The sequence below is a fragment of the Hypanus sabinus genome, chromosome 5, assembly GCF_030144855.1.
Source record: "Hypanus sabinus isolate sHypSab1 chromosome 5, sHypSab1.hap1, whole genome shotgun sequence".
NCBI classification, from domain to species: domain Eukaryota; kingdom Metazoa; phylum Chordata; class Chondrichthyes; order Myliobatiformes; family Dasyatidae; genus Hypanus; species Hypanus sabinus.
The window spans coordinates 153815792-153887880 of record NC_082710.1 but is presented as its reverse complement, the minus strand read 5'-3'; the positions used below and the strand labels follow the sequence as shown (position 1 = coordinate 153887880).

Genomic DNA, 72089 nt, shown 5'->3' with positions numbered 1-72089 from the left:
AATAAATGTGTCCCACAGAAGAAGCTGTTATCAAATGGAAGGGATAGGCAACCGTGGCTGGCACGGGAAGTTAGGGACTGCATGAAAGCCAAGGACACAGCATATAAAGTAGTAGAAGTGAGTGGGAAGTTGGATGACGGAGAAGCTTTCAAATCCAACAAAAGGCAACTAAAAAATCTATAAGAAGGGAAAAGATGAAATATGAAGGCAAACTAGTCAATAGTATAAAGCAGGATACTAGAAGTTTTTTCAGTTATATAAAGAATAAGAGGTTTCAATAGGTACATTTAATGTCAGAGAAATGTATACAATATACACCCTGAAATTCTTTTTCTTCGCAAACTTTCACAAAAACAGAGGAGTGCCCCAAAGAATGAATGACAGTTAAATGTTGGAACCCCAAAGCCCCACCACTCCCCTTCCCACACATAAGCAGCAGCTAAACAACGATCCTCCCTCCCACATCAGCAAAAAATGCGTGTACATCTTCTACCGAGCACTCAAGCATGCAGCAAATCATCAATAAAGACTTGCAGTACCCCAAAGACTACTCGTTCACCTGGTAATTCAACAGTCCACAGGCTCTCTCTCTCCCTAATAAGGGAAAAAGGGGTGTCCCCATTTCACAGCGAGAGGGGAGACATAACAAAACAACATAACAAGGGAAGGCGAGAGTCGATAATGGACCACTGGAAAATGACGCTGGAGAGGTAATAATGGGGAACACAGAAATAGTAGATGAACTTAATGAGTACTTTGCATCAGTTTTAGTGCTAGGCAAACTCAAAGGTCTTAAGGTGGATAAATCACCTGAACCAGATGGTTTGCATTCCGGAGTTCTGAAAGAGGTCGTTGAAGAGATAGCAGAATCATTGGTTATGATCTTTCAAGGATCACTTGATTCTGGCATGGTCCCAGAGGATGGGAAAATTACAAATGTCACTTCTCTTTTCAAGAAAGGAGGAAGGCAAAAGAAAGGAAATTATAGGCCAGTTAGCCTAATCTCAGTGGTTGGGAAAGTCCATTATTAAGGACGATGTTTCAGGGTATTTGGAGACTAATGATAAAGTAAGTCAAAGTCAGCATGATTTCTGAGAAGGGAAGTCTTGCCTGACAAATCTGTTCAAATTATTTGAGGAAGTAACAAGCAGGGTGAACAAGGGAGAAGAGGTGGATGTCATTTACCTAGATTTTCAGAAGGCATTTGTTAAGATGCCTCACATGAGGCTGCTTAACAAGATAAAGTCCTATGGCGTTGCAGGAAATATACTGGCATAGATAGAGGAATGGCTGACAGGCAGGAGGCAGTGAGTGGGAATAAAGGGGGCCTTTTCTGGTTGGCTGCCAGTGACTCGTGGTGTTTGTCAGGGGTCAGTATTGGGATTGCTACTTTTCACATTGTTTGTTAAAGATTTATATTGTGGAACTGATGGCTTTGTGCCAAAGTTTGTGGATGATATGAAGATAGGTGGAGGGGTAGGTAGTGCTGAGAAAGCAGTGTGATTGCAGCAGGATTTATTGGAAGATTGGGCAAAAATATGGCAGATTGAATACAGTGATGGGAAATAAGTGATAATACATTTTGATAAAGGGAACATCTAAATGGGGAAAAAGTTCAAACATCAGAGGTGCAGAGGGACTTAGGAGTTCTCGTGCAAGACCCTTGGAAGGTCAATTCACAGGTTGAGTTTGTGGTAAAAAGGCAAAATGCAATGTTGGCATTTATTTCAAGGGGAATAGAGTATAAAAACAAGAAATTAATGCTGACGCTTTATACGACTCTACTTGGGCCGCACATGGAGTATTGTTAATAGATTTGGGCCCCTTATCTCAGAAAGGGTGTGTTGTCTTTGGAGAGATTCTAGAGGAGGTTCACAAAGATGATTTCGGAATGAAGGGGTTAACATATGAGGAGCGTTTGTTAGCTGTGGCCCTGTACTGACTGGAACTTAGAGGAATGTGTGAGGATCTCATTGAAACATACCGAATTTTGTAAAGATGGATGTGGAGAGGCTGTTTCCTTTGGTGGGGTTATCTGGAACTAGAGAGCAAGGCCTCAAAATTAAGGGGTGACCTTTTAGAACAGAAGTAAGGAGGAAATTTTCCAGCCAAAGAATGGCAAATCTATGGGATGATCTGCCATGGACTGTGGTGGAGGCCATGTCCATGGGTATATTCAAAGCAGAAGTTGATTGTTTCCTGATTGCTCGGGGCATCAAGGAACATGGTGAGATAGCAGGTACATGAGTTGAATGGGACGCATGAACAGCCATGATGGAATGGCGAAGTAGACTCAATGGGCTGAATGACCTAATTCTGCTCCTATGTCTTATGTCTAACTGCTTGGAAGTTAAAACATGGAAACCAGGGTGACGCCGAGGCAGAGCAAAAACTGCAGAACAGCTCAACACGGACAGTTGTCAGATGCCCCCTGGTGGCCATGTTTAACCAAGGTAGTTTAAGGACCAAACACATCAGAATCATGATTACTACCATTGTCTCTTACGACATGCAATTTCTTGTCTTGTGTGCTCAGTACAACATAGAGACATAAAATTACATTAAATTGCAAAATAAATAATAGTGCAAATAAAAAGGAATAATAGTGGTAATAGAATAATTCTAGTAAAAAAGTCCCTCCCCCTTTCTTCTATTCACCACTTTGGCCTCTTACATCTTCTCACCTGCCTATCATCTCCCCCTGGGACCCTCCTCCTCCCCTTTCTCCTATGGTCTATTCTGCTCTCCTATTAGACTCCTTCCTCTCTGGCCTTTTATCTTTGCTACCCACCTGGCTTCACTGATCACCTTCCAACTACCCTCCTTCCTCTCGCCCCACCTTTTTATTCTGGCATCTTTCCACCTTCCTTTCCAGTCCTGAAGAAACGTCGACAGTGTATTCATTTCCATAGATGCTGCCTGACCTGTTGAGTTCCTGCAGCATTTTGTGTGTGCCATAATACTGCAGTGGTCACAGGTTCCTTCACTGAACAGAAATCCGACGGCAGAGAGGAAGAAGCTATTCCTAGATAGGTGAGTGTGAGTCTTCAAGTTCCTGATGGTAATGATGAGGAAGAGGCATGTCCCAGATGGTGAGGGACCTCACTGATGGATGGCACATTCTTGACACACTGCCTCTTGCAGGTGTCCTTGATGGAGGGGAGGGTTGTGCCCATGATGGAGCTGGCTGAGTCTCAACCCTCTACAGCCTCTTCTGACCTCATGCATCGGAGCTTCCGTATGAGGAGGTGGTGTAACCAGTCAGAATGCTTTTCTCTGTACTTTTATAGAAATTTGCAAGAATCTTTGGTGACATATTGCATCTCCTCAAACTCCGAATGATGTGGAGCTGCTGGGATGCCTTCATCGTGAAGTTCACAACATCACTCCGTCAAACATCCAAATTCATCACAGGGTCAGTTCAACTCGACAGCAAACTGGAAACCCCTTCATTCAACAAGGTTTGCTACCAGTACTCCCTCTACCCAAGATCAACAAGAGAGTGGAAACTTCTGCCACCAGACCTGCGCCGCGTTTCTGACATTAATATTTTTAAAGATAGACCCAATCAAATCAATTTAGGGACCTAGTCAAAAAAGCTCACTTTACAATTTAACTCTCACACCGTTCACACCGACTGCGCGTTATAACAGCCGCCCGGCAGTGCTTGCGCAGTCCCAAGCAGACGCAGAAGAAGTTTCACACAAAGAGTGGTGGGTATACAGAGCAAGCTGCCAAAGGAAGTGGGAGAGGTGGACAAAATTACACTGTTTTAAAGTACAGGCACAAGGAGAAGAAAGATTCAGAGGGATATGGGTGAAATATAGGCACATGGAATTAGCTCGCATAGACATCTTGTTTGGAATGAGTGAGTTGGTGTGGCACCAGGGGAGCACAGTAGTTACCGCGATGCTGTTACAGTTCCGGGTGCTGGAGTTCAGAGTTCAATTACCACGCTGTCTGTAAGGACCCTGTATGTTCTTCCCATGTGGGTTCCCTCCAGGTGCTCTGGTTTCCTCCCACATTCCAAAGAAGTACCGGTCGGTAGGTTAACTGATCATTGTAAATTGTCCTGTGATGAGAACATAACACTATAAGATATAGGAGCAGAATTAGGCCACTTGGCCCTTTGAGTCTACTCCGCCATTCCATCATGGCTGATCCAATTTTCTCTCTCAGCCGCAATCTTCTCCCTTCATGCCCTGACCAATCAAGAGTTTATCAACTTCCACCACAGATTCACTGCTCTCTGGCTAAGAAATTCATCCACATCTCCATTCTAAAAGGATGCCCCTTTATTCTGGGACCGTGTCCTCTGGTCTTCAACTCTCCCACCACAGGAAACATCCTCCCCACATCCGTTCTATCAAGGCCTTTTACCATTTGATAGGTTTCAATGAGGTCACCCCTTATTCTTATAAATTCTAGTGAATACAGGCCCACAGCCAACAAACCCTCTTCATATGACATGCTATTCAATCCTGGAATCGTGGAGAGCATTCTGACAGGCTGCATCACTGTCTGCTATGGAGGGGCTACTGCACAGGACCGAAAGAAGCTGAAGCTGCAGAAGGTTGTAAATCTAGTCAGCTCCATTGTGGGTACCAGCCTATAAAGTACCCGGGACATCTTCAGAGAGTGGTGTTTCAGAAAGGCAGCATCCGTTATTAAGGACCTCCTGCACCCAGGACATGCCCTTTTCTCACTGTTACCATCAGGTAGGAGACACAGAAGCCTGAAGACACACACTCAGTGAATCAGGAACAGCTTCTTCCCCTCTGCCATCCGATTCCTAAATGGACTTTGAAGCTTTGGAAACTGTCTCACTTTTTTTTAATATACAGTATTTCTGATTTGCACTTTAAAAAAATCTATCCAATATATGTAATTGATTTACTTGTTTATTATTTTTTAAATTTTATTTAAGATTATTATTATTTTTCTCTCTCTCCTGGATTATGTATTGCATTGAACTGCTGCTGCTAAGTTAACAAATTTCACATCACATGCCGGTGATAATAAACCTGATTCTGATTCTCTTCTAATTCTGATTCATTATAGTGAACCTTTTTTCATCCCTCTTCAGTTCCAGTACATCCTAAGATAAGGTGTCAAATCTGCTCACAATACTCCAAGTGAGCCTTCACGAGTGATTTATAAGGTTTCCAAATTACATCCTTGCTTTTATATTCTAGTTGTCTTGAAATGAATGCTAACATTGCATTTGCCTTCATCACCACAGACTCACCCTGCAAAGTAACCTTTAGGGGATCCTGCACGAGAACTCCCAAGACCCTTTGAACCTCAGTTGTTTTGTATTTTCTATCCATTAAGAAAATAGCCAACACTTTCATTTCTTCTACCAAAGTGCTTCACCATACACTTACCAACACTGTATTCTATCTGTTATATCTGTCCATTCTCCTAATCTGAAGTCCTTCTGTAGACTCTCTACTTCCTCAGAACCACATACCCCTCTACCTACCTTCATATCATCTGCAAACTTTGCAACAAAGCCATCAATTCCATTATCCATGTGAGAATCTTTCCTGTAATACCCACAAGCTTGTAATTTGTTAAGCAGCCTGATGTGTGCACCTGGTTAGAGACCTTCTGAAAATCCAAGTACACAACATCAACCAATTCTCCTTTGACTACCCTGCTTGTTATTCAAAGAATTCCAACAGATTTGTCAGACAAGATGTTTCCTTGAGGAAACCATGCTGACTATAGGCTCCAAGTACCTTGAGATCTATCCTTAATAATCAACATCTTCCCAACCACTGAGGTCAGACCTATAATTTCCTTTCTTCTGCCTCTCTCCCTTCTTGAAGACTGGAGTTATATTTGCAATTTTCCAGTCTTCCAGAACCATTCCAGAATCCAGTGATTCATGAAAGATCTTTACTAATGTCTCCACAATTTCTTCAGCCACCTCTTTCAGAGTTCTGCGGTGTACACCATCTGGTCCAGGTGATTTATCTACCTTCAAGCCATTCAGTTATCTAAGAATCTTCTCTCTCATTATGGCAACTTGACACACTTCATGCCCTGACATCTGGAACTTCTACCAAACTGCTAGTGTCTTTCACAGGTGAAGAATGATGCAAAATACTTATTCAGTTTGTCTGCCTTTTCCTTGTCTTCCTCTACCTCTCCAGCATCATTTTCCAGCAGTTCAATATCTGCACTCACCTCTCTTTTACACTGTATGTATCTGAAGAAAATCCAAATCCATCTTTAACTTCTTAATGATTTTTTAGTTGGCTTCTGTTGGTTTTTAAAAGCTTCCCAGTCCTCGAATTTCTCACTAATTTTTGCTCTAGTATATGGCTTTTCTGTTGGCTTTGACTTCTCTTGTTAGCCACACTTGTGTCATCTTTCCTTTAGAATACTCTTTCCTCTTTGGGATGTATATATGCTGTACTTTCCGAATTGCTTCCAAAAGTTACACCCTTTGTTGCTCTGCTGTCATCCCTGCCAGTGTTCTTTTCCAATCAATTCTGGCCAACTTCCCTCTCATGCCTCTGAAATTCCCTTTACTCCACTTTAGTACTGATACATCTGACTTCAGCACCTCCTTCTCAAATGTCAGGGTGAATTCAATTAGGGTTAGGGTTAATTTGGGTTCATTTAGGGTTAATTTGGTGAGTTGTTGGACAGAGCGCCAAGTTGTCCCTGAAGAGCCTGTTCCATGCTGTATCTCTAAATAAGTAAATAGTGGAATTGAAATTGGTATATTATTGTCTCTTGCATTGAGATACAGGGAAAGGTTTGTCTTGCATACTATTCGTATAGATGAGATAATTGAAATAGACAAAAACAATAACAATGCAGAATAAAGTGTAACAACGACAGGGAAAGTGAAGTGCAGCTGGACAAGAGGTGCAAGATCATAATGAGGTAGATTATGAGGTCAAGAGTCCATCTTTTAATACCAGGAAGCATTTAATAGTCTCATAACTGCAGTGTAGAAGCGATCTTTGAGCCTGATTTTGTGCCATAGTTGAGCATAACGCACACAGGCATAAACAGCACCAGAGACACAGGCAGGTGGTCAGATGGGAACAAAGCGATTGGAAGCATTTCACCCTCCTTCTCGTCTTCAAAAGCGGTTCGTCTGGGGGAAGTTCTGCCAGATAAATGAGTGTGGCCGAATGAAAGGCGGGCCCACAAGCCCTGAGAATTTCTTCCCCTGTGAAAATTTTATTTATTAAAGCATCACCCTTCAGCAGACAAAGGGAGCGGGAGAGCTGGTAAATGTTTTTGCTTTTGGTCAGTGACCTTTACCTTTTGGACCCTGAATGAGGCAGCTGTTGCCTTTTGGACATCAGGCTCCCCCCTGCCCTGATCCCACCCCCGGATGCCCCTCGAACTCACGCCCTGGCTGTCCCTGGGTGATGAATCAGGCTGATCGATTAGCCAACGTGCTGCTAGGAGGTTTGTCACACAGCTTTACGAGTAAACACAAGGGAGGAGTTTCTTTGGAAGGGTAGGGTAGGACGGGGATCGCTGTATAGCCTGGCCTGTAAATAACTAGTGGAAATTAACTTGGGAATGTTATGAACAGAGGGTGGAAGTGGAGGGATGTGTGGTGGAGTCTAAATGAGGAACATGGGAAACCCAAAGGAGAAACTGAGACAGAATGGGCTGAAGACAGGATTTAAACACCACCCTGGGATATGAGAGTGACAAGGTCAATAATGATCATTTCAGCCGTGACAGAAGAGCAAGACAGCAGCAGCTTGGGAATGTTTAGTCACATACGATTGTGCCGAGGCTGATTACACTGAAATTTGCCGCTTCATTGTTCTTAATAATTTAATTTTTATTTGAAAATTTCTCAATGCCTTTTCTTTTGCAAGCTGTTCTGAGACCTGCGAAGGTGAGGAGACAGCTAAACAAAGGGCCAGCTCTCACACTACAGTATCGAACAACGATGACACTGCAAGTGAACCCACACTGACCACTCACAGGGGTAAACCCACACTGACCACTCACAGGGGTAAACTCACACTGATCAATCGCAGGGGTAAACCCACACTGACTACTCACAGGGGTAAATCCACACTGACCACTTACAGGGGTAAACTCACACTGACCAGTCACAGGGTAAACCCACAGTGACCACTCATTGGGATAAACTCACACTGACCAATCACTGGGGTAAACACACAGTAACCACTCACTGAGGTAAACCCACACTGCCCACTCACTGGGGTAAACACACACTGCCCACTCACTGGGGTAAACACACACTGCCCACTCACTGGGGTAAACACACACTGACCACTCACTGGGGTAAACACACAGTAACCACTCACTGAGGTAAACCCACACTGCCCACTCACTGGGGTAAACACACACTGCCCACTCACTGGGGTAAACACACACTGACCAATCACTGGGGTAAACACACACTGACCACTCACTGGGGTAAACACACAGTAACCACTCACTGAGGTAAACCCACACTGCCCACTCACTGGGGTAAACACACACTGACCAATCACTGGGGTAAACACACAGTGACCACTCACTGAGGTAAACCCACACTGCCCACTCACTGGGGTAAACACACACTGACCACTCACTGGGGTAAACACACACTGACCACTCACTGGGGTAAACACACAGTAACCACTCACTGAGGTAAACCCACACTGCCCACTCACTGGGGTAAACACACACTGCCCACTCACTGGGGTAAACACACACTGCCCACTCACTGGGGTAAACACACACTGACCAATCACTGGGGTAAACACACAGTGACCACTCACTGAGGTAAACCCACACTGCCCACTCACTGGGGTAAACACACACTGACCACTCACTGGGGTAAACACACACTGACCACTCACTGGGGTAAACACACAGTAACCACTCACTGAGGTAAACCCACACTGCCCACTCACTGGGGTAAACACACACTGCCCACTCACTGGGGTAAACACACACTGACCAATCACTGGGGTAAACACACAGTGACCACTCACTGAGGTAAACCCACACTGCCCACTCACTGGGGTAAACACACACTGACCACTCACTGGGGTAAACACACACTGACCACTCACTGGGGTAAACACACAGTAACCACTCACTGAGGTAAACCCACACTGCCCACTCACTGGGGTAAACACACACTGCCCACTCACTGGGGTAAACACACACTGCCCACTCACTGGGGTAAACACACAGTAACCACTCACTGGGGTAAACACACAGTAACCACTCACTGAGGTAAACCCACACTGCCCACTCACTGGGGTAAACACACACTGCCCACTCACTGGGGTAAACACACTCTGCCCACTCACTGGGGTAAACACACAGTAACCACTCACTGGGGTAAACACACAGTAACCACTCACTGAGGTAAACCCACACTGCCCACTCACTGGGGTAAACACACACTGCCCACTCACTGGGGTAAACACACACTGACCACTCACTGGGGTAAACACACAGTAACCACTCACTGAGGTAAACCCACACTGGCCACAGTTCAGAGTCAGAATTTAATGCTCAATCATGGGACAAAAGCACAGATATGTTATCGTGTACTATCATGAGATTTATTTTATTGCAGCTTTTCCAAGAAAATGAAGAAAGATAATAGAATTTATGAAAATCTATACATAAACAAAGGCCTTGTAGATGTGCTCAATTGCTTTGCCTCTGATGGGCTGGGTGTATCTGAGCTTTTCCATTCCTGGTCATCGGTATTTCCAGGATCTCCTCAGTGCGATCTAACAAGGGTTGTGTGCATTGTAACTTCTCTGCCTTTGGACTGGTATGGAGGCCCCAGTAAGAGACTGCAGGGGTTTGTAGAAGAAGCCAGCTCCAACATCAGCACAAGACTCTCCACTGGGGACATCGGCAAGAGGTGCTGGCTCAAGAAGGTGGAGCCATCACTCAGGACCCTCACCTCCTGGGAAGTTCCTCTTCAGTGGAGATGTCAAAGAGGCTGAGAACCCACACTCAATGTTTGAGGAACCTACCACCAGATTTCTTAACGGTCCACAAATCCATGAACACCACCTCGCCATTCCTCTTTTGTAGAATTTGTTTTTGCTATACATTGTAACTTACAGTACATTTTGTGTCTGACAGTGCACTGCTCCATAAATAACAAATTTCTCGACATACGTTAGTATAATAAACCCGATTTTGATTCTCTTGCCTCTCTAAAAATGAAATGGTGCTTTGTTTTGCCTTTTTCTCAAAGGGCTGTGAATCTGTGTCACCACTGTCATTGAGCTGTGAGTCTGTCACCACTATCATTGAGCTGTGAATCTGTGTCACCACTATCACTGAGCCGTGAATCTGTGACACCACTATCATTGAGCTGTGAATCTGTGTCACCACTATCACTGAGCCGTGAATCTGTGACACCACTATCATTGAGCTGTGAATCTGTGTCACCATTATCTGAGCTGTGAATCTGTGTCACCACTATCTGAGCTGTGAATCTGTGTCACCACTATCATTGAGCTGTGAATCTGTGGCACCACTATCTGAGCTGTGAATCTGTGTCACCACTGTCATTGAGCTGTGAATCTGTGTCACCACTATCATTGAGCTGTGAATCTGTGGCACCACTGTCATTGAGCTGTGAATCTGTGTCACCACTATCTGAGCTGTGAATCTGTGTCACCACTATCACTGAGCTGTGAATCTGTGTCACCACTATCATTGAGCTGTGAATCTGTGTCACCACTATCTGAGCTGTGAATCTGTGTCACCACTATCATTGAGCTGTGAATCTGTGTCACCACTATCACTGAGCTGTGAACTGTGTCACCACTATCACTGAGCTGTGAATCTGTGTCACCACTATCATTGAGTTGTGAACTGTCACCACTATCACTGAGCTGTGAATCTGTGTCACCACTATCATTGAGCTGTGAATCTGTGTCACCACTATCATTGAGCTGTGAGTCTGTGTCACCACTATCACTGAGCTGAGAACTGTGGCACCAGATCCTCTCTTTCTCTTTGCCCCTTTCAGACCCTTGCTTTCCCAGGCCCATGCAAGTCCCTTCTCTCTTCCCAACCAAGTGACAGCACATTACCCCACCAGTGCCTGCGTATTTGCTGCACATCGATGAGCGTGGTGCGAAGCTCGTGCGTGTGTCCGGCTGGCTCCCTCCACTCGCTCTCCTCTGCAAGGTGTCACACAGGAACTCAGAGGCCCTCTTCAATAGATGTCAGTGGCCTCCTGTCAGTAGGAGCCTGCACAAAGTGTGCACTCTTGCGAAAGAGCTGGTAAGTTGATTGACTCCCCTGCCCTTTAGAAGCAGGAGTTCCTGAGAGTGAGTGGGAGGTCATTCCTACATCCCTGCTGTCAAGTGACCCGTGTAAATCACTGCATACAACCCTTGCCTACTGCTTCCTTTCATTCTTACTCTTGCTCTTGGCATCCCAGCGCTGAAGACCATTCAGCGTTCAGGAGGATGGATGGTCTTTCAGGTGAACTGGCTCCACACCTCTGTCATGCACACACTCAGCTCGATTCACTCCTTCCACCACATTAGTTTTCTTCCCACTCATTAAGTCCTTAAGGTACAGAGGTTTCATGGTGTACAAGTCTCTGCCTGACATGTTGGAAGGGTACTACAGCAATGCAGTTATTCTTTAATGGTCAGGTTGGGAAGTGAGCATTTAAATGATTGGATTTCTGTTAAAGTAAATTTTAAATAATTGGTAACGAACAAGAGGTGTTGGAGAATCAAGCAACATTCTCAACAGGCCAGGCAGCATTTGTGGAAAAGAGTAAACAGTTGACGTTTCTGATGAAGGGTCTCAGCCTGAAATGTTGATGTACTCTTTTCCATAAATGTTGCCCGGCCTGCTGAGTTCCTCCAGCAATTTGAGCGTGTTGCTTAAATTAAGTTGGTGTTAAATTGGTTTACTTAAATTGAGTTGGTTAATTGTTGACCACATGTACCCAAAATACAGGGAAAAACTTTGTGTTTTGCATGCCATCCATACAGATCATTTCAATACAACAGTGCATTGAGAGAAAATAACAGTAACAGGACACAGATGAAGCACTGCAGTTACAGAGTAAGAGCAGATCAGGCATCTCGTTGTGCACAAGGATTGTTTGATAGTCTTATAACAGTGGGATAGAAGCTGTCCTTGAACCTGGTGGTACATGTTTTCAGGCTTTTGTATTTTCAGCCCTATGGGAGGGGAAACGAGAGAATGTCCTGAATGGGTGGGGGCCTTTGATTATTTACTGCGCCAGAGAGAAATGCAGACCTAGTCCACAGAGATCAAGTCGGCTTCCATGATGCGCTGAGCTGTGTTCACAACTCTCTGCAGTTTCTGGTGGTCTTGGGCAGAGCAGTTGCTGTACCAAGCCATGATACTCAGATGATCATGATTGCTGTGCACCTCCCAGCCAAAGAGCCGTTCGATATTTTCCCCTCAAAGTGTTAGCAGAATGTGAGTATCACTCAGCTACAGAAAGAGTGTGACATTAACCCGATATCCCGGTGTCTAATCTCTGTGGTGTGGGGTTCAGGAATGCAAAAGTTAAAGTTGAGTTTATTGTCAAAAGCACAAGTTCCTGGGTGCAGAATTGCAATGAAAAACCTAGTTGCTGCAGCATCTCAGGAAAGCTGTTGAGAGTACTGATTTCAGCCCAATACAACACAGGCCATCTCTCCCGGCTATTGGAAGGGTAGAGAATACTGATCGCAGCCCACGGCCCATCCCTCACTCCTACTGGAAGAATAGAGAGCACTGATCTCAGCCCAATACATCACAGCCCATCCCTCCCAGCTATTGGAAGTATTTACAGGAGGTGGTGCCTCAAGGGGGTGGCAGGGTGGAGATACGTCTCTACCAAAGGAGGTGTAAGGTGCTTCTTCCATCCGGAAGTCTGCAGGTGACCCTTGGCCATGTGCTTAGCCCTCGATCAGGGTCACGTGAAACCATGGGAGCAGGTGGTGGATGGTCATATGAGAAACCAGTGCATAGCACAAGTCCTGGTTATGTGACCACTGACGGCACGTAGACAATCTCTGAAGCGATTGTCTGGGGTTACCCGTCCTGCATAGACACTGCCCAGAAGAAGGCAGCAGCGAAACAATCTGTAGAAAAAAATTGCGAACAACAATCATGGTCATGGATAAGACCAGGATTGTCCGCATCTTAATATGATCAATACGACACGTCACATAATGACGACGATGCTGATGCCTCAAGAATGCAACACCAATCACCCAAAGAACATGCCATCTTGTCGCAGCTACTATCAAGCAGGAGGTACAGATGCCTGAAATCCCACACCACCAGGTTCAAGAACAACTCCTTCCCTTCAACCAACTTCCAAAACCACAACCCTAATCACTACCTCAGTGTAACAACTCCAGGAGTACTTTACACTACAATAGACTTTTTTTGTTCTAATTATGTTTTTTTTTTCTTCTGGAAATTGAGTATAATTAATTTTAATACATATTTTTCATGCAAATTCCTCTTAACTGATTCTATTTGTCTGCGATGCTGTTACAGGACAGGTTTTTCATTGCACCTGTGCATGCATGTACTTGTGCAGATGAGAGTAAACTTTTCTTTTAACAAGAATTTAAACATGTAATATGTAAACTTATGTAAAAGCGTACTTATTACTTTATTGCAACACTAAACGTTGCTTTAAAACATCAATCAACAAGTGACAGCTCACGGCGTGAATAGAAGGGGCTTTAAAGCGCTTCGCCCAGGTCACGTGACGGCCCAGACCGGAGAGAGAAGTGACGTCGACGGGGGGGACGGACGATTTGCGGTTGTTGTGGCTGCGCGGGAGGCGAGAGAGAGGAAAAATTATAAGAGCAGAATATAGGCGATAAAGGAACGAAGAAGAGAGAGACAGAGAGAGGTGAGATATGATGAGAAGAGTGTCGCAAGGAGAAACGGAGGGTGGGGTGGCCGGAAAGAGAATTATTCGCGGCTGGAGGCCCGATGGCCTCGGGCCAATTGAGCAGCGCGGCGGCGGGTCCTACTGTACGCAGCACGCATGCGCATTTCCGGGCCCGTGTGGGTGCGGGGTCGGCGATATTTGCGCATGTGCCAGCGACCGTCTCTTGTCTACCCGTCCCGTATTCGCCCCCCCAACCCCCCCCCCCCCAAAACACCGCACCGACCGTTGTGCGGTAACTATGGCTGCGCGCGCGGCCGGGGTCACGGAAGGTTGCGTCGCGTGGATGCGCGGAGGCTGCGTGCCCGACGTGGTTTAGAACGGGGAGTCGGGAACTTCCGGGAGTGGGGTCTCGGGAGAGGGGTCAACGGTGGATCGGGGGTGCAGGGAAGGGGAGCAGAAGGGGACTGGGGAGTGAGAGGGGGTAGGTGAGTGAGTGTAGGTTGGGGATAGGGGAACAGGTTCGGGCTGAGGGGCATTGCCCGTTGTGGGTAAGGGAAGGTAGCGGGCAGTGGACAGGTTTGGGATGGGATGGGGCAAGGGAGCGAGGTGATGATATGAAAAGTGTGGATGAGGGAGGGTGGGACTGATGGGTGTGAAAAGGTTCACTCAAGGGGATGGGAGGTGTTGGTTGGGGGAGAAGGGGGAAGGCAGGGTCTGGGAATGACACTGGAAGTGGTAGTGGTTATGGTGCCCAGAGACTGGAGATGTTGTGGGGTGGATGAGATGGGGTTAGGTATGTCTTGAGGCAGATCGTGAGCTTGATGGTTCAGGGTACCCAGCCTGCAACATATTATCGGAAAATAACAATGGGATGCCTGCTCTGTCAAGTTCTATTCTCTCCCCATACCGCTCAAATTCCACGAGGATGAAATGTTTGGCAATCAATTCCTTGAGAAGATTCAGAGATTCTATTAGCTTACCTTCATAGCTCTCGTAGAGAATTCAAAGTATTCATGACCCTCTGAGAGAAGTTTTGTATCTCACATTGAAGTAAGTGTCACCTCATTCTGGAATGTTGGTACATGATATCCACTTTTGCAGCCATCCTCAGAATCATATATGCTTCAGAAAATTACCTTTTATTCTGTTAGACGCGAATGAGTGTAGGCTCCACCTACTCAGCCTTTGCTGGTATGTCATCTCCTTCATCCCAAGAATCACCTGGAACTTTTCTTTGTACTTTCTTCATTACCCACTTTCCCTCGGGATCAATGAAGTACGTCTGTCTGTCTGAAAGCAGCTGCTTTGTGAAGTTCAAGTTTATTGTCATCTGACTACATATATCCAACCAAATGAAACAACATTCCTCTGAACCACAGTGAACCTACAAAACAAGCATCACATTCACAGTATTTAAAACAAAATAATTGCCTCAAGTAAGTTAATAAAATATAATTGAAAGTACAGAGAGCAACTTGTAATTAAAGGTGGAGAGCAGAAAAGACCAGTAGACCACTCTATTTGTATATTCCATGGTCCTTCCCCGGAGGTCAATATTTGTTTTTTATGGACTGTCATCTAAGAGTCCTTTGTATACAGAGAGTTCTGGACTCTCATTCTGTTTATTGGAGCCTACAAAAGTGTCATCTTAAACCAGGAATATTCTCAGCACTCTCAGCTGAGTGTAGTCATAGAGTCATGTGCATTTAAGTGGGTATTTCAGTCTAACAGGCCCATAGCAACCAAGATTCCCACATAAGCTCGTCCCCATTTGCCTATGTTTGGTCCACGTTCTCTAAACCTTAGCTATTCATGTACCTGTTCAAATACCTTTTAAATGCTGATGTACCTGCCACAAATGACAGTTTATTCCATAAGGTGCCTTGTTTAAGATGTAGAGCTGTTCGGCACAAGAACAGGCCCTTTGGCCCAAAGTGTTATGCCGACCTAATTAAACTGACAATTTTTCAAACTTACTCAACTAGTCCTTCTACCTCACAAACCAATATACTTCCATTTTCTGCATATCTTTGTGCCCAAGGGCTTCTTAACACTTCTATCATTTCTACACACCAGCATTAGATTCAAGGCACCCTCCATCTGTATAAAAATATCCTGTTGCACACATCTCATAAAATTTTTCTCCTCCTCACCTATAATGCACGTTCTCTTGTATTGGACATTACAGCCGGCCCTGAGAAATACATACTGGTTGTCTATACTGTATCTATGCCTCTCATGATCTTATAAACTTCTGTCAGCCTCAGCCCTCTGGAGAAAACAACCCAACTTTGCCCAGACTCTCTGTAGTACATTTCCTCTAATCTAGGCAGTATTCTGGTAAATCTGTTATGTACCCTCTCCAAATCATCCTCATTCTTCCTGTGAAGGGGCAACCTGTATTAAATGCTGTTCTTTACATGCAGCCTAACCAGAGTTTTATAAAGCTACAACCTAACTTACTGACTTTTGAAAAAACTGGAGAACTCCAAAGACTCGTACTCCCTTCTGTGAGGACTTTCCTTCTCTGATAATTCGTCACTTGCCTCCAGGTTATGTTGTCTAGTTCCTCCTAAGCATGGCAAAAGGGCTCTCAGAACTACCCTATCAGCGCTTCTCAAACTGGTACACTCAGTATGTTCCTGGCCTTCTGCTGCTTTAGCCCCTCCACCTCAAGGTTTGATGTTCTGCACACCACTGTAGTAACACATGGTTATTTGAGTTAATGTCACCTTCCTGTCAGCTTGAACCAGTCTGGCCATTCTCTGATACCTCTCATTAATAAGGTGTGTTTGCTCACAGAACTGCTGTTCACTGGGTGTTTTTGTTGTTTTTTGCATCATTCTCTGTAAACAGTAGAGACTTGTGTGAAAATCCCAGTAGTTCTGAGATACACAAACCAGCCTGACTGACACCTACACTGTGGAAGTCACTCAGATCTCATTCCTATCCCAATCTACTCTGTGGTCTGAACAGCAACTTAACCTCTTGACTATGTCTGCATGCCTTTATCATTTAGTTGCTGCCCTATGATTGGCTGATTAGATGTTTGATTTAAAGAGCAAGTATATTTCACTGAAATGATCTTTTGTCTATCAAAACACCAATGCGATTGAGCCAGTGTCAACAGATACTGCCTGAGCTGGGCAGGCAGCTTGTTTGAAGAGGGAACCAGAGAAACTTTGAATTCCCAGATGTAAAAAAAATTGCCAATAACTTTGGTTATCTATGTGAATGTATATTAGCTTGCAAGTTTAATAATAAGGATGAAATAAAAGTAACCATTATATTTGTTGAAGAGATAGAGTTGAAGTCACTGGTCTGTTTCATGCAATTTCTTCAGCTATTGTGCAATCTAGCTTATATTTTAGAGTAAGTTTGTAGGAAATATGGGAGGGGTAGGACTGAGATGAGAAGGGTTAATTGAAAAAATATGTCATGCAATATTTAAAGAGAGGATTTAAAAAATATTAATATTACTCACATCAGCAGCAAGAGTTAGTAGTTGGCATCCAGCCATCTTAGTTTATACTGTTGTAACAGTATTTTTAATGAACTTGGAAGCTCCAAAACTTTTGGGTCAACATGTCAAAGTTCAAGAGTTCAAAGTAAATTTATTATCACAGTACATATATGTTACCCTATAAAACCTTGAGATTAATTTACTTGTGGGCATACTCAATAAATCCATAATAGAATCAATGAAAAACTGCATTAATTTTAGCATTCAACCAGTTTGCAAAAGACAACAAATTGTGCAAATACAAAAAAAAAGAAATAACAATAATAAATAAATAGGCAATAAATATCGAGTTCTTGAAAGTCCATAGCTTGTAGGAACATTTCAATGATAGGCCAAGTGAAGTTATCCCTTTGGTTCAAGATCCTGATGGTTGACGGGTAGTAATTTTTTCTGAACTTGCTGGTGTGTGTCCTGAGGCTTCTGTGCCACCATTCTGATGGCAGTAGTGAGAAGATACTGTGAGCTGGGTTGGGTAGTGAGGGGCCTTGATGATGGATGCTGCTTACTGTGACAACGATTCATGTAGATGTGCGCAATGGTGAGGAGGGCTTTAGCCGTGATGGACTGGGCCATATCCACTACTTTTTACAGGATTTTCTGTTCAAGGGCATTGATGTTTCTGTACTATGATGCAGCCAGTCAATTTCCTCACCACCATACAGAGGTTTGTCAACCTGCCCTTCCACCTTCTGCAAACTTTGCCAGAGAGTCATCATTTCTTTCAGCCAAATCATTGACCTATAACGTCAAAAGAAGTGGTCCCTACACTGATCTCTGTGGCACACCATTAATCATGGGCAGCCAACCAGAAAAGACCCCTTTATTCCCATACTTTGCCTCGTGCTAGTCAGTCTGTTTTCTATCCATGCTAGTACCTTTCCTGTAATCACAAAGTACACTGCAGATGCTGTGGTGAAATCAACACGTACAAACAAGCTGGATGAACTCAGCAGGTCGGGCAGCATCCGTTGAAAGTCCTGACAAAGGGTCTCGGTCCGAAACATTGACTGCTCCTTTCAATGAATGCTGCCCAACCTGCTGAGTTCATCCAGTTTGTACGTGTTGACCTTTCCTGTAATACCTGCTTTTGTTGAGCAGTCTCATGTGGCATCTTGTCAGAAGCCTTCTGAAAATCCACATAAACAAATCCGCGGACTCTCCTTAGTCTAGCCTCTCTGTTATTTTCTCAAAGAATTCCAATGGATTTGTCAGACAGATTTTCCCTTTAGAAAACCATACTGACTTTGGCCTATTTTATCATGGTCCTTCGCCCTGAAACCTCATCCTTAATAACAGACTCCAGTACCTTTCCAACCATTAAAGTCAGGCTAATTGGCCTATAATTTCCTTTCTTCTGCCTCCCATCCTTCTAAAAAAAAAGTGGAGTGACACTTTCAATTTTCCAGTCCTCAGGAACCATTTCAGAATCTGGTGATGCTTGAAGGATTATTTCTAATACCTCCAGAATCTCTTCAGCTACCTCTTTTAGATCCTTAGGATAGAATTGATCTGGTTAGGATGACCAGATACCTTTAGACTTTTCAGCTTCCCAAGCACCTTCTCCTTAGTCATAGTATTGACGTGTACTTCTGCCCCCTGATGTTCTTGCATTGCTGGCACACTATCAATGTCTTCCAAAGTGAAGACTAACGCAAGATACTTATACACCATTTCTGTTTACCCCATTACTGCCTCTCCAGTGTCATTTTCCAGTGCTCCAATGTTTGCTCTCGTCTTTATATATGTGAAAATACATTTTTATCCTCTTATATTATTGTCTAGCTTACCTTCATTTTTCATCTTTTCTCTCTTTCAGGTGTTTTATTTGCTTTCTGCTGGTTTCTAAGAACTTTTCAATCCTATGCCTTCCCACTAATTTTTGCTATGTTATATGCCATCTCTTTCACTTTTATCCTGTCGCTGACTTCTCTTGTCAGCCACTGTCACCCATTCTCCCTTTAGAATACAGTTGGAAAAAAAAGTTTTTGAACCCTTTCCAATACTTGGGTTTCTGCATTAATTACTCATAACATGTGGTCTAATCTTCATCTGAGTCACAATAATAGACAAACACAATTTTCCTAAACTAATAACACACAAACAATTCTACTTTTTATATCTTTATTGAACATATTGTTAAATCATTCAAAGTCCAGGCTGGAAAAAGTATGTGAATCCTTGTATCTAATAGCTGATAGAACTTACTTTAGCAGCAATAACCTCCACCAAATGTTTCCTGTAGCTGCTGATTAGATTTGCACAATGGTGAGGAGAAATTTTGGACCATTCCTCCGTACAAATCTGTTTCAGTTCATCAATATTTCTGAGATACTTTACATGAACAGCCTCCTTCAGGTCATACCATGGCATCTCAATTGGGTTAAGGCCTGTACTCTAACTTGGCCATTCTAATACACAAATTTTCTACTTTTTAAACCATTCTATTGTTGATTTACTCCTGTGTTTTAGACTATTCTCTTGTTGCATCATCCAACTTCTATTAACTTTCAGGGAATAGACCACTACATTGGCATTCTCCTGTAAAATGTCATGATACAATTTTGAATTCATTGTTCCCTCAATGATTACAAGCTGTCCTGGCCCTGGGGCAGCAAAGCAGCCCCAAACCATGATGCTCCTTCCACCATGCTTCACAGTTGGGATGAGGCTGAAGTACACTGCCCTTTCCCTCTAAACATAGCCGTGTTAACTTCTGCCAAAAAGTTCCAACTTTTGTCTCATCTGTCCACAGAATATTTTCCAGAAATGTTGTGGAACCTCCAGGTGATCTTTTGCAAAGTTGAGATTTTCCACAATGTTTTTGGAGAGCGGTGGTTTCCTCATGGTGTCCTTCCATCAACAGCGCTCTTGTGTTTTTCTAATAGGGGACACATGAACAGAGCCTTTGGCAAATCCTAGAGTTTTTTGCAGGTCTTTTGCTGTTACCATTGGGTTCTTTTTTTTAATCTCCTTCAGCATTGAATGCTGTGCTCTTGGTGTAATCTTTGCAGGATGCCCTCTGCTAGGGAGAGTAGTAGCAGTACTGAATTTCCTCCATTAGTAGACTGTTTCTCCTACATTTCTTCTAAGGTTCTCTGGAGGTTGTTTTGATTGAAGCATGGGGCAAACAAACAGATCTTTCTTGAGAAGAACAGTTTCTGTCAGTAACCTATGTTTTTTTTTATATAGGGCAGGGTACCTCTGCAGCCCACACCTTCAATTTCATCTCATTGACTGTTACACCTGTCTCCAAATAGCTTTTGTAGAAAGCATTACCCTAGAAGTTCACATGCTTTTTTGAACCTAGACTGTGCTTGTTTAAATGGTGTACTCAGTATTGCCAAGAAGTACAATTGTTTCCATGTTAGTGGTTTAGACAAATAGTGTTTGTCTATTATTGTGACTTAGATGATGATCAGACCACATTTTATGAGTAATAAATGTAGAAAACCAGATAATTGTAAAGGGTTGCAGTAATAATTGCAACTGTACTTCTTCATCTTTGGGGTATATCTTTACTGTGCCTTCTGAATTTCCACCAGAAACACCAGCCATTGCTTTTCTTCCTTCATCCCTGTTTGTGTCTCCTTCCAATCAACTTTAGCTAGCTCTTCTCTTGTGCCTCTGCTAATCCCTTTACTCCACTGTAATTCTGATACATTGGGGCTCTATAGTAATGTTGTGGTTGGCATAACACTGCAGCTCGGGTTGAAGTTCAGAGTTCAATCTTGATGTTGTCTGTTCATCCTTCCCGTGGAGTGCATGAGGTTCTCTGGGTCCTCCAGTTTCCTTCCACTGTCCAAAGGTGTGCCAGTTAGGTTAATCGGTCGTTGTAACTTGTCCCATAAATACGATTAAATCAGGGATGTTGTGTTCTGCTGGGCTGTGTGGTTCAAAGGGCCAGAAGAACCTATTCTGCAGTGTATCTATACTTAAATAAATAATGCATCCAATTGTAGCATTCTCAAACTACATGCATTTCAGTATGCAGGTAGAATGGGAAAATCAGGTTTGTGCTGATTTTGGATCCCATGTGAGAGAATTTATAGATGCCTATGAGATGGCTTTTAGGAGTAGCTTGTGGTTGAACCCACGAGGGGATCAGCTTTTCTGGATTGGGTGTTATGTAATGAACTGGATTTTTTTAGGGAACTTGAGGTAAAGGAACCCTTAGGAGGTAGTAACCATAATAAGATAGAATTCACTGTGCAATTTGAGAAGGAGAACTAAAGTCAGGTGTATTAGTATTACAGGGGAGTAAAGGGAGTTACAGGCGCATGAGGGAGGAGCTCGGCAAGGTTGCTTGGAAGAAGACACTAGCAGAGATAATGGCAGAGAAGCAATGGCTGCAGTTTCTGGGAGCAATTTGGAAGGTGCAGGATAAAAACAACTCGAAGAAGTATTCAAAAGGCAGGATGATGCAGCTGTGGCTGCATAAAAGCCAAAGAGAGGGCATATAATAGAGCAAATTAGTTGGAAGTTAAGAGGATTGGGAAATTTTTAAAAAACAACAGAAGGCATCTAAAAAAGTCATAAGGAGCAAAAAGATGAAATATGAAGGTAAGCTAGCCAATAATATCAGAGGATAGCAGGTTTTTTTCAGATATATAAAGAGTAAGAGAGGGGCAAGAGTAGATAGCAGACCGTTGGAAAATGATGCTGGCGAGGTAGTCCTGAGGGGCAAGGAAATGGTGAATGAACTGAATAAGTATTTTACTTTACCTTTACTGTGGAAGATGCTAGCAATATGACAGAAGTTGGAGTGTGTTGTGGGAGAAGTTAGTGCAGTTGTTATTACTAAGGAGATGATGCTTGGGAAGCTGAAAGGTCTGAAGGTCATGTCACCTGGATCAGATGGACTGTACTCTAGGGTTCTGAAAGAGGTAGGGGAAGAGATTGTAGAGGCATTGGTAATGATCTTCCAAGATTCACCAGATTCTGGTGTGGTTCCTGAGGACTGGTAAATTGCAAATGTCACTCAGTTCTTCAATTAGGGAGGGAGACAGAAGAAAGGAAGTTACTGTCCAGTTAGCCTAACCTCAGTGGTTGGGAAGATGTTGAAGTTGACTGTTAAGGATGAGGTTTCGGATACTTGGAGGCACATGACAAAATGGGCCAAAGTTAGCATTGTTTCCTAAAGGTGAAATCTTGCCTGACAAATCTGGTGAACTTCTATGAGGAAATAGTAAGTAAGATAGACAAAGAAAAATCAGTGAATGTTGTGCATTTGGTTTATCAAAGGACTTTTGACAAGATGCCACACATAAGGCTGCTTAGCAAGATGAAAGCCCATGTAATTACAGGAGAGATACTAGCATGGATAGAGCATTGGGAATAAAGGGAGGCTTTTCTGATTTCCTGCTGGTGACTAATGGTGTTCCACAGGAGTCAGTATTGGGACTACTTCTTTACACATTAATATATCAGTGATCTGCATGATGGTATTGATGGCTAAGTGGCCAAATTTGCAGATGATAAGAAGATAGGTGGAGGAACAGGAAGGGTTGAGGCTGCAGAAGGACCGACAGATTGGAAGAGGCAAAGAAGTGGCATGCAGTGCTAGAAGTGTATGGTCTTGTACATTGGTAGAAGGAATAAAAGGCTATTTTCTAACCAGGGAGAAAATTCAAAAATCTGAGTTGTGAAGGGACGCTGGGAAGATGGCGACTGCTTAGCTGCTTCGAACGTTTGTTCCGTTATTTTCGCTATCTGCACTAAATGTCTCCATTTTTTAAACCTTAGTTAGGAACTTTATTTGGTTTCTTTCACTTGCCTGTGAACACATCTACCTTATAATGTCTAACAAGAGTTCTAAAACCGGGAGAAAGGAAGTTGCTGCTCTTTCTGAGACCCTCGCTGCACTGGAACAGCACCGTGATGATATTTTAAAGGAATTTAGAACCGCTTTCAAACAGCTGGAAGCCAAATTGGATCGGATCAACGATAGAGTGGACGAACATGCTGAACACTTATCTCGTATCGATTCAACTTCTGAAGATTTAGAAAGTCGTGTTCGATACTTGGAGACTCTCTGTTCCAGCCTAGAAGAAAAAAATAATAAACTCCTTTCCAAAATGGTGGATTTCGAAAATCGGACCAGATGCTGTAACCTTCGAATTCTTGGGTTGCCAGAGGCCACCGAACAGGGATCAACCGTGAAGTTTTTCGCCGAGTTTCTCTGTGGGATATTCGGGAAAGATTTGCTTCCGAACCCGCCTGAGCTCGAAAGGGCACACCGGGTCTACGTTCCCCTCGGAATTCTGGGCTCCCACCCGCGACCGGTAATTGTGTGCTTCCATCAATACCAGGTAAAACACTGTCTGATTATGGAGGCACGTCGCAGAGGTACTTTTACTTTCCAAAACACAGCCATTCGCTTTGTGGAGGATTTTGCACCTCAGATCTTAAAGATGCGCGCTGAGTTTAAAGGCGTAATGTAAGTGCTTTTTGATCGTGGTTTTAGACCCTTGTTTCGCAATCCTGCTGTTTTACGAATCACGCTTAGCACTGAAAAATATAAGTGGTTTAAGTCAGTGAGGGAGGCTGAGGCATTTGTTGCAAGTCTTCCGGCTATCCAGCCATCTTCGGAACCCAATCGGACCTCCTAAAATGGTGGATAAATACTTCTTGTAGTAAAATTACTTTTTCTGGACTCAGACTTCACTTGAATCACTCATTCATTATTTACTGAACTCTAAGGGCTGTTGGCAATCTCTCCCTGGATTTGGTGTGTCTTTTTTTTTAAATAGACATTCTGTGCTTAATGTTTCCCGATGGACGTTAAATAGTACTTGTGTAATCTATCTTATTCTTGTATAACTTTATAGAGTTCTACAATTGACTCTAACTTGTTTTGGAGGTTTGAAGTCTTTATTGAAGGCCTCCCTGTTTGTTGGTTCACAGTTTAACTGCTGATTATTTTTTTATTTTTTTAATTTATTATTTTTTTCCATTTTTTTAAATTTTTGACTTTTTTTCCCTCTCTAAATGGTTGATAAGTACTCTTCCTGAATCTATAATTTTCCCCTTCCTCCCTTTTTTTTCTTTTTTTTCTTCCTTTTTTTTTCCCTTTTGCTTCCTTTATTCTTCCATAATTTTTCGCGGGTAGGTTTTTTTTTTGGTTTTCTTCCGATTTTCTCTGTATTAAGTTTTATATTTCTGCAGAAGATGTTCCAATTTGTAGTTATGTTTTCTAGCGCATAAACTAGTTACTATTTGCTATAATATTTATACGGAACTGCTGTTAATGACACAGATCTGGAAGTTATATTTGGGTTAATTTTTTTGGTAGAGCTAGCTGCTTTTTTTGGTAGCTGTCTAGTTTTGGGTTGTGTGGGTGGGGTGGTTTTTCCAGTTCCAACATCATTCGCTGTATTTATTGTTTTTCTTTATTTCTCAGGACATGTTTATGTTTTGATTTTACGAATCTATGTTTATATTTCTGCTCCCAGACTGCTATTGTATTGCTTGACTTTTTATATGCCTGCTGCCTTTTATGCATTAGTAATTGATAATGGCTAGTGCACTTAAATTCGTGAGCTGGAATGTAAAGGGATTGAATCACCCTGTTAAAAGGAGGAAGGTATTCTCACATATTAAACAACTCAAAGCTGACATTGCTTTCCTTCAAGAAACTCATATTCGTTGTTTTGATAACTCCCAGCTTCTGTCAAAGTGGGCGGGTCAGCAATTTCATTCATCCTTTGCTGCTAAAGCTAGGGGAGTCTCCATTCTTATTAACTCAAATATTCCTTTTGAACTCCATAATAAAATATCTGATACAAATGGCCGTTTTATTATTGTTTCTGGTAAACTATATAACACTAAAGTTGTACTAGCAAACCTGTATGCCCCCAACTTTGATGATGTTAATTTTTTTGAACGTTTTTTTCCTCACTACCAGACTTAAACTCATACAGTCTTATACTGGGTGGTGACTTCAGCTGTTGGTTAGATCCTAATCTGGATCGATCGTCCTCTGTTACCAGATCACCTACTAAATCTGCCTTAGCTATCCAATCGTTTCTCTCTAATTTTGGTATCTCTGATATATGGCGTTTCCTTCATCCTACTGAGAAAGATTATTCTTTTTTTTCACATGTTCACCATACCTTCACTAGAATTGACTATTTCTTACTCGATAACCAACTTATTCCATTTGCCTACCCTTGTGAGTATCAGAGTATATTGATTTCTAACCATGCCCCAATTACTCTCTCTTTAAACTTTCCTGGTCTCCCGCAGAGGAATAAACACTGGCGGTTTGATTCAACTTTATTATCGGATGATGATTTTCTAAAATTTATTAAGGATCAGATAACCTTTTATTTTAACACTAATACATCACCTGAAGTGTCATCCCAGATTGTCTGGGATGCCATGAAAGCATATCTGAGGGGTCCAATAATCTCTTACACAGCAAATCTCAACAGAAGATCCTGTGCAGACCGATTAGACCTCATTAATCAGATTAAAGAATTGGATCAACTGTATGCTCAAACTAAGAACCCTGAACTATACAAGAAGCGTGTAGAACTCCAAACTAAATTTAACCTTCTGTCTAGTCAACCTGTCGAACGCCAACTTCTTGAAAGCAAGAGTCGCTTTTACATTCACGGGGATAAGTCTGGTAAGTTTCTAGCCAATCAGCTGAGGCGCTCCAAAGCCAAACAGCATATTACAAAGATCCGGAAGGAGAACGGAGACTTTACATCGGATCATTTGGAAATTAATGATGCATTTAAAAATTTTTATTCTCGGCTTTATTCCTCTGAATCTTTGAATGACAATATCTCTGTTGATCAATTTTTAAATAATCTGAATATTCCTTCACTTTCATCTGATTTTAAAGCCAAACTTAATGCGCCTATATCATCAGAAGAAATATCTGCACTGTCCTCAGGGAAATCTCCTGGACCTGATGGGTTCCCTGTAGAATTTTATAAATCATTCTCTTCACTTCTTTCTCCTGTTACTTTCAGTATTATCTGACTCGTTTAATTACGGCAAATTGCCACCCTCTTTTAATGAGGCATCTATTATTCTCCTATTAAAAAAGGGTAAAGACCCAACAGAGTGTTCCTCGTATAGGCCGATTTCTTTGCTCAATGTTGATGTAAAGATCTTAGCTAAAGTTTTGGCTTATAGATTAGAAACCGTTTTTCCCTCTATTATCTCTGATGACCAATCAGGTTTCATTAAAAACCGTCTCCCCTTTTTTAACATTTGGCGTTTATTTAATATTTTATATTCACCCCAACTGGGATTCCTGAATGTGTTATTTCCCTCGATGCGGAGAAAGCATTTGATCGTATAGAGTGGAACTACCTTTTTGCAGTCTTAGAAAAATTTGACCTCGGTCAAAGTTTCATCTCTTGGATCAAATTGCTGTACCTGTGTCCTACTGCTTCTGTTTTAACTAATTTTCAGAAATCTCAGGTATTTAATCTCAAACGTGGCACCAGTCAGGGATGCCCCTTAAGTCCCTTTCTCTTTCATTTGGCTATAGAACCTTTGGTAATAGCATTTCGAAATTGTCCTGAATTGACCGGGATTTGGAGAAGGGGTGTTGAGCATAAAGTTTCCCTTTATGCTGATGACTTATTACTCTTTCTCTCAAATCCGTCTACATCCTTACCTCTAATGTTTTCACTTCTTGACCAGTTTAGCCAGATCTCTGGCTATAAACTTAATTTACATAAGAGTGAACTTCTCCCAATTAATAAAGAAGCACAAGAACTAACATTTCGTGATCTCCCTTTTAAAGTAGTCCATAATCAATTTACTTATCTTGGAATTACAGTCACAAGGAAGTTTAAAGATCTCTTTCGTGAAAACTTTGCCAATCTTTCATATACTATAAAACAGAGTCTGGTACAATGGTCACCTCTATCTATGTCTTTGGTAGGTCGTATTAATGTTGTTAAAATGTATGTTCTCACCAAATTTTTATACTTATTTCAATCTATCCCAATTTTTATTCCCCCCCCTAAATCTTTTCTTGACTCCTTAGACTCTATTATTTTGTCATATCTGTGGAGGAATAAGCGCTCTAAAATTAGTAAAATCCATCTCCAAAAACCTAAAAAAAGAGGGTGGCATGGCTTGACCTAACTTTCGTTTATATTATTGGGCAGCTAATATACATTGTGCTACCTTTTGGTCTTTTTTCCATGGCCAACCCGAGTGCCCTAATTGGGTGGCAATGGAGTTGAGCTCCACTAAAGAACTATCTCTGCACTTCTTGGCTCTGCACTCCCTAGTAGTCTGTCCAGATTAATAGCTAATCCTCTTGTTAGATAGATAGATACTTTATTCATCCCCAAGGGGAAATTCATTTTTTCCAGTGTCCCATACACTTATTGTAGCAAAACTAATTACATACAGTATTTAACTCAGTATAAATATGATATGCATCTAAAATCACCCTCCCAAAAAGGATTAATAAATAGCTTTTAAAAAGTTCTTAAATAGTTTCCTAAAGTGCATAACTTAAGCTCAGTCCTAACCCTGGCACTATAACATGTCTTGCCCCTGGTGGTTGAATTGTAGAGTCGAATGGCGTTGGGGAGTAATGATCTCTTCATCCTGTTTGAGGAGCATTGCATTGACAGCAACCTGCTGCTGAAGCTGCTTCTCTGTCTCTGGATGGTGCTAGACACACTTTGCGTATATGGGCTCAGTTTAAGAACTGCTATGGTTTCCATGGTTTTTCCGTTTCCAGCCCTGTCGTACATAATCACCTTTTTCTACCTACTACGTACGATTCAGCATTCCATGTTTGGTATAGGAAGGGCATTAGACATTTTGAAGATCTTTTCATTGATAATCGCTTCGCTTCTTTTCAGCAGCTCTCTGTGAAGTTCAATCTGCCCAATGCTCATTTTTTTAGATATCTCCAAATTAGACACTTTATTGCTCCTTTAATTCCTAACTTTCCTGAAATGCCTGTGAAAAATGCTATGGAATTATTTCTTTCCATTAATCCACTAGGTAAAGGTTTAATATCAATTATTCGAGATAAATTAGTAGCCTTACGACGGGCCCCTGTGGATAAAATTAAAATGGCATGGGAGCAGGATTTAAATATCTCCTTATCTGATGAGAGTTGGGACTCGATTCTCAAATCGGTTAACTCAACCTCTCTTTGTGCTCGCCATTGCCTTTTACAGTTTAAGATTGTTCATAGAGCCCATATGTCTAAATCTAAACTATCTCGATTCTACCCTAACACTAGTCTGCTTTGTGATAAATGCAAGAGGGGCGAGGCCTCTCTCATTCATATGTACTGGTTCTGTCCTAGCTTGGAGAAATTTTGGAAAGATGTCTTCACTACATTATCATATATTCTGAATCAGCACCTAGAACCAAACCCCTTAATTGCTTTGTTCGGTTTCTGGGGCGAGGCAGATTTACGTCTGAGTCCGACCAAATGCCGAATATTATCCTTTGCCTCTCTCCTGGCTAGACGCTTGATTCTCCTCAGATGGAGAGATGTTGCCCCGCCCACTCGTGCTCAATGGCTTAATGACATTATGGCCTGCTTGGACCTCGAAAAAAATCCATTATTCAGTTCTTAATTCGGACTTAAAGTTCCATAAGGTCTGGGGACCTTTTATCGAGTACTTTCATAACCCTCCTCTTGACTAGGGTTTTCTTTTCTATTCTTTTTTTCGGTCCCTTGCTTTCAGCTCCCTTTTTTTTGGTAATAGGCATTATTATCCTCTGTTGCTAAGTGTATTCACAGTCTGGGAGTTTGATTGTCCTGATTTATATTCTCTATATTGTGTTGTGGTTGGTCTGGAGTTTTTTTATTGTGTTGTGGGGTTGGGGGAGGATACTAAGTTTACTTGTCACACGCACACGCACACGCACACACACACACACACACACACACACACACACCCACCCCTCTATTGGTATCCAGTCCCAATCTACCTGCATACTGTAGTCCCCTCATGATTTTCACGTTATTATAAAGTTTTAATGTGGCAAGTATTTTACTTGGATTGGTGTCCTTGTGGAAATGTTTTTAAATTGCATGCATCTTTGAATCAGAATCTGGCTTCTTATCGACAAACCATGAAACTTGTTTTCTAGCAGCAGTATAGTGCAGTACATTTAAAAAATACAATTAAGTTATAATATCAAATGTAGAAAAAAATTTCATGCTAAAAGAGAGTAAAATAATGAGGTAGTGCTCATGGGTTCATAGATAACACAGAAATCTGACTGCAGAGATAAAGAAGTTTCTAATTGTTGCCTCTGTGCCTTCAGGCTCCTGTACTCCTTCTTCTCCTCCCCCCCCCCCCCCCCCCCACCCTCGATGCTAGTAATGAGAAGAGGGCATGCCCTGAACGGTGTTGGATGCTGGCTTCTTGAAGCATTGCTTTTTGAAGGTGTTCTCAGTGGTGGGAGGGTAGAATCTGCATATTTTCTAGAGTGTGGGTGCTCACTTCTGTAGAAAGTATCAAAAAATCTAGAATAAATGCATGCACAACAACATCTTTTAGTATATAATGTGTGTGGGAGGGAAAATGTCTTGCATGAGCAGGACTGAAGGATGCATATTGCAGTACTATTAAAACAGTTATGAGCTGTTGCCAGGGTCCTGGAGGTTTCACAATGGCAGCTGAGCTGTTATTACTTGTAGTCTTAGCCTGCCTCAAGCAAAATCAAAATGTAAGTTATGATACAGTGATTAGGTCTAATAGTGTTAATGTTTAATAATTTTTGCTGCATGACCTCAGAATATTTACAGTGATTTTCTTTTGGTACACATGATTATGTAGTCTCTGGGTAACATATGCAAAATGCTAGAGGAACTCAGTAGGTCAGGTAGTATCTTTGAAGGGAAATGAACAGGTCATTTTTTGGGCTCAGATCTTTTATTAGGACAGTCCTGATGCATGATCACAATCTGAAATATCGACTCTTCATTTCCCTCCCTAGATGCTACCGATCTGCTGAGTTCCCAGTATTTTATGTGTGTTGGTCAAGATTTCCAGTATCTGCAAAATCTCTTGTCTGTTATTATTATCTAATCACTTTTAATTTGCCATTATATGTGCTTGAAATCGCAACAGTTTTCTCATGGCAAGTTTGAATAGATTTTAGTTTTCATCTTTCTGACTTTTTCTCTAAGAGTTTTATTCAGGTGATAGGTTCACTGTTTTATCTTCAGATATGTCACAATGGTCAACTGCAGTTTTGCAACAGGATTATTGTGTATGTCAAAGGGGTGATTATAGAGAAGATGATGACATATAATACTATTATGCAGTTGGGCAGAAAATCCAGAGATGTATGCCACATTTTGGAAATCTGAAGGAATGGGATTGGGTGGGGGGAGGTTAAGGGTAAATCTTACATAGAACATAGAAGAGTTCAACATAGGAACAGGTCCTTTGGTCTGCAGTGGTTGAACCATTTAAATTCATAATCTAATCACTAACTAATCTCTTCAGTCTGCACAATGTTCATATCATTCCATTTTCCTCACATTCATGTGCCTATCTAAACATCTTTTAGAAGTCCCTAATGTATCTACCACTACACCAGGCAGTGCCTTCCAGGCACCCACCACTCTGTAAAAAAAACATAAATAAACAACCTGCCTCTCACATCTCCTTTGAAATTGCCCCTTCTCATCTTGAATACATGTCTTCTGGTATTAGACACTTCAAGCCTTGGAAAAAGATGGAAACTGTCTGTGCTGCTCATAATCTTGTAGACCTCTTTCAGATCTCCCCTCAGCCTCTGCTTCTCCAAAGAAAACAGCCCAAATTTGTTCAACTTCTTGTTAGAGTACATGCCCTCTAATCCAGGCAACATCCTGGTAAATCTCTTCTGCATCTTGTTCAAAGCCTCAACATCCTTCCTATAACAGGGGAACCAGAACTGTTTGCAGTACTTCAGATGTGGCCTAACTAGAGTTTTATAAAGTTGCAACATAACTTGCTGAGTTTTGAACTCAGTGCCTCACCTACTAAAGGCAAGCGTGCCATATGCATTAACCACTCTTAACCTGTGTGCCACTTTCAGGGAGCTATAAACTTGGACTCCAATATCCTCTTGCTCATTAACACTGTTAGGGTCTTGCTTTTAAAATTTTGAACTGAAGAACTGTATAGGAATCATAAAGCTTGCAGTAGTATAAAGGAATTCTTCATAAATTAACGTAAGTTAGATGCAATTTCCATGGTGTAATTACAATATGCTAATTCTTACTAATTTACTTACAGCCTATTACACTGCTAGTGTTTATGGCAACAATGAAGGTCCTCTATCTCTCGGCATGTTCTAGGCTTCCTTCATCCTGCCAGCAGCTTCCACTCTGTTTTCAACATGTTCCGGATTCACACTCGGGAATACCATTGCGCTCAGATATAGAATGATCTTTCATTGCTGTTTCTGTAACAATTACTAGGCAAGGATTTTAGCCCTGAGCTGATGCCCCGACCTGGAGGACCAGAGGATCACTCTTAGTCTGGCCTCTACCCTTTGACCTGTTTGGAATGGTTGAGCCTGCCAAAGAGCCAAACCCCAGACTCCAGCCCACGTAGCTCTCCAGGTCATTGAAGGGCACAAGCCTCCAAACCACAATAAGGTTGTGGTCCTCAGGGAGTTGTTACTAAAGTTGACTGCCAAGCATCTATGCTTTGTCCGCCAGAACAAGTAGGATTTCCCAGTGGCCACCCATTTTGATTCCACTTCCCATTCCCATTCCAATATGTCCATCCATGACCTTCTCCACTGTCATGATAAGGCCACACTTAGGTTGGAGGAGCAATACCTTGTATTCCTTTTGGGTAGCCTCTAACCTGATGGCATGTACATTGATTTCTCAAACTTCTGGTAATGCCTCCCCATACCTTCCCCCCCCCCCCCCCTTTACCATTTCCCATCTCCTTGTCCCTCTCTTATTTTATCTCCTTGCCTGCCCATCACCTCCCTCTGGTGCACTTCCACCTCCACCCCCTTTTTTCTTTCTTCCATTGCCTTCTGTCTCCTTCACCAATCAACTTCCTAGCTCTTTGCTTTATCCATCTCCCTCCAAGTTTTACCTTTCACCTGGCATTTCTCTCTCCCCTCCCCCCACCTTTTAAATCTGCTCATCGACGTTTTTCTCCCGTCCTGCTGAAGGGTTTCATCCTGAAACGTCGACTATACTATTTGCCATAGATGCTGCCTGGCCTGTTGAGTTCCTCCAGCATTTTGTGTGTGTTGCTGAGACTTTGTGTGTGTGTACAGATATTAATACACAGCAGCCTCTCCGGACTCTGGATTGCGGATTGCCAAACGTTATGTGGATTTGCTGGTGTAGTCTGTTTTGTCATGTGCTTTTGCATTATCATTCTAGAGGAACGTTGTCTCATATTTTAACTGCATTGCATTTGTGGTTTCTAAATGACAATAATCTGAAGAAGCAACAGAATTTCTTAAAATTAGGCATAAGGGATTCTGCAGATGCTGTAATTCTGGAGCACCGCACACAAAATGCTAGAGGAGGGAAATAAACAGTTGACCATCAGGACTGGAATGGAAGGGGGCAGAAGCTAGAATAAGAAGGTGGGTGAAGACAAAGGAGTGCAAGCTGCTGGAGGGGAAGGTGGGTGATGGGGGAGTGGGGATGAAGTAAGAAGCTGAGAGGTAATAGCTGGAAGAGGTATGGGCCAAAGAAGGAAAATAATAGGAGAGGACAGTGGGCCATGAAATAAAAGGAAAGGGGTAGGGAACCAAAGGGAGGTGTAATGGGCAGTTGAAGTGAAAAGGAGTTAGCGGGGAACCAGAATTGGGAATGGCAAAAGAAAGTGGGGGGGGAGGGTGGTGATGGTGAGAAATTAGAGCAATCAATGTTCATTACATCAGGTTAGAGGCTACCCAGACAGAATATGAAGTGTTGCTCCTCCAACTTGAGCTTGGCCTCCTTGTGGCAGTAGAAGAGGCCATGATAGACACGTGGAGATGGGATTGGGAAGTTGTATTGAAATGACTGGCCATCAGGAGATCCTACATTTTGCGTGGGCAGAGCGAAGGTGCCTCCAATCTGCATTAGGTCTCACTGTCAGCATCCATTTTCCATTGCAGGAATGGTTGCTAGCATTTCTAGAAAATGGCCCATATTATAATTTTTCCATAACACAAAGCTGTGTTATCTGACACGCTTTAAATGCAAAGTTAGTGGTGAATATTTATTAGATTACTTTTATCTGAATAAATTCTAGTGGTGATTTGTGAATTTCTGTAACCTAAACATCCATAATGTGAGAGTTTCATGTCTCTTATGAACATTTTACAGTCAATTATTTTTAATTTTAATTGTCATCTCTCGTTTCTGTCATTTAATTTTGTGCTCTAGGTGAGAAAGGCATGCAGGAGTCATCATTCCTTCAGCTAGACTAAAATATACATTTACTATGGCAGCACCAGTGAATACTCAGAACCCCAGTAAGACCTGGGAGCTCAGCCTGTATGAACTGCACCGGACCCCACAGGTGAGTAAAACCACGCAGCTCAGCCTCTACGAACTACACAGGACCCCACAGGTACGTGTGGAGTGGACAGTATATCCCTTTGAGATTATCTTGCATGTCTGCATGAAAAATATACAAGTTTATTTATTTAGCTACTGCAAAGCCTGAATTTTAAATTAAACATGATTGCATTTCTAAATGTTTGTATCAATGTATGAAATCCAGTGTTTCAGAATGGTTAAAATATTGCCAAACAGCAAGTGAATGACCAATCAATTGAATGACTGTTTTTGCAACTAAGATGCAATTTCCACTTTTATAAACTTTTTGCTCCCCTTCCCACCCACCTTTCTGTTTGCTGATAGGCAAAGCACATTTACTTGATTGAAAAGAAATGTTGCTGCAGTGTTAATCTTTCTAGCACTGACTATAAGATGTGTCAGAGTATCTGGACCTACTCTTGTCCAAGCTCTCCAAATGACCCAGCTGAATGCAAATTACATTGCTGAATCAGTGTCCCTAATTTTAACCCAGAGTCATTGTTAGGCAACACAAAAAGCACTGGAGGAACACACTGAGTCAGACAGGATCTGTGAAGGAAAATGGGCAGTCAATATTTTGGGTTCAGTCCCTTCAGATAAATCAAAGAGAAAGAGGGGAGTTAGCCAATGTAATAAGGCAGAGGACGAACTGGAGCAAGAGCTGGCAGGTGATAGATGGATCCTGGTGAGGGGGAAAATGAGGGAGAAGGAGAGTTGGAATGGCAACAGGAGTTGGGAGATGACAAGTAGAAGTCATCTCTACTAGAGAGGAGGAAAGAAAATGGGGGGGGGGGGGAAGGGACAAGGAGCTGCTGTAACTAGAAGTTTGAGAATTTAAGACCATGAGATACAACAGAATTAGGCCCATTGGCCCATCAAGCCTTCTCTGCCTTTCAATCCTGGCTAATTTATTATCCCTCTCAACGCCATTCTCCTGTCTTCTTCCCATAATCTTTGCCACCCTTATGAGTCAAGAATCTATCATCTCCTGCTTTAAATACACCCAATGACTTAGCCTCCACAGCCCTCTGTATCAACGAATTCACAGATTCATCACATTCCGGCTAAAGAAAGCCCTGCTCATCTCTTTTTGAAAGGATAATGCTAAGAAATCTTTTATGTGCCCAGGCATCTTGTTTAACACTTAACCAGCTGGATGGCACCTCTGACCAGTTGGCATTTCCATGGAACATTGTTGACCAAGAGCATTAGCCAGGATTTAGTGTTTGGACAGCCTTGTACCACTGACGTCTCATACACTTTGGACTTAAACCTTTTCCAGTCTTTGTTCCCTTGGGACCACGCAGCATGCTCCTTGACTTGTGGAGCCCCTTGATAAGGCAGACAAACAACTGCAGACAAACTTTATTTAACAATACAAACTAAATGAAATAAAATCTGGAACTTGCAGACTTTAAATATTCAAAATCTTGATGATTTCATATCATAAGGCTCTTTGATAAATTAACCTGGTGAGTTGGTGTAGCACCAGGTTAAAAATGAAATTCATGTGTGCAGCCTCAGGTTACTTGCAAGTAACCTGTATGTTGAACAGAATTTGAAGTTCATGCTGCAAGATTGTAGACCCAGGAGGAAAATGAGATGTTGCTCCTCTAATTTTCGTTTGACTGTGAGCTGGCAGTGAAGGAAGCTGAGGGCAGTTGTGGTTGGAATGGGAAGTAGAATTGATATAGTAGGCTACCGAGTAACCCTTGCTGGCATGGCAAATGGAGCAAAGGTGCTTGGTCTCGCTAATGAAAAGGAGACTCAAAAACAGTTACTTTTTTTAAGCAGTAAGACTGATCAACATCTCCACCCACTAACTGCATCACTACTTTATTATTTCCCGTCATAGTCACCTGGTGTGTAGCCGAGCATCATTTCATGGACATACAATCAATGTATGTAAATAAGCTGTCTTATGTATTTGTATGTATTGTGTGTTTTTATTATTTGTTCTTTGGTGCTTTTTTTGTGCTGCATTGGATCTGGAATAACAATTATTTTGTTCTCCTTACATTTGTGTACAGAAAATGACATTAAGCAATCTTGAACAGCAACCCTTTATCTCCCGCGGTGTTTCTTACGCAGTTTCTTTCATTTTTACGCAGTGTTTTTGCTGGAGGAATCTCATTGAATTTTTGCCTTGTCAATGCCAAAAGCAAAACTTGTGCATCTTAAAGAGGAAACAGCCGCCTGTGGTGTTTCAAGTTTATCTGATATCAGTCTGATTAAAGCTACCCAACCAAATTGTGCTTGTTTTTCTCTAGGTGCTGGCTGGGCTTCTGTGCATTTTTAGAATGAGCAACTGTCTTGTCTCTAGCTATTTTGTGAATAAAGTGTAATATGTCTTTATAACTTTAAGCACTCATTAGTATAGATTGTAATTTGGGGAATTAAAAACTGATGCTGGTATATATATATATATATATATTTGTATTTGAACTCTGAATTCGCTATAAAAAGTATTCACCGCTGTAGAAAGTTTTCATGTTTTATTGTTTTACAACATTGAATCACAGTGGATTTAATTTGGCATTTTTTTGGCACTCATCAACAGAAAAATACTTTTTTGTATAAAAGTGAAATCAGATATTTTCAAAATGATCTAAACTAATTACAAATATAAAATACAAAATAATTGATTGCATGAGTATTCACCCCCTTCAAAGTCAGTATTGGCAGCAATTACAGCCTTGAGTCTGTGTGGCTAGATCTCTATCAACATTGCACATCTGGACACTGCAATTTTTCCCCATTCTTCTTTACAAAACTGCTCAAGCTCTGTCAGATTGCATAGGGATTGGAGTGAACAGCCTTTTTAAAGCCCAGCCACAATTTCTCTATTGGTTTGAGGTCTGCACTCTGACTTGGCTACATTAACTTTGTTTTTAAGCCATTCCTGTATAGCTTTGACTTTATGCTTGGGGTCATTGTCTTGCTGGAAGACAGATCTTCTCCCAAGTGGCACTGCAGTTCTGTTGCAGACTGCATCAGGTTTTCCTCCAGGATTTCCGTGTATTTTGCTGCATTCATTTTACTCTTTACCTGCACAAGCCTTCCAGGGCCTGCTGCAGTGAAGCATCCCCACAGCATGATGTAGCCACCACCATGCTTCACGGTAGGGATGGTGTGGTTTTGATGATGTGCAGTGTTTGGCTTACTCCAAACATAGCATTTCGTCTGATGGCCAAAAATCACAATTTTGGTTTCATCAGAACGTAGAACCTTCTTCCAGCTGACTTCAGAATCTCCCATGTGCCTTCTGGCAAACTCTAGTTGAGATTTCAGGTGAGTTACTTCTCAACAGTGGCTTTCTCTTTGCCCCTTTCCCAAAAAGCTGTGACTGGTGAAGCACCTGGACAACAGTTGTTGTATGCGTAGTCTCTCCCGTCTCAGCAACTGAAGCTGGTAACTCCAGAGTTGTCACAGTCTCTGGCCTCCTCACTTGTCCCCTTCGTGCACGGTCGCTCTGTTTTTGCTCTTAGACAGATTTACAGCTGTACCTTATTCTTTCCATTTCTTGATGATTGACTTAACTGTCACTTGATTCAGTGACTTGGAAATTTTCTTGTCCCCTGACTTGTGCTTCTCAATAACCTTTTAGTGGAGTTGCTTGGAGTGTTCTTTTGTCTTCATGGTGTAGTTTTTACCAGAATACTGACTCAGAAGTAGTTGGACCTTCCAGATACAGGTGTATTTTTACTACAATCAATTGAAACACCTTAACTGTATTCTCATGGTCTCCATTTAATTATGTGACTTTTTAAACCAGTTGGCTGCACCAGTGATCATTTGGTGTGTTATATTAAAATCTTACACAATCAATTATTTTGTATTCCATCTATGTAGTTAATTTAGATGACTTAATAGAGACCTATCTTCACTTCGACACAAAAGCATTTTTCTGTTGATCACTGTCAAAAAAGCCAAATTAAATCCACTGTAATTCAATGCTGTAAAACAATAAAACATGAAAACTTATGGGGGGGGGGGGGTGAATACATTTTAGGGGCACTGTAGTTAGAGCGTGGCAAAAAAACGTAAATATTTGATTGGCTTTAAAAATAAATTGAGGCAGAGGCTGTCAGGTTTTTAAATTAGAATTGGCTTCCTGTAGCATTCTAGAATGTACAGCACATGATAAGACAATATGACCCCTCTAGCTTGGATTAATTCTCTGAAGTGGCTGTGTAATTGGTTGAAGTCCATCTCTTTCTCTGTGCCCCTATAAATTTCAGTTTACAATTGTCCTGTTAAATGCTGCCGTTCAATATGCTTTCACATCTTTTTTGTTAGTGCTAACTTGATCATTTTTACTTCGTTGAAACCATTGATAATATTGAAAATGTCTTTTAAATATTCCCTCTCGTAGAAGAACAGCCCACTCTCTCATGTCTCCATATATACTCGTCTTGGTATCTTTTCTTGGATATTTCTGTTCTGCCTTCCAAGGCTTTGACAATTTTCCTAAAAGCATAGTATTCTTGATTGCACAATTTAACTGAGACCCGATCAGCGATATGTGAAGGCATAACCTTTTGCTTTTGTACTCCACAAGCATCTTTTTTGTCTAATTCAAGTTGTGTGACTGAAAGCTTCACCATAAGAAAAATTTTATTCGTCACTGTGAGACCAGCCAGGCTGCATTGTATAGGCCCTCTTTGTCAACCTTGTTTTTGTTTTATGACCCTGAAAATTTAGGGCAGATCAAATTCCTGGCCAGAAATGATCTGTAACACTTAAATTGTTACTGGTAGAAACAAACTGTGCATACTTAATAAAAAGTGGTGCCAATTAATTAATAGATGAACTGATATGGTGATTATTCTAAGTTGTTAATAATTCTCTATTTCCAGGTATTTATAGGGATCCACCCACTCAAAGCTTAGTGGGAGAGGTGTGTGGGGTGTGCAGGTAGTGTTCCTTTGTTGGTTCTGGATTTCTGGACGCAATGTGTCCTGTGAGCTTATTGGCAGGCATATTCTATATAGAGATTTTGTTCTCAGTCTTTTCTACCTCGTTAACCATGGTCAGCACGTTAACTTGGGAATATGTCCTGGCTGAGAAAGCAATAAGAATCTGTAAGAAGATTTCAGTTCATCTCACATTTGGGGTGTGGATAAGCAGCGCTGGAGGAAAAGTAAAAGAAAGCTAGAAAGGGATGATGAGGGAAAGCACTGTAAGTGACAAAGGGACTAGATAGATTTAAGTTACATGCGGTGAGTGATTGTATTCTTTACAGAGTTAACAAGTAACATGGTAGAATGAGTAATTGGAGTGCTGTATAATGAAGCAAACGTTGATTAGGGGTGCAGCTCAGTAAAACATTTGATGAATATATTAAGAGACAAAGGATGGGGTTATTTATTTGATTCTGTTATAGCCCAAGCAGCAGATCCCTAAAATGAAAAGTTGCTGCATTTCACGTGACTTGGCAGAGATAGTAAAGATGTCTTTTAAAAAAAAATGAAATAATGAAAAGATTTCTTAGGATCATTGCAGAAGGAGCCCATTCAACCCAAGAGGTCAGTGTGAGTGTCTAGTAGAGCAAATCCTTCAGTCCCTTTCTCCTTTTACACAGCCCTGCAAATGTTTCTCTCTCAAGTGGCTATCTCACTTGCTCTTGAAAGCCCTGATTAATTCTGTTTTAACTCACCCTTGTGGTGAGTTCCAGATCATAGCCACTGCAGTTGAGCTCAAAGTGGAACAAGTACTGGGGCCTGATGACACACAGCCTGGAATGTTACATGAATGTGAAGGGTCTCTGTCCACAATCATTCAAGCAGCTTTGAATGGGGAAGCTTGCAACAGGGCTGGAAGTATGCCAACACAGACATGTACAAAAAGGGAGAAAAGGATTAGTAGCTTGGAATTACTGTGGATCAGAATTCAAACATCAGCAATGTAGATAAAGTGAGGCACACCAGTGAAGGGCAGCCAAATGTGATTTGGAAAATGTAAGTCACGTCTAGAAAATTGTAAAATTAGCCGAGTGTAATGAGAAAGAAAGTATTGTGGCTGTTAGATTTTTGAATAGACATTTGTTATTGCTGCCTGGCAAATCGTATTGTTAAGCCAAAAGCATGTTATTAAAGGACGGATAGAAAACTGGTTACCAGGCAGGTAGTAGCCTGATGTAGTCCAGAGAACCGTAACTGAGCTTTCTTTTGGTTATTAGTATTGGAACTGCTGCTTCCGGAGTATATAAATATTGTTGAGGGGGAGGGGAGGGGTTGCAATGTGACAGCTTTAAAACTTGGCAGAAAGAGAGAGTGGCTAATCAGGGAATTGAAAGAAACTTCAATAAGGTACAAAGGGGTCATCTGATTTTGCTGCTAATAGATTAAAGTTAGTGGATAGAAAATTCAGTGCATTTTGGACACAAAAATAATAAATGAAATGCCTTGTTCTGGAAGGAAGTGAAGATGTGGAGGGGTTCTGAATGGAAAATTCAATTTGTAAAAATTTTAAAGATAGGTTCTTGGATTTAATTAGGATGAACACAAGAGCATGAAATAAGTACTATCAATAGCTGATTAGAATAGATAGATTGGCAAGATTTACTAAGACAGTAATGAAGGACCAAATGTTATTAAGAAATATGAAAGCTATTTCTTCTGGTCCATTAATTGGTGACTTGGCTGTAAATGACAACTTACTGTTGAAAACTAAAACAAGGCAAACAAAACTTATTGGAATGATGCTAAGTGACTGCTTTCTGTGCTGTAAAATTATTTGATTTGAAGCAACTCTACTTGTGAATAGCTCACTAATGATTTACCTGACCTCCCCTTGATACTACATGGCTATAACTTGTGCATAAGTGTATGATCTATGTCTGAGATACAAGTGCAAGGGTTCTGTGAATACAGAAAATGAAGTTTTTTTTTAAAAAAGCTAGTGGAATTGTACACCAGATTAATCTGAATTTGAAAACAAAAGTTAGGTTGCCAATTAGGGTGGTGATTTATCATCCAAATTCTGGAAGGTTTTTGTTGAGTCACTCACTGACTAGATTTCCATGACTTCCTCATTTTCCTCTAATGTCATAATTTTGTCAGTGGAAATCTCACAGTTTTACCCCCATGCCCCCCACAAACTCCCTTTGCTTCTCAGATCTAACTGTAAGATTCAAAATTATGGCTGTAAAATTGTTACAAGAAAGTGTAGCAAGAGCTAACATTGAAATGCTTATTTACTTTGCATATTTGGTACATCTGCAGAAAACTATTGTTTTTGGTAAATGTAGCTGCTGTATTACTCCTGAAGTGAACATTGGTTTGTTGGCTGTCTATTGGTAAAATTCTATGAATAAAGTTACACCACAAAGTATAAAATTACATTAATTTATCTGTTGTGTCTGTGTTTTCTTTGTTTTCAGATATAATGGTCACAGAAGGTTGGCCTCCTGTTAATGTGATTCACTTTTCTTTTAGGAGGCAATTATGGATGGGACAGAGATCGCTGTGTCACCCCGGAGCTTGCACAGCGAGCTGATGTGCCCCATCTGCCTGGATATGTTAAAGAACACCATGACGACGAAGGAGTGCTTGCACCGCTTCTGCTCAGATTGTATTGTCACTGCGCTCCGCAGCGGGTAGGGAGTAGTTTCTGCTGTTGTTGCTGCTTATCAGAAATATTGCTTATGCACATATGGTATGAGGGTTATTAATGTAAATGAGCTCTTTTGTTCATTGTTCAAACGCATCTTTGACAGATGTTATAAGGCTATAATTCCAGTTTGACATCTAAGTAGACCAGGTGATAGATAAATGGGGGGGGGGGGGGATGCGGCTTAGTAAGCCTCTAGCTATTGGGGAATTACAAATTTTAGATCTCAGTCCTCTGCAGTTCCATGCCATAGGATTCAGTAAATAAAACTCCTGCTTTTCTAATCAGATATCCAATTTGTTTTCTGATGGCGTGGCACTTTTGAGTTAAGGATCCTAGGGGTTCAGACCGTGAGAGAAGCTTATTTCAATAGGGAGTTACAGTAACATCTAGGGATACAAATCTGCCAGCATTATATGCACAGTGGGAGAGTAGGAAATGGCATTACAGAATGGTAGCTTTCACAACTCAAAGATACCCTCAAATGGTAAACGCAAGACATTCTGCAGATGCTGCAAATCTGCATAGAGGAATTCAGCAGATCAGGCAGCATCTCTTGAGGTAGAATAGAGTCAATGTTTCGGGTAGAAACTAAAGTGGTTACTGTTAAAAAATGTTAGTCATACAATGAAATAGGTGACAAATAAAAAATATCTATTAATCAAGGTAGCTTTAGTACAGTATATAATTAAATAATTAATAACTGAGAACCTGTTTGTTGTTGGTTTAGAAGTGGTGGTAAACTCGCACGTTGGGAGTTCTTGTTCTTTTTAGTGAAGTGTGTATCACTTTAGGTTGCTTAAGTCAGTCATATCTGAGCCAAATTTTCTCTGTGCAGTTATGCTGTATCGTGGTGTCAGTCCAGATTGTGCTCAGAATAAATCGACACCTTTGTGTGGGTTAAAGAACGAAGAGAAATGTTTAACATTAAAGAAATCATAAATAGCCAATAAAATTGAGGAAAGAAGAAAGTTGAAGCATGAAATGAAATTTGCATGGTTAATAGCAGATTAATATTGTATCATGGAGTAAGATTGAGGGACTGAATGGACTCCTCACTTTAGCTTCAGTTATGTTTTTGTTTCAGTGTATGGATTTCAGTTCAGCTATTCCACGTCTGCCAATTTTGCGAGCTTTGCTTGGTGTAAGTCAGCTGAGGAAAACAGTTAATTTACTACCTAGCATAAAAGATTTGTGTTACGTCCATCCTGGGATACAGGCAGTAGCATATAGGTCCTCCCTCAGCTTACGACAGCTGATCTGTGTACAGTCTGTACGTGCGATAGAATGTTTGGAACACTGGTGGGATGGATTTGCCAGCTGCTGCAGGTCTGGGGCATCTTCTGCCTTCAGTTGTGAACAGTTTGGGTTACAGACAGTGATCATAACCCTGCCTTATCCTGTAGAACTCCTAAATGGCCATTTCTATAGTGACAAGCTGGCTATTAGCTCCCACCCTAAACTCCCATAGCCTGTGGTCTAGCTTTATTCCCTTAATGCTGTTTGTTAAATAATCCTGGGACTTTACTTCCGAAGAACAGTAAATTAACAGTGACTCATTTCCAAGTCTGAAGAAAATTTAGATGGGACTTAGAGACAATAGATAAATGTGAGGAGTTGTGAATCACTTCCAACAGAATACCTTGTATGTTACAAGACCAATTGCATCTCCAGTCAGTGCTAAACCTCCCTGGCCACTACCTCTAGTCTGCATAGTAAATATTTTAAAACAAGAAATAGCATAGCTTTGTTTTAAATTAAAATGCCTTTTTCTTAACTCATTATGCTTGCATTAATCTGCAACAAAGATATTACAAACAAAATATGGTACCAAGCTACATTACACAGTACTGTGAAAAAGGCACACATACATATAAGACTATAAGACAATTAGCAGAATTACGCCACTTGATCACGGCTGTACCATTTCCTGCTTAACTCTATTCTTCTGCCTACCCGTAATCTTTCATTCCCTGACTTACAAGAAAGTATTAACCTCTGTACTAAAAATACTCAATGACCTGTCCTCTACAATCACTTGTGGCAACAAATTCCACAGAATTACCATCCTCTGGCTAAAGAAATTCATCCCTATCTCCATTCTGAAAGGATTTTGACATTGTGCGCTCTGGTCCTAGACTTACTCACTATAGGAAAAATCATCTCCACATACACTTTATCTAGGCCTTTCAACATTCAAATGAGATTCCACCTGCCCACCCCCCCCCTTCTAAATTCCAACAAGTGCAGGCCCAGACTCATCAAACACACCTCATATGATTGGTCTTTCATTCCTGGAATTATTTTTTGTGAACCTCTTTTGGACCCTCTCCAATGTCAGCATATCCTTTCTTAGATAAGGGCTCACAAAACTGCTCACAATACTTCTAGCTGAGACCTCCCCACATTTTATAAAGCCTCAGTATTATATCCTTGTTTTTGTATTCTAGTCCCCTTGACAAAAATACCACTTTCCTTACCACCTTTCCTTACCACTGACTCAACCTTCACGCCAATTTGGAATCCTGCACGAGAACCCCCCCTTTGCACCTCGGATGTTTGAATTTTCTGACCATTTAGAAAATAATCGATGTTTTTATTCCTTACACTAAAATGCATGACCATACATTTCCTGACACTGCATTTCATCTACCACTTCTTTGCCCTTTCTCCTAATCCTTCTAAGTCCTTCTGCAAGTCTTCCTGCTTCCTCAATATACCTGCTCTTCCATCTACCTTCGTATCATTGGCAAACTTGACCACAGAGCCATGAATACCGTCATCTAAATCATTGACATACAACGTGAAAAGAGATTGCAACACTGACCACTGCCCAACGTCACTAGTGACTGGCAGCCAATCAGAAAAGGCACCCCATATTCCCACACTTTTCCTCCTGCCAATCAGCCAATACTGTATCCATGCTGGTATCTTTCCTGCAATGTCATGGACTCTTGCTAAGCAACCTCATATGCGACACCTTGTCAAAGGCCTTCTGAAATTCCAAGTACACAACATCCACCGATTCTCCTTTATATGTTCTGTTTGTTACTTTCCTCAAAGAATTTCAACCGATTTGTCAGGCAAGATTTTCCTTTGAGGAAGCTATGCTGACTTTGCCTATTTTACTATGTGCCTTCAAGTGTCCGAAACCTCATCCTTAACAATCAACTCCAACATCTTCACAACCGTTGAGGTCAGGCTAACTGGCCTATAATTGCCTTTCTTCTACCTCCCTCCCTTCTGGAAGAGTGGAGTGACATTGCAATTTTCTAGTCCTCCAGAACCTTGCCAGAGTCTATTGACATTCCAGAATAAGTGACTCCTAGTGGTCTCAACCACAAGCTGTTCTAAAAAGCTATCTCATAGGCATTCTACAACTTCTCTCTCTGGATCCAAAATCAGTACCAACCTGATTTTCCCAATCTACCTGCATATCAAAATTCCCCTTGACTATAGGAAGATCTCCCATTGTAATTAGTAGCCCTCATCCAGGCTACTGATTGGAGGCCTGTATGTAACTCCCATCAGGCTCCTGATGAGGGTTCTTGGGCCAAAATGTCAACTGTTTACTCTTTTCTGTAGCTGCTCTTTGACCTGCTGAGTTCCTCCAGTATTTTGTGTGTGTTGCTTTGGATTTCCAGCATCTACAGATTTTCTCTTGTTTCAAGGTCTTTTTGCTCTTGCAGATCCTTAAGTCCATCCGGAACAATTTAATGTCTTCCAATCCTGTATCACCTGTTTTGAAGGATTTGATTACATTTTCACCAACAGAGCCATGCCACCCCTTCTGCCTACCTGCCTGTTCTATCAATACAACGTGTATCTTTGGATGTTAATTTTATTTCAGCCACAGCTCATTGATTCACACAACGTCATACCTGCCAATCTCTAATTGAGGTCCCTATGACTTTTGTACAGTATTGTAGTAATTTTATGTAAGGGACCGTACTGCTGATGCAAAAAGAAACAAATTTCATGACATGTAAGTGATGATAAACGTGTTTCTGAATTGGGTTTCTCTTGTGACCGAGTGTATAAAGGGGGCAGGGAAAGGGGCATCATTGTTGGGGAAGGGAAAAGTGAGGAAGTGGGAAGGATCTGAGAGACATTCTACAATAATCAATAAATCAATTGTTTGGAATCAGATTACCTTGCCTGGTGTCTCAGGGTGTATCTACATCCATACCACCCCATGCTGCGGTACTCCTCCTCTACCACCTGTCCCACACTCTTTTGGGGCGCTCCACCCTCGCCATTCCCAACATCCTTTGCTCCCACCAGATTTACAAACTCATTCTCCACTTTGACAAATAAAGTACTTTGGTATCTTGTAACTGAAAGCATGTTGCCTGGGTTAGTTAAAATTTGGAGATGATTAGTTATGTAGAACTAGTCATTATTACTAGTTATTACTTGAAAAGTCCATATTAAGATCCAACTGATGAAGTAATACTTTTGTTTCTGTTTTTTTAATCAGGAACAAAGAGTGCCCCACATGTCGAAAGAAACTGGTTTCTAAGCGATCTCTCCGACCAGATCCAAATTTTGATGCACTGATCTGTAAGATCTACCCAAGCAGGGATGAATATGAGGCACATCAAGATCGTGTACTGGCACGATTAAGCCGACTTCATAACCAACAAGCCCTAAGCAGCAGTATTGAGGAGGGATTGAAAATGCAGGCCATGCATAGGTAAGGGGAACTTGGACTGAATGGTAAATGGTGCTTTCCTTTCTCAAAGTTCCGTGATTAAACTATTTCAGTTAGTTTTCTGGTCTTGCCACTCCACTGAAATGGTCCTTATGAAGGTCACAAATGGTATCCTTTATTACTTTGACTATGAAAGCTCATCCTGGTGTTGGCATCCTGTCCCCAGGCTTTGGCAAGGGTGATCACATCACCTTCCTCTTAACTGCTTCCAATCCTTTTGGCTAGTTGTAGTCAGGTAGCTGCAGTACCTGCAATGGTGTTTCTTCCCACAATTGCAGTTTTCCCCAAGGATCCGTGCCTTTATTATAAGTGATTTAGCCCAGCATTCAGAAATGCCGCCATGTTTTCATGTGAAATTGGTAATTGGTTTATTAGTACCATATGTACTGAGATACAGTGAAAAGCATGGCCATACATGTTATTCCGTATGCAAGTACATGCCATTCGTACAAAAAGGGAAAAACCTATATTTATAGTTTTACAGTTACTGAGAGTGCACGGGTAAGATGGATTGCAAGGTCAAGACTTCATCTTTATCATACGACACCTCCATTTTTGAGCTTCATCACAAGAGGATAGAAATTGTCCTTGAGCTTGATGATATATGTTCTTAAGGTTTTGTATCTTCTATTCTGACTACTGCTGACTTGACCATGTCACTGCCACTTGTTTGATATAGGGCACATCTAGCATATAAACTATTCTTCTCTCCCACCCCCCCCCCCCATCCCCCAGTTGGTTAAATGCTGAGAAGACTCAAGGTTATGGTTTATCCACTGGTGCATTTCTCTCCCAACAGCTACCCAAGGTTAAACTACACTGATTATTTCTGCCTTATAATGTTGCCCATCCCCTACGCTTTTTATGATGTTAATTAATGCTGTATTTGTTTTCTCCAAACCTGCCTATTCTCATTGATCTTTTACTGGGGTCTCAATCCCACTTTTAATATTTCTGTTCATCCGTAACTTTTTGTACCAACTTGCACCAATTTCCAGCTACCTCCTACTTGTATACTCATTAATTCACTGGCCAACAGTGTATCAGATGTTCCACTCCTGTGTTCCAATTCTTCTGTCACCTCCTGTAGTTTCCCAAGGTGCAATCTTCCAAATTTGCTCGCCTTTCTATTCTCAGTTGTACCTTTTAGCAACGAGTTACCAAGGTACTGAAGTCAACTGTCTCCTTGCTTTTCTACTTTGGCTTTAAAATGTTTCTTAAATCTACCTCATCTGCCTGAAATGTTGTGAAATTTTTATGATGTTTTACTGTTTCATAGTTTTCATGAATGCAGGTTGTTGCTAGAGCAGAAGAAACATATGTTCTGAAAATAAGCCAAGATTTGTTCCTTTTGGATTGGATTTTGAAATAGGCAGGATTTACTACTTACAGGACATATTTAAAGGCAGGGTCAGTGGGAAATGCAGAGCTGGGACCTTGGATGGAAATCTGAACGATTCAAAAATTCATCTTTTAAAAGTAATTAAACCAGAGTTTTACAGGTAATATGAGGCAACAATTCAGTGAACAGGTCACTTTGCATTGTCAGCTTTTTATTGTCCAGTGCTGGCTGGTACCTGAGAGAGATATTTTTTTCCAAAAAGTCTCTTAAGTTTTAATTTGATTGCTGAGTAGCATATTGCACAGGAGATTTATTACAGCAGGTATTTGTTTTATTGCTGTGGTTTATGAAAACTAGACTTCCAATATGCATTATAACTCTGAATATGCATTGATGAAGGTAGAGCAATGGATGTACTGTATATGGATTTCAGTAAGACATTCGATAAGGTTCTCTATGCAAGGCTCATTCAGAAAGTAAGGAGGCATGGGATCCAAGGAGACCTTGCTTTGTGGATACAGAATTGGCTTGCCCACAAAAAGCAAAGGGTGGTTGTAGATGGCTCATATTCTGCATGTAGGTCGGTGACTGGTGTTCTGCAGGAATCTGTTCTGGGACCTCTCCTCTGTCATTTTAAAAAAAAAAAATAATCTGGAGGAGGAAGTGGAAGGGTGGGTTAGTACGCTTGCTGATGTCACAAACGTTGGGGGTGTTGTGGATAGTCTGGAGGGTTGTCAGAGGTGTGTCAGTGGGATGTCAGTAAGATTCAGAACTGGGCTGAGAAATTGTAAGATGGAGTTCAACCCAGATAAGTGTGAGGTGGTTCATTTTGGTAGGTCAAATTTGAAGATAGAGTACAGTATTAATGGTAAGACTTGGCAGTGTGAAGAAACAGAGAGGTTTTAGGGTCCGTGTCCATAGGACACTCTAAAGTTGCTGTGCAGGTTGACAGTGTTGTTACAACGGCATATGGTGTGTGGTTATTCATCAATTGTGCCACTGAGTTCAGGTGCTGTGAGATAATGTTACAGCTATATAAGATCTTGGTCAAACCCCACTTGGAGTACTGTGTTCAGTTCTGGTCACCTCATTTACAGGAAGGTTGTGGATATAGACAGAGGAACATAGAAATAATACAGCACAATACAAGCCTTTCAGCCCACAATGCTGTGCCTGACATGTACTTGCTTTAGAAATTACCTAGGGTTACCCATAGCCCTTTACTCTTCTAAGCTCCATGTACCTATCCAGGAGTCTCTTAGAAAACCCTATCGTATCCGCCTCCACCACCATTGCCGGCAGCCCATTCCACACACTCACCACTCTCTGCATTAAAAAAAACTTAACCCTGACATCTCCTCTGTACCTACTTCCAAGCACCTACTTCCAACTGTGCTCTTTCGTGTTAGCCTTTTTACAAGGATGTTGCTTGGATTGGAGAGTGTGCCTTATAAGAATAGATTGAGTAAACTCGGCCTTTTCTCCTTGGAGCGTCTGAGGATGAGAGGTGACTTGATAGAGGTGTATAAGATGATGAGAGGTGTTGATTGTGTGGATAGCCAGAGGCTTTTTCTCAGGGCTGAAATGGCTAACACGAGGGGGCATAGTTTTAGGAGCTTGGAAGTTGGTACAAAGGGGATGTTGGGAGTAAGTTTTTCACACAAAAAGTGGTGAATGCACTGCTTACGATGGTGGTGGAGGTGGATACAATAGGGTCTTTTAAGAGACTCTTAGATAGATAAATGGAGCTTAGAAACATAGAGGGCTATGTGGTAGGGTAACCTGGCAGTTTCTAGAATATATGTTCGGCATAACATCGTGAGCTGAGGAGCCTGTAATGTGCTGTAGATTTCTATGTTCTATAACATAGAACAGTACCACACTGTATCAGGCCCCTCAGCCCATAATGTCTGAGCCGACCAAGATGCCAGACTAGACTAACCCTATCAGCTCCGTCTTGGGTACTAGCTTCCGTAGTATCCAAGATGTCTTCTTCAAGGAGCGGTGTCTTAGAAAGGTGACGTCCATCATTAAGGACCCCCATCACCCAGGACATGCTGTCTTCTCATTGTCAGGTAGGAGGTACAGAAGTCTGAAGGCACACACTCAGCGATTCAGGAACAGCTTCTTCCTTCCTGTCATCCGATTCCTAAATGGACATTAAGCCCATGAGCACTACCTCACTTATTATTTCTGTTTTTGCATAATTTTTAATTTAACTACTTAAAATATACATATATGCTTACTGTAGTTTACTTTATTCTATATTGTCATGTATTGTACAGCTGCCACTGTTAACATATTTCATGATACATGCCTGTGATATTAAACCTGATTCTGATTCATATCCCTCTATGTTCATGTGGCTGTCTAATAGCAATTCCATTAGTCTCCAGAGACCACGGATTTGTGCCTTGGAAGGTTTCCAGGGTGCAGGCCTGGGCAGGGTTGTATAGAAGACTGACAGTTGCCAATGCTGTAAGTCTTCCCCTCTCCACACCACCGATGTTGTCCCAGGGAAGGGCACTAGCCGATACAGCTTGGTTGCTGGTTTCGTCGCAGGGCAATGTGTGGTTAAGTGCCTTGCTCAAGAACACAACACGCTGCCTCAGCTGTGGTTCAAACTAGCAACCTTCAGATCACTAGACCAACACCTTAGCCACTTGGCTGTCTAAATGCCTCATAAACATTAGTGCTGTGTCTGCCTCCATCGCCTACCCTGATAATACAATCCAACCACCGAGCACTCTATGTAACAAAATCACTAAATCTTGGCTTGTAACTCACCTTGCACTATGGGATTACTGAAAGAGAAGTTGCGTGGTGGTCTGAAACTGCTGCCTGGCTATTAATCCTTTAACCATGATAAAAATAGTGAATTTCTGAATCCGCAAACTTCTGAGATGCTGGTACTTCATTGTAGGACCTTGCTGGGTTACAAGAGTTGGATTAATATGAGATTTTGTAGCACAGGACTACCTTTGCTATGCAGGCTGTATTAGTAACTGGTTTATTATTGTCTCATGCACCAAGATTCAGTGAAAAGCCTAGTTTTGCATGCTGTCCATACAGATCATTTCAAAACATAATACTTTTTAATGTAGTATAGCTGTTGGTATAAAGAAAATGCAATAAGTTTCAAGAGCCTTAACAAGCTCGTTTGTGAGGGCAAAGTTAATTTGTAATGTATAAGAGGCTTATAAGAGCAGTACAGAAGCTGTCCTCAACTCTGGTTGTGTATGTTTACAATATGTATGTGTGTGCTGTCAATCATCTCCTGTTGATACAGACAGAAGCATGAGCTCCATCTTGCTTCCTGAAGTCAATGAACACCTTTTTTGATTTGCTGACATGGATAGAAAAGTTGTTAAACAGGCAGGTTTTTAATCCTCTCTCATTGTCTCTGCCTAGAGCTCAGCGAGTGAGGAAGCCTCCTCATGAATCTGACAACACTACCTTTAGTGGAGGGGAGGACAACTGTGACAGCCGCTCTCATGTCAGCAATGTGTCAACGCACAGCAACCAGGAGGCTGGCCCAAGCCGCAAGCGCTCCAAGGCTTCAGACGACTCCTGCCCTGACCTGGACAACTCGCGAGAGGGGGCTGGTAGCCCAGACGTGGCGGGGGACTCGTGCAGTGAAATTGAGCTTGTCTTCAGACCACACCCAGTGTTGGTTGAGAAAGATGAATATTCACAAACCAGGTGTGAGAAAACACAATTTACAAATTTGAAAATTGCTCATTGAACTAATTCTGTGTTTGTAAATTATCACAATGATGTCCAGCCCCTTGCTTTGATTGCATTGTAATTGTCGTTAAAACGCTGATAATCTGGAAGCTGGCACACTTCAGAGTCCAGAGTCCAAAGAACATAGAATGTAAGGCACAGCCCTTCAGCCGTCAATACTCTATTGAGCTAATTGAATTAGTAACCAAATGTCCAATCCCTTCTGCCTACACAATGTCCATATTCTTCTATTCCCTACATATTCATGTGTCTATCTAACCTGGTGAATTCCCTCCACCAGCCCTGGCACCTTATAGAAACCTACCATTCTCTGTGAGGGATAAGAAAGATATTTCGCCTACACATCTCCTTTGAATTTACACATTTTCAGCTTAAGTCCATGGCCTCTGTGTGTCCAAAGATGGGGTCCAGAATAATACCGGGGCCAGGGTCTTGACTAGTGGGTCAGGTTGTGTAGTGGGAGCCAGATTTGTATGTAGAACACCAGGAGCCTGACATATTGAGGTGTAAATACAAAAGTGAAATAAAAATGCATTTAGATATTAATAGTATAAAATCCAATATAGTGATAAAGCTATGGAGGGATATGGTCCAGGTGCAGGTCAGTGGGACTAGGCAGAAAAATGGTTTGGCACAGCCAAGAAGGGCCAAAGGGCCTGTTTCTGTGCTGTAATGTTCTATGGTTATGTGTAGCATGGAAAACAAGCTGTTCAGTCCACTTGTCCAAGCTGAATGTTAATGAATGGAAATAACCCCATTTGCCCGTGTTTGGCTTGCATCCCTCTGAACCTTTCCTATCTGTGTACTTGTCTGAATGGCTTTAAATGTTGTAGTTGTACCTGCCTTTACCATTCCCTCTGGCAGCTCCATCTACCCACCACCTTCTGTCTGGAAAAAGTCCCTCAGGTTTCCTTTAAATCTTACCCCTCTCACTTTTAAACTGGGCCCTCTAGTTCTGGATTTCCCTTGCCCTGGGGAAAAGACTGTGGTTAGTCAACTTGTGTATGCTGTCATGATTTTGTAAATTTCTATAGGATTATCCCACAACCTTCTGTACTCCAAGGAAAAAAGTCCTAAACTATCCTGATTCTCATTATAACCCAAACCCTCCTGTCCTAATAGCATCCTCCTAGATCTTTATTGTACCTTTTACAGTTTAATGGCGTAGTTCCTTTAGCACAGTGACCAGAACCGTGCACAGTATTGTAAATGTTCTCTTACTAATGTTTTGTAGAGCATGCAAACATCTAGAAAATCTACTGGTCTGACACCACCAACATCCCAGTAGTACTCTATTATGAGTTTGGACTCTCTTCTGCTGTAATTGAGTTTGTTGTACTGCAGGGAAAGATATTCTAAAAGATCTTGGGATTTTCTTTAACAAGGTGCAGTAGTAATTTAAAAAATTATTACAACTTTGTAGGGCAAGTTAAAAAACATAATTTCTACCATATGAAACCTCGAGATAAATTAGGAAGTTTGTAGATATTTTGTAGCCACTAATTTGTAGATAGTGAGGTTATAGTAATAGCAAGGAAAAATATATCAAATTCATCCATTTTAATGTAATTTCTTGGGGGATGTTGGGTAAAGCAGTAGTGATGGTGAAGAGGAAGATCCCTGATGGTCTACAATGCACAGAGAGATCTACTCCCACAGTATCTTGTACTACCCAAAATCAATACACTGCATCTTGAAGTGGAACTTTAGCTTCAAGTCTGACCTCAGCAAAATGGCTGAGTTGGACTTTGTTCCGAGTTTATCCAGTTTTCCAATGTGTTGGAATCTCTCAGTATGTTGTTACACCATATTGTGCCTTTGCACAAGAGCACCAGAGTGGAGCATTTCCACATTTTCTCACATGGAAGGAGAAGGCCATTGGATCCATTAAGTTAATGCTGTCTCTCAGAATTATTCTATTTCCACAAAAACCTTCCCTGTAACATAATTTCTCCCTATCGACTCCCTCTTCCTCCTCCTCCTCTAGATTCCAGCACTCACCCACACACTGGAGGCACTTTACAGTGGTTAGTTAATCCACCGATCTCTGCACCTTTGTGATATGGGGGGGAATTAGAATATCCGGAGGGGAAATGCATGGTCACAGGGAAAGGTGCAAACTCCACATACAGGTCGAGATTAAAGCAGAATTTGAGACAGACGCAGAAATCGCTGGTGATTTGAGACAGCAGCTCCACCTGTTATGCCATTGTGCCACCCAGCAGATGCATGGGGAACCGTCACTTGCAATTGTGTTCTCCTTTTCTGCATTAGAACCCTATTTGCCTGTTTTCCTACTTATTTAGTATTAGAATTGGATATATGCAGGAATACAGATGTGTTTCCACAGGGAATATCACTGATGTATTGGACTAGGAAATAAAGATGATGAACTACAGTTTGAGAACAGAGAGAAGGGTTTGAATATAGAAATGTGGCAGCTTAAAACATCATAAACTGATTTCTGGAGAATTAGACTGATTTCGCAGTCTGCTCACTGCTATAATTTAGGATCCTTTCACCCAATTTCAGCAGTGAGATAAATAACTTATTGGTCTTTCCAAGCTTATTATCGCCAGACTTGTATATAGCTCGAACACATGAACAATCACTTGAGCTGACAGAAAGATGGATTTGCCAACTACTGCAGAACTGCAGGCATCCTCTGACACGTAGGGACTCAGCTGCATTTCTGACTTGCAAACTGTTCTGGAGAGGACATATAGTGAAGTTTATTCAGGGCTGCTAGCAGGCAAAATGGCAAATTAGTGGCATAGAATGCCTTCTAATTCTACATAATGGTAATTCTGTCTTCTACCAAATCTGAATGTTATTACAGAGAATAAGGCTGTTTATCCTATCAAGTCTATGCTGGCTCTCAGTATTTCTCTTATAGTTCCATTCCTTCCACTTATTTCATTCTAACTTTTCCCTCTCATTGTCAACAACCACCCCATCTCTGCCACCTCTTACACCAAGGCACAGTGTACAATGGTCAATTAATCTTTAATTCCTTTGGGGGGAGGGGACGGAGGGAACTGGATGCCCAGTGGAAACCCAGATGGTCACAGGAAGAAGGTGTAAACTCGACAGGGGCAGTGCTGTTGGTTTGGGTCAAACTAGGGTTGTGGGAGATGTAAGGCAGCAACTTATAACTTTTAAAAAAAATGTTCATTTAACATTTCTCTTCCTACTGAATTCTGAACCCATGATATGTGATTGTGGCTCAGGTATGTGAAGACCACCGCAAATGCCACCGTGGACCATTTGTCCAAATATCTGGCGTTGAGAATTGCCTTGGAGGAGCAACAGAAGAACATTGGCAACAATGCAGTCAGTCTGGAAGAAGTCAGTGAGAAGCAGTATACAATTTACATCACTACGTCGGGAGGCCAGTTCACAGTAGGTACCATCTGTCTGTGCTTTAATCCAATTTGCTCAGCTCCATTTTGAACATAGACCCTTTGGCCAGCAATGTAGTACTGAATGAAATACATTTATAATTGCATGCCAAACTAAACTATCCCTTCTGACTATTCAGTGTCTATATCCATGTATTTTCAGTACATTCATATTCTTATCTAAGAGCCTTTTAAATGCTGTTTCCATTACCACTCTAGCAGCACATTCCAGGCACCCACCGCTTCGTAAAATAAATAAAATCTTCGCTCATCCATCTCCTTTGAATTTATCGCTCACCTTAAGTGCTAGCTCACTAATATCAGGCTTTTTGACCCTTGGAAAAATATTATAAGAAAATACTATTTATCTATGTCTTTTAATATCTTACAAGCTTTTATCAAGTTTTGCCTCCGCCTCCGCTCACCGTAAAAAAGACGCAACTCAATTCTATGTTTCTGTGTTTCTAGCTATTCCTTAACTAGCCCCTCTAATCCAGGCAACACGCTGGTAAACCTCTCCACCCTCTCCAAAGCCTTCCTATAGGGAGACTGTCATAACTGAATGCAATACCCTAGTGAACAGTCTAACTTCACAATATTTGTTCCTTTTGAATTCCACTTCAGTTAGGCTGTACTTTCCAGGACTGTCATTCTACATCTTGTCCCTCAACACTTCTAATCCTGTTTTGCACCTTGTTCAGCATGGACTAAAATTAAATATTGTCTCTATTTTTCTCCCTTGTTGATGTTTTGTGCCATTGCCGTCAGACCTTGCACATCTCAATTAATAGTGAATGGGCAAATTTCCTGCAGGAAAGGGAAAAAAGTAGCTATATTATTTAGCAACTTGTCTCCACCAGCTACTCCAGGGTACTCACCAACATTTTCTAGTTTTTTCCTCTTTGTCTCCTCCCTTGTCACTTTAAAAAGTGCTGATTTCTGTTTGTCTACATAACAAAAGCATTGAAATTAGAGCTTTGGTTTCAATGTTTTCATCTTTTGTAGGAGGCAAAGCGTGGGAATAAAGGGGGATTTTTTCTGGCTGGCTGCCGGTGACTAGTGGTGTTCCGTAGGGGTCTGTGTTGGACCGGATTCTTTTTACATTATATTTCAATGATTTGGATGATGGAATTGATGGCTTTGTTGCAGAGTTTACAGATGATATGAAGATAGGTGGAGGGCAGGTAGTTTTGAGGAAATGGAGGAGCTGCAGAAGAACAGATTAGGAGAATGGGTAAGGAAATGCAGATGGAATACTGTGACAGGAAGTGTATGGTCATGCACTTTGGTAAAGAAATGAAATGATGAGAAAATACAAAAAACTGGGGTGCAAGAGGGCTTGAGAGTCCATGTGCTGGGTTTCCAAAGGTTAATTTGCAGGCTGAGCCTGTGGTGAGGAAGGCAAATGCAATGTTAGCATTCATTTCGGGAGGGCTAGAATATAAAAGCAAGGATGTAATGTAGAGAATTTATAAAGCACTGGTGAAACCTCACTTGGAGTATTGTGAGCAATCTTGGGCCCCTTATCTTAGAAAGGATGAGCTGAAACTGCAGAGGGTTCAAAGGAGGTTCATGAAAATGATTCCAGGTTTGAATGGCTTGTCATAGGAGGAGCATTTGATGGCTCTGGACCAGTATTTGCTGGAATTCAGAAGATTGAGGAGAGACCTCATTGAAACTGTTGCATGGTGAGAGGCCTTAATAGAGTGGATGTGCAGAGGATATTTCCAATGGTGGGAGAGTCTAAGACCAAGGGATGTGGCGAGAGGCGCTATTTTTGAATGGAGATGAGGAATTTCTTTAGCTAGAGAGTGGTGAATCTGTGGAGTTCTTTGCCACAGGCAGCAGTGGAGGCCAGATCTTTATGCATATTTAAGGCAGAGGTTGATAGATTCTTGATTAGTCAGGGCGTGGAAGGATGCAGGGGCTAGCCAGGAGATTGGGGCTGAGAGGAAAATTGGATCAGTTGTGATGAAATGGTGGAACAGACTTGATGGGCCAAATGAACCTCTATCTTATGGTCTTTTGTTCAATTCCATGACTTTTCCCTTTTTTTTCCGCCACAAGATTTCTGTGTTCAATATTTGTGCATCCCTGATTTTCCACACTGAAATCATTTAGCAACATCTGTAAGACATGCAGCTCCCTCCCTCTGCCCCTGGATTTCCCTTTCATACTTTAAGACAAAATAAAATACAAGAGATTCTGCAGATGATGGAGATCTAAAGTAACACACAAAATACTGTAAGAACTCAGTAGCTCAAGTAGCATGTATAGAGAGGAAGAAATGATCTCAGCCTGAAGCCTCAGCTTTATCACTCTCCATAGATGTTGCCTGACCTGTTGAGTTCCTATTGCATTTTGTATGTGTACATAAATTAAGACTTACTTCCTGTCACTTATCCAAGTATCTGCTACAGATTATTATTGTTTAACGTGGCATGATATATTTTGATTTGTTAACAGTGTTGCACATGCTGATGATGTATATAAGTGCTGTAGATGCACTGAGATGTCCTTGGCTATCAAATGGGATTCAAGCCAATGAGTTCTTTAGTAACAAGTTAATTTGAGTACAGGTTATCTCAAAGGAAGGTCATCCTTTCAGTGCTGTTTTGATGCACTACCACAACAGGCAGTTGTTTAAAATGGACTGTCTAAATTACTTCCTTAATGCTTCCTTATCTAATTACATATATTTCTTTCCAGACACTGAATGGATCGCTGACACTAGAATTAGTAAATGAGAAATACTGGAAGGTCAGCAAGCCCCTTGAGCTTTATTATGCACCAACTAAGGAACAAAAGTAAATAGAGGACAAGGACCAAAACAAAATTGCTTGCTTATTCTTTCCATCTGTTCGCCACAAAAAAGACTGGCTTTGAGGAGTGCAGAAGAGACTGTGTTGAATCCTGGGAGATAAGGGCCTGAAATTGGTCCTTGATGCAAGACTCACAAGAGGCCCGTATTTCAATTTAGGTTGGGGTATAGAATAAATCGGAACTGTTGTCAACCATTGCTTTTGTGTAATCTAGTGCTCTTGTGCAATTTGTGTTTGTGAGTTGGGTGTTGCATTTTCAGGTTTGACCTTCCTTCTGTTGTGATCAATTGACCATCATGGTGTAAGTAGGTGCTGCCAGAAGCCATTTGGCATTCTTGATCCTCGTACCAGAGAGAATTGATGCGCATTTAATATCATCCAGAATGCTCAATAGTTTGAATGGCATATTGCCATGTACGAGTCTGAGTAACTGAGAAGGGGGTAACAAAAGTCACCTGAATATCTGGATAAAGTTAGTGGATTAATGTTTCAAATAATTTATATGTTATGTTTTAATGTTTGTCATTATTCCCTCCAGTCTCTTTCTCCTTCATTTTGTTCCCATAATCCCATTTATGGGAATAAAGCATGAACTAATGGGTTTGAATAAAGTGCCTTAGCCGCTTGGCCTACATGTTAGATTTCCATTGTTCACCTGTACCTACTTTTGTTTTCTTCTTACAATTTTTTAAAATTGGTATTTGGGAAAGAATGCTGTACAGTGAAGAAAGAAATTTAATGTATTAAGGAGCTGGGACAAAGTTTCCAATGCGGTGAACTGATTGAACTGCAGGATTGTTTGCAGAATTTGCCACTGTTGCCTAAATTGATGCATACTTGCTTAGCCCTGTTATGTCATACTAGAAAATTAAGAGTAATTAAGAGTGAGCTTAATTGCCTATCACTTTTAATGTTGCCACTATGAACTAGCTAACTGTTGCACAAATTTTGTATTGTGATGAGAGGAAGGACAATTTTTAAATCTGGAAAACATCGGATGAGTTTTGGTTTTTAATAGGAAAATACGTTTGAAGTATTCATTCTCTGCAAATATATATTTCAATATGTACTTTTACTCTCTTAAATCTACTGGCTTAGGGGAGCCATCAAAGTAATAGTCCAGGGCAAGACTTAATCAGTAACACTTGGACCAATGGTATAACATTTGAACCTTGAGTCTAAGCTTGTACCCACCCTGTCGCATGGGATACTGGTCGAACTGGGATCCCTCTTCCAGCCCATGACCAACCATAGGGCCATTACTGCTGCCTTGGCAAATATTTAATATGCTAATGTACAAAAAGATCAAGACTGCTTTGTTACTGAATAACCTTGATCTCTGCTGAAAGTTTGACTATTATGTGCATTTAGCGATATTAGATTTGTACTGTTTTTTAAGCTATGTAACAGTTTGGACTGTTGTATAATATACCTAAATGGATTTGGATAAAACATTGTGTACATGCTCAGAAGAAAAGAAGATATACAACTTTATATTGTTGATTGATTGAACTAAAGGCAATGGAAGTTGGTGAATGTGGACTTGGCAGTAGCATTTTGAAATGACAGCATGTAGCTGAATTCAGGACGTAGCTCCTGATGCAATAAGCAAGCATCTGTTGGCATAGGAGTTACCTGGATCTCATCAATACCCCATTGTGGTTTGCACAATACTCCTGAGCAGATGCTGCACAAATCAGTTTAATAAAAGTTGGAATAAATATCTTACTGTTGTAGATCTGCTTATGAGAAGTAAACCTTCTTACAGCATTGTATGTGTCATCATACCTTGTACTGTCCAGGAATAAAATATATCTTGGTTCAAAAAAGATGCCACATTTATCCACTCACTTACCATTGTTAACAGAGTGCAAAATGCTTGACCCGCATCTCGACTCTGGGAAACCAGGGCTGGTTCCTGAAAACCTCTTGTGAACTGTGGTGAGCTTTACCAACCTAAATAAGGTACAGTATGAATATTTATCTTTTAAAAACAAGTTGCAGTGCAGCCATTTGGTTGGAAGATAGTGCTAAATTATGTTAGGATTGTTGGCCTTGTGCTTCTGTTATCTTCCTGCTCTGGGTTGGATAAAAGGGAAAATCTAGTGAGATATGTTAGACCCCAGATGAAGCTTTTTGGACCTGTTCATAGTTTCCTTAAATCAGACATGTCACAGAAATTTAGACTCTTTTATGTATGTTAATTTGTCAAGATTTTAGTGATTGGTTACAGTTTAGATTCTGCTGATGCACCACTTTTTGTTCTTCATCAGTTATGTACATGTTGAGCCAGTTGTGTCTCGTCACAGTTGGTACAGATGATCCAAGGATAAGACACATCAGGCCATTTAGTTCCTGTCAAGAACGTTGACTGACCTGCAGTTTTAAATTGTTTAGTACAAAAGCCCTTGGGGTTAACTAACTTATGCTACCTACCATTTAAGCTTAATTAAACCTGGCCTGAAGCAGGGTGAGAAGTGATGGGGAGAAATGTCAGAAGTGCAAAGGCCACCTTAGTTTATTATTCAGAATAAGGCAGGGGGAGAAAAGGCTTGCGCCAAGCTGGGATTTAAGTACTACAGCCCAGGGATTTTTTTGTAAGAACAATGTAAAATTCAAAGAAGTGGAAAGAAATACTGATTTATAAGATAAAGGAAAATTCAATGTTAGATAAAATATTACAAAGAAAGGAATAGATCTTTTTTAGAGATGTACACAATAATCTATGTATGGCTCCATTGTTTGTGTTTGTCACACAGTAATGAAAAAGCCTCTTCAGGTGCTTGAGTCCAGACTGACTATCCAGTACCCATTTACATTAATTCCATTTTATAATAAACTCCTTCCCACTCACCATTCTGCAGATAATTCTCAAAGGCTGATATAACCTTTAATCATCTTTGGGATGTGGGAAGAAACTTGAGCTCCCCGGGTCATGGTGAACGTGCGATCTCCACTGACGGCACTCAATCAGGATTGAACTTGGGTCTCTGGACCTGTGAGGCAGCACCTCTACCCGATGGAACTCCAAGTCTAATGAAAGTGAGGGATAATGTAGGAATTGCAGATACTAGAATGTAAAACAGAAAACTGCCTACTGGAGGAATTCAGCAGGTTGAGTATCATCTGTGGGGGAAGAAGAGGAATTGTTAACCATTCTGGTTGAAGCTGCACAGGGTGAATGCTAAGTTTTGGAAGTAATAAGTATACTGTACATAATAAAACACACTGACATCCCCTCTGCATCTGCTTCCAAGCACCTTAAAACTATGCCCTGTTGTGTTAGGCATTTCAGCTCTAGGATAAGGAGATCATTCCGAGCACTTGTGCGATAGAGGATTTGCTGATCAATGGGCTGTTCCCAGCGAGATGGACTTAGGATGGTCTATTCGGTGAAAGCTGCTCTTTGTTCTACCTGCACAGAGATGTCCATAGAGGAATGCTGCCATGTTCCAGGCTGAGGGACACCTTGAAGCCCAGTGCAGCTACTGCAAAATCTCAGTGGGGGGAGGATCGCACTGTAGGGTGCTGCTACTGGTCAGGGAGGGGCCAGGTTGGGTGCCGAAGCCCCTAAATTATTGTAGTAGTGTACCACCCCAGGGGGCAATTAGTGGCAAGAGTCAAGTTCATTTATTATCAAAGCATTTATACATTATACAACCTTGAGATTCATCTCCTATGTGGCAGCCATGAAACAACCCCCCCCTGAAAAAAACATTAAAAAGACCGTCAAACACCCAATGTGCCGAGGGGGAATAAAATCACGAAAACGATAAACACAAGCAAATGGTGTTCTATAAAGAGAGTCTGTCCGTAGACCTTTAGTTCAGTGCAGAACAGGGCAGGGCAGCACACACTGGTCTCAACACCCAGACCTTTTCAGTCTGGCCCAGTGCCTAAAATGTCATCCAAGCATCAGTTTCTGTCACTTTGGTATGCTCTAGGGTCTGGACTCTTAAATTCAGCCTGTACCCGATCTTTCCCATTCTGCTGCTGCTTAAATCCATCCAATCTAGGGTCTTTCGCTCTCAGCAACGGGCTTGCTGTTCCACGTCGACTTGGTTCTGCCACTTTGAATTGACTCCAAGTCAAATGGCCTGTAATGTCCGTTCGGACTTGGGGTCATTTCAAAGCATGATTCAGCAATTCAGCATGATCATTTGCTAAAAAGAAGGAATAACAAAGTATTTTGTTGATTCCCTTGTTTCGTCAGCCCCCAACCAGAAGTTGCTGAGATTTACCTGGACCATCTTAAAGCGGACTTACTGGTTTTAAGAAATGTAATTGAACATATTGTCTCTGAAGTAAGAATAAAGAAACATTGGATGGTTTATTCTTGTAAGTAATGTCTTACTATGAATAAAGTTTATTTTGGGCAAACATAGAAACCTCCAACAGGTCTCCCTTCAGCTTTTGCTCCAGAGAAAACAACTCAAGATTGCCCATCCTGTCCTGAGAGCTCACACTTTCTAATCCAGGAGGCATTGGGGAGCATCAGACACTATAGATGTCCCCAACAGGGATAGGATATTAGTGAGGAGGGATGAATGGACAAGCAAATCCTTCAGAAAGCAGAGAGTGTGGGGGATGGGGGCAGAGTGAAGTAAAGATGTGTTTGATGGTAGGATTCCATTGGAGATGGCAGAAGTTGTGAAAAATTATGTGTTGGATGTGGAGGCTCATGGGGTGATAGGAGACGGTAAGATGAAATCCATCCCAATTAAGACCATAAGATATGGAAGCAGAAGTAGGCCATTCAGTCCATCAAGTCTGCTCCGCAATTCAATCATGGGCTGATCTAATTCTTCCAGTCATCCCCATTCCCCTGCCTTCACCCCATACCTTTTGATGCCCTGGCTAATCAAGAACCTATCTATCTCTGCCTTAAATACACCCAATGATTTGGCCTCCACAGCCACTTGTGACAACAAATACCACCCTCTGACTAAAGTAATTTCTCTGCATCTCAGTTCTAACTGGACGTCCTTCAATCTTGAATCATGCCCTGTTGTCCTAGAAACCCCTGCCATGGGAAATAACTTTGCCGTATCTAATCTGTTCAGGCCTTTTAACATTCGGAATGTTTCTATGAGATTCTTCGCTCAGGTGTTCCTCATACAGTAACCCTTTCATTCCTGGAATCATTCTCGTAAATCTTCTCAAACCCTCTCCAATATCAGTATATCCTTTCTAAAGTAAGGAGCCCAAAACTGCACACAGTACTCCAAGTGTGGTCTGATGAGTGCCCTATAGAGTCTCAACAGCACCTCCCTGCTCTTATATTCTGTACCTCTAGAAATGAATGCCAACATTGCGTTCACCTTCTTCACCACTGACTCAACCTAGAGGTTAACCTTTAGGCTATCTTGCACAAGGACTCCGGTGTGCAGATGTCCGGTAGATAGAGGAGGAGGAAGGGAAACCCGTTCTTTGAAGAAGGAAGATATCTCCAATGACCTGGAATGGAAAGACTGGGGCCAGATGCTGCAGAGACAAGGGAAATGAGAAAAGCGAATGGCATTTTTACAGGAGATGGTGGGAAGAGGTACGGTCAAGATAGAGGTGGGAAATTGTATGTTTATAAAATATGTCATTAGACAGTTTGTCTCCAGAGATGGAGAGATTGAGAAAGGGGAGAGAGGAGTCAGAAATGGATCAAGTGAATTTAAGGACAGTGTGGAAAGGCAAAGTTGATGAAATTGATTAGCTCAACAAGGGTGCATAAGTAGCGCCAATGTAGTTGTCAATGTAGCAGAAGAAGAGTTGGGGAGAATTTCCAGTGAATGCTTGGAACATAGACTGTTCGACATAGCTGATGGAAAGGCAAGCATAGTTGGGGGTCATGAGGGTGTCCATGGATACCCCTTGAGTTTAGAGAAAGTTGAAGGTGAGGACCAGTTCTGCCAGATGAAGATAGAGGGAAGCTGAGTGGGTCTTTTGTTGAGAAAGACGTGGAGAGCTTTAAGGCCTTCTTGATGGGGATAGAAGTGTATGATGACTGGACATCCATGGTGACCACCAGGCCTCTGCAAGGTAGATGTCAGTCAACCACATTACCACAGCACCCGGTTTGTCTCCCAGTTTGATGGTAAGGTGTGGATGAATGCAGAGGGCAGTGGTTCAGAGGGAGTAAGGTTCGAGGAGGTGGGAGGTTGATCCAAGCTGGTTAATGTCTCATCAGAAATTGGAGATGAAAAGACTCCGAGCAGGCGAGCAGGGTGTCCAGAAAGAAAATGATAGTCCCAGACGGGAGAAAGGGTCACAGATGCGGCGAGGGGAATTCTTGCCAAAAAATTGGGCTAGGAGGCAGAGCTGACGGAAGAAAAGCTCAGAGCTGTGGCAAGTGCGGAATTGACTGAGATTTGGGCAAAGCGGTACGAAGATGAGGCTAAGGACAGAACGTTCCTCAGAGACGGGAAGGTCGGAGGGAATGGTGAAGACACGGCGGGGATCAGAAAGGGAGGAAGAGTTAGACGAAGATTAGGAAGTTCGGGGAAAGGGGGTGGGGGAGCAAAGGTGGAGGCTCCGAGCACCCAAAGTGTGACGATGGAGCCCGAGAGACCCGGGGTTGCGGGGTGGTAGTTAGGAGAGGGGTGCCCGGGGGCCCACAGGCAGCGAGGAAGGTCTTGGCGGGGAGGTGCTGGTAGGCGAAATCGGCGCTGGAGCCGCAGATAGAGGCTACGTAATTCGCGGTTTGAAGGCGTCCGGGGTCTTTGGGGCCACAGATGGCGATAATGGGATCAGCGGCCTGGAACCGGCGGAACCAGAATTTGAGATGGCGGCTTTCGCAGTCCGGAAGCGTCCAGGGCCGTCTGAATCGCAGTTGGAGACGGCGGGATCCACGCTTATGAAATTCTTCATCTATTATTGGAAACTATTGCAGATACACTGACGAGTTGTTTAGGATGAACCTGCTATGGACTGTTCATGGATTCTTTAAATGGAGCTGATGCTTGCTTTCCTAATTCCATACTGCTCCTGAAAACTTGTCAAAAATTCTCACTGTTTATATTTTGCACTAGGAATTTGTTTATTGTAACTTACTGTAATTGTTTACGTCTTAGACTGTATCAATGTCACAAAACAACAAACGTAACGTCATTCGTCAGTGATAATAAACCTGATTTTCATTGTCCAGACTTTTAAGTGTTCTGAAATGATGATTTCGAATGCAATAGCACCCACTATTGGATGCAGAGTGAATTACAACTCAAAATGGATGAAGAAAGATTAAGGCAGCAGGATAGTATACTTAGAAACAAGAGAAAATCTACAGATGCTGGCATCCAAGCAACACACACAAAATGCTGGAGGAACTTAGCAGGCCAGGCAGCATCTATGAAAAGGAACAGCTGACGTATTGGGCCAAGGCCCTTCATCAGGACTGGTACTTAGGCTTGATTGCCACACGATGAGGCTGGAACATTGGTGCAACTAGTAGAGATACTACCAAAGACTTGAACTCAATCCCATCCTCCAGCGCTGTCTGTCGTATGCACCTTCCTGTGACACACAGAGGTTTCCCTCAGATACTCTGGTTTTCTCCTACGTGTGTGGGTTGGTCAAGTTAATTGACCACTAAATTGCGTAGTTGAGGGACAGGATCTGGGGGCATTCATGAGAATGTTGAGAGAATAAAATGGGATGAATGTCAATGGATGATCTTAGTGGGATGAAAGCCAGATCCTGTACTAAATCATTATTAAACTCCTCTGTTTGCTTGTCTCTCTTTCTCTCCAAATTCCTTGTTAGTGTGAAATCAAAACAAATGTAATTTCTTAACAGGGGAATGATTTTCTTTTAAATGGCAAGAGCTGGAAATCTGAAACAAAATCAGAAAATTCTGGAAACACTCTGAAGGTCAGTCAGCATCTGTGGAGAGAGAAGCAACAAACATTTCAAGTTAGCTGCCCTTAGTCAGAATTGGACTGAAATCCCACCAGTGAGTGGGGAACTGCTTAAGGGCTGGCATTCCTGAAAGAGAAACAGCAGTGAAATCAACAGTAAGTGAAAACCACAAGACAATCTTAAATTGTCATGGAACTATTAAGTTAGGCTTCTTTAAGAATAAATGTGGTGGTACTTCCACCTCTTTCACCCTCTTTCATTCTCTTGTCCTCAACTTCACAGGTAGGTGGGAGTGTGAAGAAAGGCATTTGGTACTGGCATTCATAATCCACGCCACTGAGTATAAAAACTGGGATGTTATGTTGCAGTTGTACAAGATGCTGCTGAGGTCACATCAGAATTATTGTATTCACGTTTGATGCCATTAAGCTAGAAAAAAGTACAGAGGAGATTTACGGAGGTGTTCTCGAGACTGTGCTATGGGGAAAGGTTGAGCAGGTTTGGACTTTATACATTGCAACATAGGAGACTGAGTGGTGATCTTTACAAATGTATAGTATCATGAGAGGCATAGATTTGTTTTCTCATTGTGGGGCAGTCAAGAACTTGATGGCATGGGTTTAAGGTGTGGGGGGGCGATTTAATAGGAACCTGAGGGGTGGTCAGTATATGGAATGAGATGCTAGAGGAAGTGGTTGAGGCAAGTCCATTAGGAACATTTATAAGACAGGTACATGGATAAGGGAGGCTTAGAGGATATTGGCAAACAGGACTAGCTGAGATGGGAATCCTGGTCAATATGGATGAGATGGGCTGAAGACCCTTGCTATCCCTTGAGAGAAACCTCTCTCTTATCATTCTACCAAATTTAGGGGCCTTCTGAGTTGCAGATGACCTGACCTAAGGAAATCTTTGGTAAATTCCCCCATACATTTTAAAATCACTTTCAATATGATAATCATGAAATGTTTTGAAATGTGCATTAATGATTGGATTCGGTATATATTCGATTAGATTAACTAAAGGTGATCGAATGTGATGGAAGAATGATAGTGAATGTATTTATAGTGATGACAGTTGTAGTGGCAACTGCATCAGACTTTGGAGTGAGAGGTCCCAGGTTTGCATCTGCCTGGCTCCTTGCATGAGTTCTATTTGTGCTGTGTTGAGTGTTGAGCCAGCAACTTGGCCTTGTAAAACAGAAAAACACTAAGGAAACAGCCTGATATGCCAGATTGTCACAGGGAAGAACTATTTGTAGTGATAGAGTAGATAGAGAAAGTGGCCATTTCTGAGTTGGAAAGATTTGCACCTGCACATTTTGCCCCCTCCATTCAGCCTCACCTTCAGTCATCTCTCTGGTCTTTTACCATAAATTTTACAAGAAAAAGTGTTGATAATAATGTATTTAGTTGTATTCTTAGTTTTTTTTGCCACCAGTAAGTAGTCAGCGGACTTCACCAGTGCCACCTTAAGCCAGGAGACATCCAGATCAGATGGACTACACCTCAGCAATCTGGAAGATTGTGGAAGCACTAGTAATAATCTTTCAAGTCTCACTGAATTTTGGAATGGTTCCAGAGGGCTTGAGAATTGCAAATGCCATTCCACTTGTTAAGAAAGGAGGAAGGCAGGGGAAATAGAATTATAGGCCAGGTAGCCTGATCTCAGTGGTTGGGAAGATGTTAGAATCCAGGTTTCAGGCTACTTGGGGGCACATGATAGAGTAAGTCTAACGCTCTGGGAAAGGTGTCACTACTGATGTAAACCTTTCCCAGGGTGCTGCACAGGCCAAAGTCAGCATGGTGTCCTGAAAGGGAAACCGTGCCTGAGAAATATGTTGTAATTCTTTGAGGAAATAGCAAGCTGGATAGACACAGGAAAGTCAGTGGATGTTGTTTACTTGGATTTTTCAGAAGGATTTTGAGAAGGAGCTGCACCTGACGCTGCTTATCAAGATAAGAGCCCATGGTCCTACAGGAAGGATTCTGGCATGAATAGAAGATTGGCTGACAGGCAGGAGGCAAAGAGTGGGAATAAAGAGGGCATTTTCTGGTTGGCTGCTGGTGAGGAGCAGTTGGTGTTGTGACCACTCTTTATAATATATGATGAAAAATGTCAATGATGTGGATGGCAGAATTGATGACTTTGTGGCCATGTGTAGATGATATGAAGACAGAAGGAAGAGCTTAACCTATGAGGAGTTGCCTCGGACTATGTGGAATTCAGAAGACTGAGAGGGGATCTTACAGAAAGATACAAATTTTGAAATGGATAGATAAGATAGAAGTAGGAAAGTTGTTTCCATTGGTAGGTGAGACTGGAACTAGGGAACATTGCCTCAAGATTCAGGGGAGAAGATTTAGGATGGAGATGAGGAGAAACTGTTTTTCCCAGAGATTGGTGTTCTCTGCCCAGGGAAGCAGTTGAGGCTTCTTCACTAAATATATTTAAGATACAGTTGGATAGATTTTTACATAGTAGGGTAATTAAGTGTTACAGGAAAAGGCAGGTAGATGGAGCTGAGTTTACAGACAGATCCTGCTCCTATTTTTTATGTTCTTATGAAGGTAATTTTGAAGAAGCAAGGGATCTGCAGGAAGACTTAGACAGATTAGAAGAGTGGACAAATAGGTGGCAGATGGAATATAGTGCAGGGAAGTGTATGGCCATGCACTTTGTAGAAGGAATAAAGGCACAGGCTATTTTCTAAATGGGAGAAAAGCCGAAAATCAGAGGTGCAAAGGGACTTGGCAGTCCTCACGTAAGTTTCCCTAAAGCTTTACTTGCAGGATGAGTTGCTTGTAAGGAAGGCAAATGGAAAGTGAGCATTCATTTCAAGAGGTCTAGAATATAAAAGCAAGGATGTAATGTTGAGACTTTATATGGCATTGGTCAAACCGCACAGAGTATTGTCACCAGCTTTGAGATCCTTATATGTGCTGGCATTGGAGAGGGTCCAGATGAAGAATGATTCCAGGAATGAAAGGGTTAGTGTACGAGGAATATTTGATGGCTTTGGACCTTCGTTCACTGAATGTAGAACAATGAGAGAGGACCTTATTGAAACCTATCGAGTATTGAAGGGCCTAGATAGAACGGATGTGGAGAGGATGCTTCCTGTAGTGTGGGAGTCTAGGACCAGAGGGCAATGCCTCAGAATAGAGGGACAGTCATGTAATACAGAAATAATGAGGAATCTCTTTACCCAGAGGGTGGTGAATCTGTGGAATTCATTGCCCCAGATGGCTGTGGAAGTCAAGTCATTGGATATATTTAAAGCGGAGGTTGATAGGTTCTTGATTAGTCAGGGCTTATTAGTGAAAGGTTATGGGCAGAACACAGGAGAATGGGGTTGACAGGGATAATATATCGACCATGATGCAACCGTAGAGCAGTCTGATGGGCTGAGTGGCTTAATTTGGTGCCTCTGTCCTATTTATTTGTTGAGTTACAGTGCAGAAAAGTCCCTTGCAGCCCTTTGAGCCGAGCTGCCCAGCATTCCCCTGATTTAACCCTCGCCTAATCACAGGACGGTTTAAAATGACCAATTAAACTACCGACTGGTCAGACTTCTGACTGTGGGAGGAACCCGGAGCACTCAGAGGAAACCCACACAGTCACAGGGTGAATGTACAATCTCCTTACAGGGAGTGGTGGGAACTGAACCTGGCTCGCTGGTACTGTAAAGCGTTGTGCTAAACACTACACTACCATGCAGTAGACGATAGACCAAATGGTCTAATGCAAGGGTCGGCAACCGGCGGCTCCGGAGCCGCATGTGGCTCTTTGATCTCTGTGCTGCAGCTCCCCGTAGTTTGTTAGTTTTTGAAATGTAATTCGAAATTTGAAGATTATGGTGATCTTGTACAATCTAAAAACGTTGTGGAGACCCCATTTCCTGGCACATCCGAACCGGCTCACAATTAGCCACCGTTCCGGCTAAGGGAGATAGCCTACGGGGGTTTGTGAGTACGTGTCTTTTGGAGCATCCGCGCCCATGGGGACAGGTTGAGGGAGGCTTTAAAGCAAGGCTGTATAGTTCGAATAAGGTTACCTTTGACTGCAGTGTCTTTATTTTAGCGCTGCGTGTAGCACACCGCTACAACGTGTTTTTTATCGCTATTAATATACATCACCACTGCCAATGCCTGACACCCGCCAGTGCGCGCTTTCTTTTAATTCTTCGATCCAAGGTAGGCTACCTATGGAGTAACCTTCAACCCAACGTCTTTTTTTCGGAGTTCAAAATGTTTTTGTTGCATGCAGAAATGTAATTTCGTTTTCTCTGCAGGAGTTCATCAGTTTCATAAATGCAACACATTATAGTTAGTTTATACATAGCATAAAGGCAAAAAAAAACCGTTGTATGCAGTGTTATTTCATTTTAAATGTCAAACGGGTTTTGTGGCTCCCAGTGTTTTCTTTTCTGTGGGAAATGGGTCCATATTGGCTCTTTCAGTGGTAAACGTTGCCGACCCCTGAAAATGACCAATTAAACTACCGACTGGTCAGACTTCAGACTGTGGGAGGAACCCGGAGCACTCAGAGGAAACCCACACAGTCACAGGGTGAATGTACAATCTCCTTACAGCGGGTGGTGGGAACTGGACCTGGCTCGCTGGTACTGTAAAGCATTGTGCTAAACACTACACTACCATGCAGTAGACGATAGACCAAATGGTCTAATGAAACCTCTCTGCTCTATATTCTATGTTGGCTAAGAAGGAAAATAAGCAGAAATTTCCAGAAATACCTGCAGGTTAAGTTCCATCCATGAAAAGAAGAACAGAGTTAACATTTCAGGTCCAAAGTCTTTCCCCAACTCGGTTTCTCTCTCCATAGATGTTGCCTGACCTGCTGGGTGTTTCCATAATTTTCCCTTTTTATTGCAGATTTTTTACATCCGCAGGATTTTGCATTGATTTTCAAATGTATTTTTGATAACATTGACTCTTGAAAACCTGTAGACATAACTTGTACGATAATTTCATATATGATAAAGAATTACTGTAGTTTGAGTGAAAATAAAACATAACTTTTGAGAAATTGGAGCAGTTAAGTCCCCTAGTTCTAATGAATTTCTTCTTGTGGTTATTAAACCAGTAGCTATGGAGACAATGAGTGCACTGGCCATTGTCTTACAAACTTCCATATGTTCTGGCAGGCTTTCCACAGGTTGGAAAGTACCAATTGTAACCCCACTGTTTAGGGAATGAGGGAGAGAGAAAATAGGGATCTCTGCAGATGTAAAGTTGACTCACCAGGACATTGCTCGAATTGGAAGACCACGGAGAAACAGGCTGGGCTTGATTTCCCTGGAATGAAGGAAGCTCAGGGGTGAAGTGACAGAACTACAGTATATTACAATATGAGAGGTGTGGATGGGGTACAGTATTAGAATCTTTTTCTCTCTGGTAGTTGAGTTCAGTGCAGGGAGGTGGTATTGACGAACTGGACCAGCCACTGACCAGTGGAGCATGCAAGGGCAAGAGCAAGTGCTCATGCTCCCAATATTCTTATCACACAACATAACATCAACCCGTTTATTCTCCAGTCCCTCACCTTGTGGCATCTTCCTAAATGTATTCCTTTATGATTACAGTTATATAACATAGAAACAGGCCCTTTGGCCCACTACATCTATGCCTGTCCATACTAACCCACTTGCCTAGATTAAATCTATATCTCTCTATGCCTAACTACCTGTCCAAATGCCTTTTAAATATTCCTAATCCAGCCTCCACAGTCTCCTCAAACTGATCTTTGTGCAAAATACTGTATACACCTCTCAGATTCCCTCTTCACCTTACGCCCCTTAGTTTTAGATGTCCCTGCCTCGAGAGACAGACAATTGCTATTTACCCTATCTATGCTTCTCATAATTTTATACGTCCACCCTACCAGCCTCTCCTCATGAGTGAAGCACTTCCTCCAGTAAACACAGAGGCAAATCTCCTCTGCACCCTCTCCAGTGCAATCACATCCTTTCCACTGGCTGGTGACCAGAACTGCAGGCAGTGCTCCATCCCTAGCTCTTGCTGAATACCTTAAGGTTCTTCGTTTAAACTTACCCTGTCTTCTGGGTTCTTGGCCATCCAGTGTGCTTGCCTCTGGAAGTCTTGAATTGAGAATATCTTTATTCTCGAACCCTTTGAATCTACCTCTCAAATGACCCCATACACTCAGAGTGGCCGCTTTATTCGAAGCAGGATAAATTGTCCACTGAGTGTATTTCTGTACGTTTGTGGTCTTCTGCTGCTGCAGCTCGTCCACTTCAGGATTCGGCATGCTGTGCATTCAGAGACGCTCTTCTGTACACCAGTGTAGCATGGTGATTTCTGGTTCACCCTCTTGCCAGCTTAGACCAGTCCAGCCAAAGTCCTCCAACACTTCAAATCAACAAGGCATCTTATGCCCATAGAACTGTCACTCACTGGATTTTTACAAAATTTTGTTTTGCTTTGTACCATTTTCTGTAAACTTTAGAGGCTGCTGTATGTGAAAACAACTGGAAGTCAAAAATTTTTGAGATACTCAAAGCACCCCATCTGGCACCAATCATCAAAGACACTTAGATCACATTTTGCCCCCATTCTGATGTTTGGTCCAGACCACTACTGAACCTCTTGATGATCTGTGCTTCCTTTTACGCTTTGAGTTGCTGCCACGTGATTGGCTGA

At 41.8% G+C, this 72089-nt stretch overlaps 1 protein-coding gene across 4 annotated transcripts; it reads left to right on the top strand.

Annotated features, from left to right (window-relative positions):
* Positions 1 to 13761: 13761 nt before the first annotated feature.
* LOC132394475 (E3 ubiquitin-protein ligase RING2-B-like) lies at positions 13762 to 59383 on the top strand. 4 transcript variants are annotated; one of them, XM_059970679.1, is made up of 7 exons: positions 13762 to 13897; positions 33763 to 33898; positions 41358 to 41518; positions 46013 to 46228; positions 51000 to 51290; positions 54566 to 54737; positions 57446 to 59383. In XM_059970679.1, the coding sequence occupies exons 2-7, from the start codon at positions 33821 to 33823 to the stop codon at positions 57545 to 57547; spliced, it is 1020 nt and encodes a 339-aa protein (XP_059826662.1). In that variant the 5' UTR covers positions 13762 to 13897; positions 33763 to 33820; the 3' UTR covers positions 57548 to 59383. The 4 variants fall into 4 exon arrangements, with proteins under 4 accessions (XP_059826662.1, XP_059826661.1, XP_059826663.1 ...); XM_059970678.1 differs by having other exon boundaries at positions 33763 to 33949; XM_059970680.1 differs by lacking the exons at positions 13762 to 13897; positions 33763 to 33898 and adding an exon at positions 37963 to 39002.
* Positions 59384 to 72089: the final 12706 nt, after the last annotated feature.

Bases quoted from the DNA above. Each gene is read 5' to 3' on its own strand.
- LOC132394475 (XM_059970678.1), top strand. From the start codon at position 33,821: ATGGCAGCACCAGTGAATACTCAGAACCCCAGTAAGACCTGGGAGCTC. The intron at 41,519-46,012 runs GTAGGGAGTAGT...TTTTTTAATCAG, and splicing joins GTCACTGCGCTCCGCAGCGG to GAACAAAGAGTGCCCCACAT. The intron at 54,738-57,445 runs GTAGGTACCATC...ATTTCTTTCCAG, and splicing joins CGTCGGGAGGCCAGTTCACA to ACACTGAATGGATCGCTGAC.